Source organism: Chelmon rostratus, chromosome 4 (assembly GCF_017976325.1).
Source record: "Chelmon rostratus isolate fCheRos1 chromosome 4, fCheRos1.pri, whole genome shotgun sequence".
In the NCBI taxonomy this organism is placed as follows: Eukaryota; Metazoa; Chordata; class Actinopteri; order Chaetodontiformes; family Chaetodontidae; genus Chelmon; species Chelmon rostratus.
In genome coordinates, this window is record NC_055661.1 from 8,767,902 (window position 1) to 8,828,849 (window position 60,948).

The following is a 60,948-nucleotide window of genomic DNA, read 5'->3' on the forward strand; positions in this document are numbered from 1 at the left end:
ATCTAACTGCAGGTATAATGTGTGAGAAACATCAAAACACGGCCATTCAAAACATCAAACCTACTGTATGTAGTGTTTCATGTCATAACAACATGCAATAAAATAGTGTTACTATCAATACATAAGGACATAGTGATGGTAGTATTACCTCATGTTGTAAATTTACCTGTTGAAATTCACACTGTGTGTCATATCATAGTTTTTTGGTATATCCAGATTAATTTTAGAAAGTCTTGGGGAGAAAAAGGCACATGAAATGGGAATTTGGGGAATTTAAGTGGTGTGAAATGCGATTCCAGTCAGATTTCTACAGAAGCGGTTCAGTCTGGACATTGTGGCCGCACATTTTGCGTCACATTCAATGCAACACACAACGACAATGCTGATACATGCAGAGTGGACACAGAGAACAACAGTCTGTGGACGGACGCTGAAAAAAAATCTCTGATTACATTTTTTTTCCACAACTGTTTGGAGGTACGTACTTACTGATGACAATCTCTTTACTGCAGCAACCCATGCAGATAGGTTGGTGATGTCTGGACATACAAATCTAATCTGATCACTTGCATCTAACAAGGCGGTCAGTCTAAAAGATCTGATTTGAGAAACAAATCTGATTTGCCTGCAGTCTGAGCAAAGCCTCAGGTTCACACTTCATCTATCATATACGGTTACAATGACATTTCTACAGTTTTGAGGTTAGCCTGAAGTCATGCCTTGGAAATTGCTCAATAATTTTACACAGAACTGTAGCATGAGCTGCCACGATGGACTGTTCACATAGCTCAGTAATGTTCACACATTTCACTTTCTGAAAAATGTTTTTTGAAGATATCTGCAATTATATCACAGCAAGTCGTGACTTTGTCATTTCTGACAAAGCAGTGAACGGTGCTCAAGCGGCTCAGGGAGAAATCACTAATTAGCCACTAGCTATTAATCAAATTGTTCATTAATCCAACCATCTATCAGCAGCCAATAATTTACTGCAGTTGTGCAGCTCTTCAAGAGAAGCTCTCCCTTCAAGGCATATATACAGTTTTACTTGCTCCATCTTAAGCACACAGTCAATCCTGAATCTTGCTACCAGATCAAGTTATTTGGTGTCCCTGCAGCAGATTGAGGGTGATTCACAGAATTGTACACTACAGCTTGATTGACAACAGACATTACATTCAGCAACACTCCTTCTGTCTTGGAAAAACTCTAAATTGCTTTCTTAAGTGGGATTAAGATAGGATTTTCTCATTCAGTTGTTCCTGTAATGTGGCCCCAGGAGTGAGTCACACAGGAGTTGTTCACAAAAGCCATTAACTCTGTTCAGTTCAGCTCAGCCTGAAGATTCAGTCCCATGGGATTCATTTGCAATTGCTTCAATTACTATGGACTTGCCCAAATGTTCTCTCTTGCTCCACAGTCCTCTTCTGCAGAGAAGAAACTGCAGTCATGAAGGAGTCATTACGGCAAACGCCACTCACAAAGGAGCTATTTAAAGAAGTACTCTGCCCAAAAAATACATATCAGAAATATTGCAAACATAATCTTGCACTCCCCATATACTGCTTCTGCAATGTAGAATAAGAAAGTCTCGTCGTACTTCCTAAAAATGAGTTCATGTGACTCCTGCCGTTTAGAGTCCATTCTACCCTTTATACTGTGTTAATTACAGTTCATTCACCCCACTGAGTCTGTGGAGGACACCATGAGAAAAAACATAGTTCCCAAGGGGTGATTGAAATGAATGGGGTGGACAAAATACTGGAAACACGTGTCAGTATGGCACAATACAATTCAACAGAACCACAAGCTACATCTTCCAAAATAACCATACAGTTGAATCAACACCTCTCTACAACAGTTTCAACAAAAACACAACATTATACCCACCAGAAAGGTGGATTTACTTCAGGACTGTTGCATTAGGCTGCATTAGTTTTATACCTAATAAACTGGCTGCTGAGTGTATGAGTGTGTTTGCCTGCAGCACAGAACCTCTTTCATTCTGGATATTACATTAATGACGTCACCATGTATGAAAATCCTGCTGCCTCCTCAAAATATACAGTAACAAACATGTGCCAGATGTATTCATACGCACAGATTCAGAAGCTGGGACAGCAAAAGGCTGCTGTTTATTGTGAATGGGACCATGCTTTGATTTAAAAGGTGCTCAGCGGCACAAGAGAAAGTTGAGAAAAGCTCAACTTTATGCAATTGTTCTCGACAACGAGGCTAGAGCCAATCACGCGGGTTCCAACGCCTGCAGAAACGGAGCACAGCTGCACAGAGCTGTTTACTACTCACTCATCGTTTACTACGCAGATAAAGGGACTGAAATGGTGACAAGTCTGCCCAACTCTGGCGTCATTGTTGCATTGTAAAAAAAAAAAGATCACAAACACAAAACTATTCTGAACAACAACTGCAACAGGGAAATGAACGTAGTCTTTTGTCATACAGCGGCTGTGTCACACAACAAATGCCCGGTCGGATCAGAGTATGTGATTGAAGTGTTTGAGGCAACATACCCACAGAGTTCCAGATTCATGAGAGCCCACAGAGTCCAAAATGTTGAACTATTCCTTTTCCGTTATTTCAGATAACATCACATCACATGGGCGGGGCAGAGATGGATTCATCTTAAGTATAAACCAGTAGAATATAAATTATGGAGATAAAAAGAGGAGGAGGATGTGATGCAAAGAACAGTGAGGCTTTTAAAACAGTGATGGCTGAATAAAACACTTCACTGGCTGGACTTTTCACTTTACAACACAGGTGCGTCATAAGGTCACTCCTGAAAATGCACTTTTTCCTGGAAGCTCAAGTGCCCAACTCATCTTTCATCTTTGGATCTTTAAAAAAGAACAAGAGTGCGACATCAATCCGGCTGTATCCTGCCATAGCCGACAACGTAACTGTGTAAGTATGACCTACGGGCCAAATGAGACATCGCTGAAAAGCTGCAGAAAGGGAAGGTCTTCCCACTAAAAAAGCCATCCAGTCTTTCAGAGTGACTTCACCTGACGGTTCCCAACAGCTGAATGTGGTTCGATATCTCCAAACGGCGAAGAGCAGATAGATGCTGTTTGGTAGATGGGTCTGAGATGCCACCTAGTGATTTTGTATAGATTTTGATAGGACCACCTCAGTAAAACTACACCCTCCTTTTCCTGACTCAGCGAACAAGGGACGAGTAGGAGTTTCTATGGCAACAGTAGACAGAGAGACAGAGAGAGAGAGAGAGAGAGAGATTTACATGCTGTAGATGCCATTTTAATGGTTAATATCTTGATGGGAGCCAAAAAAAATCTAATGAAAGTCCACCACACTGATGCAGTGATGTATAGAGTTACAGCAAAGAGAGGAGGGATCTGCAGTTCACCTCCACAAAACACTTTCAGACAGATCCTTGCCTTCTGTTTAGCTATTAAAGCTGACTGCTGTGAAGGATGTGGAAGAAGCACAATGGGAAATAATCTTTCATTAGTCAGAGATCCAATTGTTGACACTCATCTCTGGCTATGAATGGTGTGGGCAATCATCTTTATTCCCACAGCATACATTTCGAACTTAATGAGAAAGTCTATCCACAAGAGTGGCATAACCTGGCGAAGGTGTCTGGTTGAGTGCCAACATGTTCATCAAAGAAAGATCCTGTTATTGTCTTCATCATCATCACCGCAGCGACAGTCGTCATTTCACAGAACCTCCGCTGAAAATGAGTCATGAGCAATATGTACAGTTTATAGTAATATAAAGCACCATTTGATAGCTATTTGGGATAACTATGAGTGCTAGGCCTGTCATGTTTCCATGATTTGAAGTAATTGTTTAACCTTCTGGGTCCTGACCCAAAATGGTGCCTACCTTTAAAATTTTGGCATACCTAAAACAATTTCTATCAAATTATTATTGTCCTTTTTCTTGCACCACCATAAATTTCTGCTACACACAAACAAAGACAATTACACGAAAAAAAAAAAAAAAACATTTTGTGGATTGCCTTGAAATTTACTCAACATATTCATGCTGTCCAGAGGATGAACCCCCCTCACCCAAAGTGCCCAAAGTCTCCACACATAATATCTCACGATTATATTAGTCAGATAACCATGAAATTTGCTACGCACATTCATGCTTCCATTTATGAACCATTCTTGTTTTAATGGACCATCACCAACATTTGTTCTTTGTTAATATAATTAGCTTTGAACCTGCAAAAGTTCCATAAAACCGATGATACGCCTTGTTTCAGCATCAACTCCTTGTTTTCACAGCTTGTCTGAATTTAACTGTTACCAGCACTCTGGTTCACTCAATTTGCGTTTGAAAGATTCTACAGTACCTCGGTGGCTCATGTGATAAAACAAAACTGATCTGCCAGCTGCTCCTGCTGCCACAGCTGCAGTTTCACAGTCACCTGAGTACCTGTGTGCTTGTGATGCCGATTATCACACAGTGTGACGTGGGTAACAGGAATCAAGGGGAATAATAGCAGCTTGGTGATTGCACAAACCCCGGCTGAATCGTTCAAATTACACAGGAACATTATTTTCACTCATCTTACAGCTTTAAGTACTTTGAGTGTTTCTGTTGGTAGCTGGAAACCCAGCTGTGCAATGTATGTGTATGTGTTTTTGACTGTGCATGTAAGGGCCTCTATTCTGCCTGAAGCAGCTGGTTTCAGTTGAACATTCTGCTGCTGCAGCGACAACTGAGTTCACAGCAGTTTCACTTAATGTAGGAACTAGTTAACCCAATCCTTGTTGCTCTGATATTATATAGGAAGTGGTTGCTTAGTGATCATTTTTAAGATCCACTGTGTCCCTTTAATTTAGCTGATGTACCAGACAGTGGTAAGGATGGTGGGACAGCCCAGGGTGGGGTGCCGGAAAATTTCTGTGCTTTCAAATCCTAATGTTGACAGGTGTGGTCCCAAGTTATTGTGGAGAGAATCAAGCAAGTCAAGTCATTGCTCAGGTCAAGCGAGACACAAGTTAAGTCACACGCAATTCTGCTGATCTCCCCCAGTTTCCACATTTAAATCAGTTTTATTTTCATCATCAATAAAAAACTGTTGCAGCCTGCTGACACCCTTTAAAACTTACTTAGATTTTCTGGCAATCAGTAACAAGGCCCAAAAATGAACCACAATAGAAATCATGGCAAACTACAACAGGAACTGTTGCAATACACTCAGATCACTTAAGTGGAAAGATTACATCACCAACTAGGAAAACTCCATTGACGACTATTAGCTAGCTTACAGTGCAATGTGTTGGCTCGTCACAGTCCACTTTGAAATAATGGAGCCCTTGAAACAGCAGAAAAAGTGTGTGTGAAGCATTGTTTTGCACGCTGCGATTGCATGCAAAGATGCGAATAGATTTGTGCTGAGTGGCGTGAACGATATTTATGCAAGTCAGAATAGTGAATAAATGGTGCACGATGATCGTGCGCTCAAACTCATGCAGGTAAAAATTTGCCTCACATTTCGTCTGAACACACCATAACATTACAGGTGTATGAACGTGCAGTTGTGTTAGCTGGTGTCGCATAGCTTAACTGGCCATTTAGTGCTGAATCAGTCCCCCAGTTGTCTTTTACATTAACGATATTATGTTTTCGATAGAGTGCGTAATTGATTCAGTGCCAAGTAGCACAACTTAAACTCGTGTGAGCTGTTCAATTCTTACGACCATCATCAACAATATAATCCTTGAATCTAAATCTTGCTGTTTTCGGACTAGTCCCCCTCCGTGATTGCTCCCTCATGCGTTGGTCTCTGCAGGTCTGCTGCATCCAGGTAGTTTGTAACGTTTGCACGGTAGAGATTAACCAGCCGTGTTTCAAAAACAACATGTGAATTCTCAATATCTTGAAAAATGCAAACATTCAATTAAAAATGTCCTTTTGAGCCAACTGTCTCAAGTTTCAAGTCATGAATACCAAGTCACAGTCAAGTTCAGCCTTTTATCTGTTAGTTAGTCACATCAAGTCTCAAGTATGTCAATTCGTCATGTGACTCCCTCATCTGACAAGTCCCCACCCTGGATCCTCCACTGGAGGAGCCATCTGCCTCACGATGCCACTTGCGTAGATCTGCCCCTAAATAATGTTTTATGTTTCACAAATGCTTCCAGTAAAAACCTCAAAAGCCAACTGCCGTCTTCAACCTTTGCTGGAAGGGTTGTAGCTCTCTGCATGGCTGTGAGGCTTCTTACATGAGAGCAGAAAAACCTCAGTTTGCTGCCTTACTTTGCTTCAAATTAAGTGCTTGTTGCACCGTATGAATCCCGCCTACACATACCTGTCCAACATCTGAACTGGAAATAATGTGTATGACAGTTTTTATAACTAACCAAAACTAACAATCCAACAATCGCACCCTCTCTTCACACAGTTGCTTTCAGCCAATTGTCATGTATACAACCTAGTACAACACTTTGGGAATACATTCAAGGAGAGACTGAGTTTGTGTGCCATTATCTCCGTTTTAACAACCAGGCTGAGACAACAAAGACGGCTAAAAGACAGAATTCTTTGACTGGGGAGGCAGTGGGATGCAGCAGGAGGAGGAAAATGACAGCAGGCTTTTTTACCTCGCCTTTCAGCGCTCATTTGAAACAGGTGTAAACTTTTGTTTCAGACGTTAACACCTCCTCTCCTTACTTCCTCATCTTTGCTTTCTGACTCTAATATTAATGTCCCATTCACCATGCTATCTTAAACGATTTAACCACTTTAGCTCATCCACCCCATTTCCTACCTCACACACTTCATCCACCTCATCCTTGAGCTCCTCTTTTCATCACCCCCCTTCAGCTCCATAGTCAGGGTGATCATTAGGAAAGCTGCTGATACTGACAAACACAGGCTACAAGCTCTCTCCCCTCTCCTCACCCCCTTGTTTCCTACCTGTATTGTGGGCCAATGGGGGTTCAGATGCTGGCGTATGAGGTGTTGGTCCAGCTGTCAGTCACCCTGAAGATCAGTGGTGGGTGGAGCTTATATCCCCGGGTGACGGCCTGTCGTTGGTCAGGTTCATCTCTGCCTCCTTGTAACCCCACCCACTGGGCCACTGCAAGGCCTTATGGGTACCACGCTCTGCTGAACATGTTCGCTTCTGTTTGTCGTTCAGTTAGGCAGTCAGCAGCAGTCTTCGTTTGAATCGTCTTGCGATGTCTTCATATAGGTTTCCTGTGCAAACAGACAACAAAGAGAAAATCCCACTTCTGTTTTTTTTATGGTAAAATTCAACATAAGATTCAACATGTGAAGAAATCCAGAGGTTAACAGGCTTGACGTTCCTAGTTACATGCTGTGACTCGGGGAGAGGTTTAGTCAATAAACTTGCACTTGCACTTGGGTCACCTGAAGTGGTGCCATGGCAAATTTTCACTTATCACAAAATAACAGTGGATCCTTTCTTTTTTGCCTGTCTCCCTTTTTATTAGCTGTATATATTAGCATACCACCATCTGTGCTTTTCTCATATGGACGTAAAATCAACCTGTTGACATATTTTATGCACTAACAGAGTCATTTTGAGCAATAATATAAAAACAATTTATCAGCTACAGCTAACAAAAAGACCAGAAACTGTCAAAATATAAGATGTCATAAATGGAATATATTGCAATTTAGTAATGTCCAAACTATAATAAAAGCTTTGTGCTTTGTGTTGACTACAACCCCTTTTCCTTTGTCACATTTAAAATAAACAAAATCTTTCCCATCCACTCTCCCATCTCCATTAACACAAATAGTTCAGATGAAAACATGCATAAAAAATTAGTGCTACAATGCCGGGTTGATGCTTTGTCACATAATAACAAAGTAAGTGTTTTGGCACTGATGGTGCAGACAGTGGCAGTCTTCAGTAAAGAGTGAAATGAAGGGTTATACTGATGATTTTCTGCCCCTGTATTGTGCGATTTCTTTTGTAAGCCTTCTGCCAGCACACTCCTTAGAATATGATAGTTTTCTTTTATTTGTAGTCCTAACACTGATCACTGCAAGTAAAATTTGCAGTGTTTTCTGCACTGAATATTAATCTACCTAAATGTAATCCTTGCTGCGGCAATCAATGTAACCATTTTTCATTTGAAAATACATTATCTAACAAAGACATTAACACAAAACTGTTCAGTTTAAGCCTTTATAATAAGTTTTACTATCAGAGTATCTGGTATAACATCCTAGTTCTATTACTTCCTGGCTGTATTCATAATTGCAATTGTATAGTGCGCAGGTTGTATGCACACACTATGGTAATTTACACTAAGAGTTTCACATGTCTTAATAGATCCACTTCCAGAGATAGTCTGAATAACTGATCATATGTGTCTTGGATAAATTTACAACTAGCCCAACTGCATTCTTTTTATCACACTGTTGTTTAACTGAATATATTTAAATTGCTCATGGGTTCTTGAGGCCTGCGTCAGACATTAGCCCACATTCACACACCCTCAACTAGTGTTAATATCCTCATCTCGGGACAAATTATGCGACAGTGCTAGTTGAAGAACACTCCACAAAAGTTATGCAAAGTCCCTCTTGATGAGTTCAAATGGATTTAGATTAAGAATATTTTGTAAAATTGGGCTCTTTACATTACTTTTAAGTGGACTACAATGCAAACTACAAACCAATTGCTTCCCTTCTGGCAAACACAGTGACTAATGTTAGGAGCTCCATGACTGCTTGCTTGCACAAACTTGTAAATCATTCCTCCTTGTTTACAGTCAGTTCATTAGCACCGAACGAAATGTCCACAGACCACAGCGGTAATGGAAGATTTGCTCAGCAGTGTGAAATTAGTTGTTATTGGTGGCGAGATGAACAGTAAGCCGAACCAACAATGAGAGAACAGCAGCAGCCTGCCTGCATGTGTGTCGGTTTGTCTGTCCAGGCAATCCAAATGACATCCAATAATGTGGGGATGCTTATCACCATGGCGATGCAGCATGAGTCATTGTGAGGTTCGTTATGGAGACAAAGACCTGTATCGAATGTATGATTATGATTAAGACAGAGAGAGTTAGCCTAGATACCAGCAAGCATACACATACAAATACTGCATACAAATATACTGAATTATATAGAGCCAGTTTATGCGCTCAGCCTCTCATTTCCACTATTCAATTCCACACTTGTCAATCACTGTTCCTCTTTCAAAGTAAAAGCAGCTTTGCAGCCTGTATACTCTCACTCATTCACGTGTTCACACATGTGTTTCGTATTATACGTTGTAGGCATTGGAAATTTATCACAAGCTGCGTTAACATTGCATAGTCCTAGACCTATCTGCACCAAATGTAATTAAGCTAGTAATTTAACAACACTTCACAGTAGCTTGGTGGAACTTCAACTACATTTATATCGGCATTGCGATTCCACTCACTGAATTACTTTTCTTTTGCCATTTTTTGTGGAGCTGAATGCTTGAACTACAAACAATTTTGGGCCATAAAAGGAGAGCAAGGATTTTTTATTTCAATCACTGCTTCTCTTCTGTTTTCTGGAATTGAGCAGCCTCTGACCAGCCCCACTCCCTTTTTCTGTCATCCTGACCGCTGTGAAGACATGTCCAGGCAGTGCATTCATCTGGCGGTCACTACCACACGCTATCGTGGATCAGGATCAGCCTGAGGAAGAATCACCATGGCCATACTTCAGCAAGAACATGACACAGAGTAGCTCCACCACCAAACCTATGTTTTTACTTATGTAAGCCAAGTGTACATACACTCTCTAGTGCAAAAATGCTGGTGACCCTTGTGATTATAAGCACTATTCTACAATTTTTGGATTCTGTCACATCATCTCGTCATCATTCATTTAAACTGTGCATATTTTTAATCCCGGTTAATTCTGTTCTGTCAGTGAGTCTGGGCAGGAGCAAGTGAGAGGGATTTGGCTCTTCTAGGGTCTGCCACAGATGATAAATTAAAATTGGGAGGTGGGTCCATAATGCCACAGGGTTTCCACTCAAATATTGGTTAGTGGTGGGAAGTGAATGTACAGTCTGCTCGAACCATCTATAAACCACCTGCTGAGCTGAATCAGTCCCATCTTGATGTGTCTCCTCCTGTCAACAATGTAGTTACTATATGAGGTTTTTAAAAAATCCCTCCACTCATTAACTATGAGGCTTTGCGGTGTGAGGTAGAACTGCTCCCTGTGTTCCCTAGAGGTTAAGCCTATTTTATTTTAGACAAATGCCATAATTTTGTCTGACGTTAGTGGAGGCGTTCTTTGTTTCAGGTGAGGCAGCGTGCCTCCACAATAAAAACTCTGAGATGTTTTGTGTGTGAGTGAAGAATGAAAATGTGTGTTTAGTAATTGACAGAGGCGTAGTAGTGAGGGGAACAGTGGCATTAAGTACCCAGGACCCCAACACAGGGAGGGCCTTTAATAAGGCTGCTATATTTAAAAAAAAACATTTTCTGCAATATATATATATAATGTTTACATTATCAACATTGTAAGTAAAGAATTGTAAATTATACAACCGTAACTGCTCAATAAATTATTAATACACAATATCAGACCATTTCAAGATGTTTGTGATGTATAGTGCTTCTCAAGTAATGGCTTTTGAAGTATGACCAGTTTACTTAAGTTTTACTGTTGTCTTTACAAACATTACTGATGCAAATAAACCTTCAGCAGCATCAGAAAAGCTAAAGAAATTATGACTTAACATTAGAAATTACATTTTATTCAGTTCTTAAACCTCATAATGAAAGCTGCACACAGTAATTACAGCATGTTGAGAAAAGGGGTTAAATATTCACATCGTGCAGCCTTTCTTAAATGTTAAAAACATTTAATTACTGATTACCCTAATAACCACTGAACCACTGCAGATTCATGGGTTTGCTTGTTCAGTTACTTGTTATTTGTTAGGAATTAGTTATCTGTAGGCATGACAATGGATGTATTAAAAGGGTGAAGGGGGCCACTGTGGCTGCATGTGCACAGGACCCAGATTTTTGTGCTATGTCACTGGTCCTTAAAACCAAAATTAAACAGCCTTTGGGTAGAAGCCTTTAGTGGATTAAGCTTCACCCAGTCACATGGTAAAAATTACTCCACTCTTAGGCCAAGACATTTTGTTTTCAATCAGCTGGAAAACAGCAGTGAGGTGTCTCAGTCTCAGTGCATCTGAGACTTTACACCAAACAAATGGAGGAATAGACCAATGAATGGACTGAAACTTGTTCTGTGGCCCTCACTTCAGTTTCAAAAGCTCTACTCTGAAGATACTCTGAATGCTGACTCCCTTGCCCACCCACAGTCTGTTGGCTGCCTCACCTGGTTCGAATCTTTAAAAAAAGAAAGAAAAAACAAAGCCAGTGCCTCCTACTGGATGAATACCTGCAGTTTTGTTGCAGTTGCAGTGCAATGATGTGATCAGTGGTGAAAACAAATTGCTTTTTAAAGTTCAGGGTCTATGAAAGTCAGACACAAAGCACCGTCATGTCTAATTTCTACTTAATATACTGTACTTTATGAATGCAAGAGCCTGAGAGAAACAACAAAGATGAGTGTTTACTGTCTGTCTCGACTCTTCTTTGAACTCATTCACATCATCTCACTTGTCCTCCCTTTCCTTTTACACCCTCTTTCTCTCTCCTTCCATCCCGTCCATCCTGGCAAACACAGTGGGAGTGAAGGGTGAATTAATAAAGGAGTGAAAGTGGAGCACAACTCCCTGAGGTCCGCCTTTTCTGGGACGCTGACACAGAGAAACACACACACACGCACACACGCACACACACACACAACGAAAACACAATCTACATAAAGGCCCTGAAAGACGCACACACACAAATGTAAAGCCTACATGTGCATAAAGCCACATGCATGCGTCTCATGCATTACTGGGGTGATGAGATTGGAAGAGGAGGAGACACAGGGAGAAAACAATCCATATCATCTGCATTCCTTAGGGTAGGAGGGACATTAGGAGGGAGAGGGGTGGGGGGTGGGGGGGCAAAGAGTGGAGGAGATGAAGGAAGGAGGAGGAAGTGGAAGAGGAGATGGGAGGGCAAGAGTCACGTGAGGAGGGATGCATGCGGTGTGTCATTTAAGGCACTGAAACTCATAATGGTCCCATACTTCACATGATTCCTCCTCTCTACTCCTTTCCTCTCCCCTTTCCTTTCCTGCCTTTCACAATGGCCCTATACTCCCTCATCTCCATTCCTTTGTCCTCTCATCCCTCCTTTCCTCTCCTCTCCCCTTTCCTCTCCTCTTCTCTCGTCTCGTCTCCTCTCCTCTCTATTAATCAGCTGCACTCTACACTTGACTGTGGACAGCGATGAACCCGACCACAGGCATCTCAGAGCTTTGACAGTACCATTACACGGCTGGATCTGTTAGACACATGGAGGGGGTCAGTTATCCACAATCCATTCAATACACATGGGTAAGGGTCAGCAATAACAGGGTGGGTGCAGCCTGACTGGACAGGATATACATTCCCCAAAGTCTCAGTTTCAGATTAGTTCACAGCACATTAAGTCCAGCAGGCTTCACTGACCACCACTCAGCAGCTGCTTGATCATTTCACCAGATTAAAGGGTTAAAGCTATGATAGGCATTTTATGTTTGCCATCATTGTTCAAAAATTCCACAATAATCTTTTAGCATATTGTAAATTAAAGTGTCTGACAGAAAACTAGACTTCTACACATCTCTTGGCTCTGTATTCAGGCTTTAGAAAATGTAGCCCGTGATGGGAGACTGTGGCCAATCACAGATAATTTCAGAGAGGTTATTCCTATTGGCTGTTCTACAAAAGCAGATGTGTGTGCACATCCCTTCAGATGGTGAAAGCCTAGTCTTGCAAAGTCAGATCTACATATCTCCACATTTGGTTTTAGCGCTGTGCCAGCACTGGAAAAAGTGAAATTGAAAGCCTGATTCAGTGGTGGAAAATCCTGCAGAAAATCCTGCAATTTGTTGTCTTAGTCAGAGTCAGACCTGCTGAAATGCAGCTTGTGATAAATTTCCAATGCCTACAACGGCGTATAATATAAAACACATGTGTGAACACGTCCCAGCTCCACACGCAGCTTCAGACTCATCATGTTTGATTCCATGGCGCTCATATTGATGAGTGGCAAAGAGGCACGATGACAAAAGTGGGGAATAACTTTTGAGGGGGTCAGTGGTGTTTGTGTGTGTGTGTATGTGTGGTGTACTAGCATCCCATCTCGCTGCCCTGGGGGCCGCAAAGTGCTTGAGGGATGTCTTTGAGAGGACGAGTCCTGCAAAAGGGACCAGGGTCTTGGAGAGCAGGCCCTGTGAGGTATGAGGTTTTGCAGGGCAACCAACTCTTCCTGCTATCCTTAAAAAAGCTGGGTTTGGTGGGAGGGGCTTAGGGGAGTGATACGAAGCAGTGGAGAGAGAAGCAGAAGGTTTTGCATTGTGTATGTTAAATTGTTGCCTGCTGCAGCTTTAAGTCCTTGGGCTTTTTAACTCCTGCAAGACATTACTTTCTGCCAGAGCTTTGAGCACTTTTGGCTGCAGTGGAAAATCTAAAAAGCTGCTTTTAGTTCCTTGAAGCCATGGTGGGAGGTTTGTAAGACACAAATGTGTGCTTTTTGCCAGCAGTACGTTTTCCATTCCACTGCAATGATCAAGACAGCAGTTCAGGAACTTGAAGCCAACATTAGGAATATTGGAGAGGGTTTACAGAGAGACTCAGATAGGGTCATCTGCTGCAGAACAAGAGGCTGGAGTTGAGTTCTTGTCCGGTCTCACTTCCTCAGGCTAAAGGATATAGATGTTGTGAGCTCTTTTTCAATATGGAGAACCATGGCACAGAGGAAGCAGATGATCTCCCTCTAGCTTCCAGGTGGCAGAGTGACCAGCAGTCAGGCCGAGATGAGGAGCCATGTGATCGACTTCCACGCTGACCTCTTTGGGGCAGAACAATGCAGCATGGGGTGCTGTGGGGAGCTCCTGGCAGGGCTTCCTCAGCTCAGCCTGGAAGAGAAAGCTTCTCTGCACTGTGAGCTGACTGAGAAGTTGACAGTTGCTGTGAACCAGATGGCATCAGGACGAGCATCAGGGATTGATGATTTCTCCACTGACTTTTATAAGCAGTTCTTTAACACCCTTGGACCTGATTTACATGGTATTTTGTTGAAGTGCTTGAGAATAGGATCTCCTCCTGTCTCCTGTCAGCAACCAGTGCCTTCCCTGCTGCCGAAGAGAGGAGACCTGACCTTACATCAGAACTGGAGGACAGCTTCCTTTGTCTGTACAGACTATAAGGTGCTTTCTACAGCCTTATCAAATAGATTTAAGGACATCCTCGAAATAACTGTGCATACAGATCAAAACTATTGTGTACCTGAAGGGACAATCGTGGACAACATTCTCCTAATTCAACATGTTATTGATGTGTGTTGATTTTATAATGTTAATTTTGTTATTGTCAGTTGGGACAAGGATCAAGCTGGTCCCACCCTTGGGTGGGTCAGTCTTATTTGTTTTCTGCACTTAGGACTTTTGATATTTTGATCGTTTTCTAGCTTGGGTTGGGTTATTATATAGTGGTGCTCAATGTGCGGTGAAGATGGAGGCAGGGCTAAATCCTCCAATCCCTGAACAGGCGAGGGATAAGACAGGGTTGTCATATCTACCAGCTATATAGTTTAGTTACTGAGTCCTCCAGTGTTAATCTGCTGTACAACTGTGGCTCCACAACTGTGAAGACTCAAACAACACAGTCTGCCAGCCTGCTAGTCAATCTCAGAGACGTCGGCTGTACCAAACTGGGCCATCTGATGAAGGTGTTGGCAACATCTGTGTACACTCTGAGAGAGAACAGCAGCATCACCTCTATCAGGCTGACGGACATAGTGGTGGAGGAAGTCTGTTCTGCCCTGCCACAGTCACTGAGAGCATTTGCAGAAAACCATAGTATGTGTGATAGTGGAGTGACGGGTGTGAGTACAATTTCCCTCCTTGTCTATCAAAGTGGCGGAAAGGAGGAGGTCAGCTGCTGTCGTTCACAGCCGCCCACCTGGACAAGTTTCTGGCTGCGGGGAAAAAAGCAGTCTACTAAATCTGCATTAAGGTTCTGAACCTGCGCTCTCTGGCAGGGATGAAGGAGTCGAGGTGGAGTTTTTTGGTCTAGACGTTCCCCAAAAGGCAGCTGCCAGTTGAAAAGAGTATGGTTGTGCAAGCTGGATCCAGAGCTGGGGGAGGAGTGCATTTCCTGTTCTCAGACTGATACCCTGGTACATTTATCTGTTCAGTTCCTTCGCTGTCAGCACTGTTTAAGCTTTTAAAAAGGTGGTTTCAGGGTCTCAGGGAAGATTTTTCCTTTGGTTGGTTTATTTTTGGTTCAAATACTGTGCTAAGAAGGAACTTGTGCAGATGTCAGCAAAACTTTTTATCTGGTTCTGCCAAGTTGGCCACCTGGCTAACCCGCAGGAAGTGGGCTCCGAATTCTGGCAGTGTGAAGCCGGTGCTGGTTCTGGAGGGACTGTTGAAGGCCCAACTGACGGTGGAATACACTGACATCAGAGGACAGACAGTGTATTGTATAGGTCTTCATCACATATGGGCTGTTGGGGGGTTTATGCTGGGGGGTTCAATAAAGGATTTTGAAATCTAAAATCTTCTTTTCTCCTCTCCCTTCTAGTTTGAATATATATGAGGTGGTATGCAGTGGTGGTGGGATGTTGATGCTGTTGGACAAAACTGTCATCAAAAACCTGATAATCTAAACTGTTTTACAGATTAAAGAAAACCATTGACATACATTTGGTGCACTAAACTGCTGCAACCAAATCTGAGCCACTTTCCTGGTTTAACTACACCTTAAATACATCATAAAAGATTTGTATTGACTGGTTGCTTTACAGTCAGGACGGGAGGGATTATTTATTAATGGCTGACACTAATAAAACCTGTTAATAATTAAGCCTCCTTTAGCAAGGGAAAAACAACGTCCCTGAGGAGTTTCATTGTAATTCAAAGTGTTGTAGTGGGCACAGTCAGACACCGGGGATCAAGCCAGAAACTCTTCAGCTACTCACTAGATTTTCTAACAGATCTGCCAAACAGCTTTTTCTCCCTCTCCTCCATCCATCTTTCCTTTCTCCCTGTCCATCACTTTGTTTTCATCTCTTCAAAGACAGAAAAAAAATAAAAGTAGATGAATCAGAGCGTGAAGCTACATAAGTTAATGTATGAATGAATGATGAAATGTTTATGACAGTATTACAAAAGCTATAAATGAATTACTGCTCCTGTGTCTCTGAGCTGTGTGTCACCAGGAAGTGACAAGTGTGTTTCTTTTTTTAGTGAACAGCAGTGAAATGATGATACATGTTGACACATGCTAATGGTGGCAGAAAAAAATGAAAGAAGGTAAAACAACAGGCAGCTCTAATTAGAGAGCAGTGCTGTGTTTACCTCCTGGTTTGATTTGTTCCAATCTGAGTATAACTTTATTTTACATGAAACCACATCAATGACTAATTAAAGAGACAATCTACCTTAATTACTTTATTTTGTCACATTTCCTAAAGTTCACGATCCGACTTCTTGTTGGCACAGGTTTGGATATCTCCCTCCCAAGACCAGGAGGCTGGTTTTAGGTTATGTTTTAGAATGAGCTTGTAAACTCTTTCGCGTGGGTATAATACAGAATATTGTTATCCTGGGTTAAGGTTGGAGATGGCTGGCATTATTTAAGGCTGTTTTGACCAACTACATACAGTATAAGTGCAAGAAGCACAGTCACACAGTGCAGGTCTGTATGGATATAACAGGTTAGACACAAGCAAAACTTGTGTCTGCCCTCCAGTGGTGGAAGAAGTACTCAGATCTTTTACTTAAAAGTAGCAATACCACATTGTAAAAATACTCTGTTACAAGTAAAAGTGCATTCAAAATTGTACCCATGTGCAAGTATCACTGTCTAAATATACTTAAAGTACCAAAAGTAAAAGTACTCATTGTGCAGAATGGCCTTTTTCAGATACTATATCACTGGATTCTAATTATTGATGTATGAATGTGTAAGCATCACTGATGTTGCAGTTGGTAAAGGTGGAGCAAATTTCAGCTACTTTATATGCTGCTGGGTTGCTTTATCCATAATTTATTAGGTGATTTAGATTTTGTATTATCCCAAATTTGCCCTGCTGGGGATTAATGAAGTCCTATCTTATCTCATCTTATCTTATTAGTAATGTTAAAGGTAAAAGTGTTATTGTATGTAAGCGTACTCAGTTAAATTCCTCCACTGGTGCCCTCTGTAATGTGAATATTTCAGTGTTACAATATAAAAAACTCACAATTATAAAGTGACATAAAGTGATAAACTCTTTTCCCAGTGGTTTGATTTATAAAGTTAAAAGTACCTGTTCATGACATGTTGAGATTAAATAAAACATCAAGGTATGTCTTTGAGCATTTCATCCCAGAAAAGGATGTAATGTGTGTCTTGACTCCACATAGTGGCAGAAATTGTAACAAGAAACTTTGCAGCCTTCACAGGGGGAGGACGAAAGCATACCAAGCCACAAGGAACGAAGCCTCAACAGAGCCCATAAAAATTTAGGACAAATTAAGAAACAAAAGCAAGAGTACAGTTTTGGATCTCTGCATCTGGTTTTTAAATAGCCTGATTCCCATATCTTCATCTGTTAGGGATAACCCTTTTCTCTCACTTTCTCTCTGCTGAAAACACAGAAATTACAGCAGCATTTAACTACTTGATGCAGAAAAAAAAGAAAGAAAAAATGGGCCAAAAAGCAGAGAGAGATGGCATAAAGAGATGAAATCAGTGAGGGGAAACAATGCAAAAGAGAGAAATAGAGCAAGAAGGAAAACATGCAAAAAAAAGTGAAAGAAAGAAAGAGTCAGAGCTAGAAGCAGCGAGAGGGAGAAAGAAAGAGAGCCTCTTGCAGAAGCCCAGGGGGTATCCTGCTATCCCAGAATGCTTTGCTCTAACCTACTTTGGTATTTCTGTTTCTGTCTTTGTCTCTGCAGCGCTCTGAGTGGGCTAGCTACCCCATACACACCATATCTGACTGAGTTTTGTGCATGTGTGTGTTCCTGGATTTCTATCCTTCTGCAGACCAACTTGATAAGAATACACTGTATACATATATATCTGTGCCTGTATATCTGGTAACCTTGTGTCTGCAAACACCTGATCACCGACCTAACTATTCCTAAAGGGGTAAAAAGAGGCCTTTTGTTTCTGCTTTGGGAGAATTTATGTATGTGTATATACATACATAGATATACACAGACATACACACATTCACTTCTCAGAGTTAAAGATGATGGGAGTGATGAAGCCATCTCATGGCATAAAATCCCTAAGACAACATTGCACTTGTATGAATGAGTGTAGCCTGTGTGTGCACACGTGTGTGCATTTGCCTGTAAGGAACTGTGTCATTATTACGAGTTGTGTGTGTGTCCTGGAGTCAATACAACTGTAAAGTGTGTGTCTGCGTGTGAGAATATCTACGGGTGAATGAGTGTGTGTATATGTAAGTGTGCATGTGCATGCATGTGTGTAAGTGTGTGTTTGAGAACTGTGCGGGCTGAGTGGGCAGCCTGACGACCAGCTCAGCAACACTCTGTTGCCATGGAAACTAATGAGCAGAGCACGAAAGAGAGGAGCGTGATGAAGGGAGCAGAGGAAGATTTATCTATCTATCTATCTATCTATCTATCTATCTATCTATCTATCTATCTACATTCCATAACATGCTGTATTTATTTAGTAAATTGCCTCGTTACATCTGTTTCATGGATGAATCAGGCGCATAGGCTACGAAACAGATGTGCTTTAATTATCAAAGGTCACTTTCACTCCATATTTAAATATTTAGTTTGTAGCATTAACAGCATTATACCAGCAGTTACATCAGGAAATATGTGGAAACACACATGCTATCTACAAGGTTCAATATTCAAGGTTGCTTTTTAATTGTCTCCTGATAGAAAAAAAATTCTTGAATTAAAGGAACTGCTGCATACTAAAAAAGAGACACATGAACTGAATAAATAGAAAACACACTTGCAAACTCTGGCCCACTCTGAAATTACCATGCAGCTCATAACAACATTTCCACTGTACATGAATGCTAAACCCAAAAAAAACCTGACTTTTAAACCATTTTTACTTTTTATTGATATAGCATACAAGGATCTTGCTGAGACTTTGCCATAATTGTGTCAGCTTTGTTAGATGAAAAGTCAAAAACATAATAATAATAGTTTCTCTCTCTCTGCACTCTCCATCACAACTTCAGACACATGCACATAATTCTTCAAGTAACTTTAAGTAACCCTATCCTTAATCTTATCCTCTATACCTGACCCCGGTGTCTACGCAAGCCTGTAACCCGTGTTTAATACTAAACACTCTAAAAATTCTAAAATAAATCAGTAGCATAGTGTGGAACCAACTTGTGTCCCAACATGAGAGGCGAGTGCCCACAGTCTGGTTACGAGACACACACATGCGTCTATCATCAAAGTGCCATTCAACATTGGAACCAGGGCTCCACCTGCTGCATGCACAGGAACACACTCACACACACACAAAAGCTCTATTTAAAGACTTTAATCTGTCATAATAATCATTCCTTTTATGTTTCCCCACGATGAGCTCATCACAACAGTGTTAAATATGAATAAACTTTTCCAAGCTGCCATCCACATGAGTCACGGCCGTCCATACAAATCACTCACTGTTCCTGTTCCAGCTGCATGTTCAGAGGTTGTTTTGGTAAACTGCTGTAATATGTGACTACAGCAGTGATTAACATCTAACTCCTACCTCACACACTGCCATCATCCACAAAATGTAACTCTAAACACAATCAGCAAGGAGCTACCTGCCCACCCACACCTGTTGTGTTGTTTGTGCTGAGCAACTCAGCTTAACTGCATTAACTTTCTGACCAGGGAGAGCCCACGGCCTCTCACAATGTTTTTTGCTAACACCAACAACATATCTTTGCAAATCAAGCAAAGCACAGCAAATCCTTGCAATATGTTGCCTTTGGCTGTTGTTTTGTGTTTTCTGTGGTTTTATATGGAGCTTTTACAGTTTATAAAACTGTGTCTACTGGGGATGTGTCACTGCATTCAGTAATTAGAGCCCAAAATGGCAATGACTATAAAAAAGGAAAATGTGGCAAAGGAAAATAAATAAGTGAAAGGTACCTTGTGTTTCTCACCTAATGTGTTGTGTGTACCTGTCAGGGTTGACCTGACTAATAAAACCTTAATAAAGCCAATTTTATATATATTGATATTTCCAAACCCACATTGTACATGTGCATCCCCACTCATGGGCTAGCATAGAGAACCGATTAGAACAGGGACCTGCTCATTGAAGCATTGTCCTACAGCACCACCACTGTTCAAAAGCAAGGTTAAAGGCACCCTGTGAAGTTTCTGACCACTGCTAACGGTATGGAGTGTTTTAATGAGTGGGTCCCTGTTAGATCTGTAATGTGATAGACGGCAGTAACGTGCCAACAAATATAGAAATGTGCTGACAAACTCAGTGAGGAGGAAGAGGACTGCTAGACAGCAAACATGGATGTAAACATCACACTATTTAAAATATTTTGAAAAAAATCAGCTGTACAAATCTTTTATGGGAAAGGAGGCACATTCGACAATTTTATGCCTATGTGTGTGTGTATATATGTATGTATGTGTGTGTGTGTATAGATATATATACCAAATGAGCCAAATTCCCCAATCAACCCTCATTGCAATGCCTCATCCTGCTGATCGTAGGGCCACATAGTTCATCTAACACAGTAAACGAGGAATGGAGCAGACAGCAGATGGTATTGTCAAAGATCACTGGAAACAGTGGATGCACTGCCAGAGCTGCTAGTTTCCTCTCTTTTACCTTATGTCCTTCCTCTAATCCTCTTGTTCCGCCCCCTTTTTTCCTCTCTCTGCCCTCACTCCAAGCCATGTTTAACAGAACTCCATGGAGACTCCATGGAGAACACACAACACATAATATTATCTGTTATGTACTTTATTTTGTTAAAAGTATACATCTGTGTCCAAAGGCACAGAAGTGCCTAAAGGAACCTATGTTTTGGTTTACATGATGAAGACCTCTTGTGACCCTGTAAATTCTGACTGTCTCAGAAGCAAAAGAGGAAGTCCTTCAGCATGGTCCCTGTTGCATCTCGTTTCCCATCAAACATCAACATTTTTTTCCATTTAACCCAGACCATGATCCTAACCTTGATCAAACCTCACCAAACCTTTAACAATTTTTTATTTTGTGGTTTGGAGGACTGCTCTTTATATGAAGTGTGACATTTCTGTCTGTCTTCAAAAGTGAACCCCCCCTCTGTTACTCTTCCTGCAGTTTCTGTGTTTTTTCTTTCTTTTTTTTTTGTAGATTTTTATTATCCTAATTGCAAGTTTTAAAGTAGTACTCCACAGATTTAACATTGCGCAGTTCAAAATTGATGCAACAGAACCATAAGGAGTCTCTTTAATTCCACACGATCTTCCTCCTGGCTCCGACATTACCCACAATGCAACTTGACTGCAGATGGTTCCATCTGACATTCAGGTGTGTTATGCTAGTAGCAGCTAAAGTAGCCTCAAGCAGGGGCGAGCTGCAGAGGTCTTTTAAGCTCACTCCTGTCTAACTCTCAGACTTTTTTATTTTGTATAAGTTGTATAAGTTGCAATTTATCCGAGTTTGCGCAGCTCCCGCTGGAACAACAAAAGACTTTATACAGCGCTTTTCACATAAACTCACCAAGACCTGAACAGAAACTTTACAGCTCCCCTTTAAGATAGAGGTTATTGTATGTTGCCTTATGAGACACATGTGTGATTCTGAACTATGAAAATTCATGCACAGAAAACTGGCTTTAACATGTCATAACCGCAGGTTGTCGTCTACTGGCAACCCCAAACCGCCCCGTCTTATTGGCTAATGGCTGGGAAGGCTCTCCGATGACTCACTCTCTCTCTCTTTCTCTCAAAGGCACACAAACACAAACCTTACAAACCATGACGCACACACATTTCAAATGCTCCGTTAGCATTTACACAGAAGCGGTTACTAACACTTAACTAGTCGGAAGGAACTAAAAACAAACAAACAATCGAAACAGAAGACATCACACACATTAGTGGTCCAGTCAGAGCCCACTCTTTCCTGTGGATCTCTGAGTGTGTATGTGTGTGTGTGCGTGTGTGTCCATGGGCACCCTGTATGTGTGGGTGGACAGTGAGGCTGAGTTGTCATGTTGTGCAGAACATATCTGCATATTCATAACCAAGCCTGCATGCACACACACAGACACACTCCACTTTCTCTCAGGTGAACACAGATGTACAAAATTCACCATGAGATGTTAACAATATTAAAAAATGATAATAACGTCACGCTGAGAGGAGCAGCAGGAGGCAGGAAGGACAGAGAGAGAGATGAGATAGACAGAGAGCAAGAGGAAAGACACAATGGCAGACTAGAACGAGAGAGAGGAAGAGAATGAGTGGTAGGCAGGAGACTCTGTGTGGGTTGACTTTTTTCTCTCTCTCGGGTGCTATGGTAACCTACAGAGCTACAGCTAATCATAGGAGAGGAGAGGAGAGGAGAGGAGAGGTGAGGAGAGGAGGAGAGGAGAGGAGAGGAGAGGAGAGGAGAGGAGAGGAGATAAGAAGAAGAGAGGAGAGGAGATAAGAAGAGAAGAGAGGAGAGGGGAAGACAGGAGAGGACAGAGGAAGAGGAGAGGAGAGGAGAGGAGAGGAGAGGGGAAGAACAGGGCAGAGGAGAGGGGAAGAAGAGAGGAGAAGAGGAGAGTGGAGGAAACCAAAGAGGCGAGAGGAGATGACAGGGGAGGAGAGGAGGAAACAAGAGAGAGGAGAGAAGGAAGCAAAAGAGGAGAGGAGGAGAAGAAAAAAGAGAGGTGATGAAAAAAGAGACTAAAGAAGAAAGGAAAGGAAAAGAAAGGAGAGATGATGGAAGGAATAAGAAGATGGAAGGGAAGGTGAGATAAGGAAAGGGAGAAATGAAGTTGAGGAGGAGAGGAGTCAAGGTTTCTGCATGTTTCACAAATCTTTTGTCTGAAACTAAAATTAAGATGATATATAACAAAAACATTAATCTTAATAGCCTTAAATATAAAGAGCCTCTAAGTACTGATTTATTTCCTAATCAAAACTCAAACTCCCATCAACCTAAACTAAAGGAGTAGTACTTTAGCCATGCTAGCACCGTGACTCCAAGCCGATCTGTCAGCTGGTCCACCACTTTGGTCCAGACTGATACATCATATGAGATGGATTGCCATGAAATTTGGTACAAATATTCGTTATCCTTAGAGGATGAATCATGGGGATGTTGGTGAGCCTTTGACTTTTGCTCTAGCGCCTCCATGTGGCTCACATGTTAGACATTCATGTTCCCCTCAGGCTGACCTATAATCACTTTGGTCATCCTCTGACTATTCATCTAGAACCATCATCAGGTCAAAACGAGGACTGTGGTTTATAACCAAATACCTGCAAAACTAAAAAGTAGTCTCAAATAAAGGACATTTGTTTTGCATACAAATAGGTTTTTCGGAACTTAAATTCTATACACATCCACACAATAAATACTGGAATATAGAGTAAGAATAAGTGTAATTGTAAATTCATTGTTAAACATGTATATTAAGTTGATACCAACTACAATAAAGAAATGTATATTTAACCTGCACAAAGTGAGTTTATTTCTTAACTCTTAATCAGGGATGGTTATGTGGAGAGCAGTCTGTTTCACACAGATTTCCTCAGATTTGATCACAAAAGCAGAGTTGCATGCACGCACATGCATGCACACATGCACGCACACACACACACTCACATCATTTCAGTAAGTCAGATGGAAACTGTTTTTGATGTTTTTTTTTCTCTGTATATCAAATTAAGCACAAAAAACTTGTGTTTGGCAGGACATTTGTTTTGACATTTGTTGTGGTGACAGTTGATGAAAGAAAAAAGCTGCAAGGCTGTAAACGTAACAGTCCTTTGTTCCATTGCCTGTTGTGTTATGTACGCCCTGGAGCGCAATGCAGCAAATTAATTACAATATGATACAGCCTCATGAAATAAAGTGAGTACTTTGTTGGCCATCTACCAAAGCCAAAACTGGCATGGAGAGCAGGGACGGCTTTAGAAACTTTTGAATCAGAGGTTCCACAAACTTTTGCGTCTCTTTGTGGTCGTTTCCTGTTTCTTTGGGGTCATTTTGAGCTGGAGGTTGACATTTTTGGGGGATTCCTGTGAGATTTCTGCAGGATGGGAGTCTTTTTCACTGCTCTTGATATGACTGAGACTGGAGAGTGAGAAAATGGGAGTGGGTGGGTCGGGAATCATAATAGCAATAGGCTAGTTCAGTTTTTCCAAATAAATATGCAGTTGCAATACCAATAAACAATATTCAGAACGTTTCATTTTTAACATTTTGAAATAATGCCAGTAATATGATAATAATATAATGATTATAATAATAATGCCATTTCAATTCAACTCAATTTATGCAGCGCCAAATCACAACAGACGTCATCTCTGGACACTTTCCATATGGAGCAGGTCAATATACTCTTCCCAACAATTCCCCCCATGAGTAAGCACTTGACAGCAGTATTTGTGCAGGAGTGGGATGGATGACAGGAGGGAAAATCCCTTCCCTTGGTACCCTCTATTTTGTGCCTCTTTGTGGTTGTTCTATGCCACTTTGTGGTTTGTGCCTCTTTTTAGTCATTCTGTATCTCTTTGTAGTCATTGTGTGCCTCTTTATGATTATTTTCAATTACTTGCAGACATTTTTATGTCTTTTTGTGGTTGTTTAATTGACTAATAAGAAATGTTAACAGTCACTTCATACAGAGGCTCTGGCCCAGGGGTCCCTGGGTCTGTACCCAGGAGCACCAAGCACCATGTTCTTACCTTCATGTGGCAGAAAAAAGAAATAACAGCCTCCCTGCACCTGCAAACGCTTTGCTCATTCGTATCACATTAATCATCCCACGCCCCCCTCAGATTTATCTTGTTGTGTAAGCTACAACAGCAAAATGCTGCTTCCACATTGATGCTTCAGTCTATGATTTGAATACTTCCTCCACCACTGAAGATAATGGGAGCAACTGATCCCAAAGTGGTCCTTTAGTGGAGGACAACCAAGCGTAAATGAGCTCAAAAGACACTTGGAGAAGTGAAAAGAAAGAACAAAAGAGCCAGGGATGACTGTAGGCCAAAACTGTTTCACATATGTGAGATGTGTTGCGTTTGAATCTGAGGCGGTGTTGAAAAAAAATCGTCCTTTGTCCCTGAAATGTCAGAGCCAGACACAATCCAACATCAAAAACACATGTTTCCTCAGTCCTAGGAATGCATGCATTCCCTATTCTGGACAACAACACACCGGCTATCTGAAGCTGCAGGACAATCAGAGACATTGATTATGGGCTGTTGTTAGTTGATCGCAGATTAACATGGCCTCGTGTTGTTGGGGAATGGAAACAGTTCAAAGCCCGTCATTTCAGTGAGTCACCCTCTCTAAGTCTCTTTGCTGTATTTTTGTCATCATTTCATCATGCTGTTTTCTTCGTTTGTGACAGATGAGTTAAATACCTTTAAATGTCGCCATTAATATGTCACAAAAATCAGTGGATAACCTTGCAAGCTCTGTTTCTCACATGTGTCCCTCCCAGTCTTTGTCTCTCCCTCTCTGCTCATTTCTTACTGTTTCAAAATCCTACAGAGAATGATGCAACCATACAGTAACCATACGGACAGGCAGGCAGGCAGGCAGGCAGGCACACACACACACACACACACACACACACACACACACACTAACCAAACTACTTAGGAAATGTTTAATCTCCATTTCTTTAAACCTCGTCTTTCTAAAAGATGTTCTCCCTGTCTGTCTTGAACGTCTGTTTTTTCACCTGTCTGCCTGTCTGCCTGTCTGCCTGTATATGTAGGTCAGGGTGCCCCAGTTGTAACTGGACCTACTTTAACTTGATTGGTTTACGGATGTTTTCTGTTATCCTGGCTGATGAGACCTCTCCTCAGGATATACCTGTGCTGGCTATGCGCTGATGTAACCAGTCTACATAAACGTACAACAATCAGAAATGTGCACATTGTCCCGGCCGAGCAGAGTCAGTGCCCCAGCCTCAGTTTCTGACTGTAATGTTTCAGCACTGCATTCAGATCATAGAGCATCTGTTTTTCTCTCTGCGGTCGAGAAGGTCATTTATCAACATGTACTGCTGTTTTGAAAGGATTTCCAGAATCCCCAAAAAATGCTTCTCAAGTCACAACTCGATCTTCAAATCTTAACAAAGATGATAACTAGAGTGGCATCTCTTTCCCCAAATCAAGGCCATATGACCGACTGGGCATTGTGGGAAACTGCCACGGGGCTCAAGACCCGGAGGGACTATGCATCATTAAAGCTGGGCTTGGTAACGTTGTAGAAACCGGCAAGAGTAAGATTTTGAAAATTGTCTAACAAAAAAACCCACCCCCTCACTTCAGGCCTCCCTCCAAAGCCACTCCCCCCGACACACACACACACACACACACACACAGCCTGACTGCTGGAGCACACTGTGGAGAGGAGCACAGCGCAGCACAACTACCAACAACCTCAGGTCTCACTCACATGTAAGAAAACAGCTAATGAACGTAAACAACAAATTTATTCGTCATCATTCAGGCCTGCAACAGCCACACATACTGGATTTTTTTTCTTTCAGAGCACTTGATGTATTGATTTTTTTGTCAAGATGTAAAGACAATTTCAACAAATGCAAGGAAAAATGCTTCTTAAAATACATCCCCTACCCTGTCTTTAAGTGCAACATATACTACATATACTGTGGCACATTACTATATAATCTTAGTTCTGTCTTATAATTGGGCCCTGTGTCAAAATGTAGTTTTAAAACCTCTCTTAATTTAATATGTATTGTACTCAAATGGCACGTGTTACCACAAGGTTGTGTATTTAGCCCAGTTATCACAAACTCACACAGAGGTATTATCCAGCATAGGATTATTGTTTGTACTGGACTTATTACAGTACACATTGCAAGGAAGGCAGTAGGTGTGGAGTCAGTAACGAGGCTTACCACAATTTGGGGGTATTTTGAGAATCCTTTGATTCTTCTGTCCATCTGGATAAATTCCATTTACTAATTCCAACAAAGATGGCAGCTAGAAGAACATCTCCTTCCCCAAACAGACTTTTTAACAGCAGACATGTTGAATAGCACAGGTTTTACTAAAAACATTAACGATGGCTCAGTTCTATTGAAGTTGCCCACTGAGCTATGACGATGTGACAGCGAGTCCGAAACCAAAGCAGCCGAACGGAATCATTAGTCATACCTGCATTTTCCTACTGTGACATGTTGAAACGTCAAAAGGCTTATTGTGCGCTGCATCACCAAAATAGAGATTTATCAGCTCCATTGATCTATGTAAATGCTATTTTCCATCATTTCATCTTTGCATATATATCATAATAGATTATGTCTTACTTGCATTTTTTGTGTTGTTAAACTCTCTCTTGGTCTCGTCTTGGTTTTTGAACATAAGAGGCACAAACTGTGGCTAGTTTGATCTGTACAGGGCTACGCAGCACTGAGAAGAGCTCCAATCAGCCAAAAGTGAAAACGCCTGTGTAGCGTGAGTGTAGAGAGACTTTAATCAAGTAGCCCTCAGCACCAGAATCATGTCTCTCTCCCTCTGGAAGAGCTAGTCCTTGACCTCACCTCTCATGCCTAGTCCACACTGACAGAGGTATCTTTTAAAACAGAGTTTTTCCTCCTTGGCTCTCAAGAAAAAAAAAATCAACAGTACTGTAATTTAAGAAATCTCTGTCTGTACGACAATACCACAACTGAAGCGCTGTCAACAGCAATCAGAAGCCTAATATTTATATATATAACCAGTTGGCTATTATTGCAATTAGAGGTGTGACCGGGTCTTGTCCAAAACTGGCAACATTGGAGATGGAGTGTGTGTGTGGGAGTGTTGGATTATTTAGAAGTAACTTCTGTAGCGCATTCTGTCGCCTCTGTTCAATATAGTAAAAGAAAAAAACAGTAAGTGTATATTTATTTAAATATGTATAAAGTCAAGGTTAGCATCAGCACCATTTTGGCTACAATTATTATTGCACAAAATCGCATCATGGAAACAAAGGAGCTATGACTGCACTCCCTGTCTACACATCAACACTCCAAACAGAGTTTGTCCCTGGAAGGAGTTTTCCAAAAGCTCAGTTTTCAGTTACCCACACTGTGTTGATGTGCAGACAAAAGGCCAAAACCTAAAGAAAAAGCTACGTTTTGAAAAAACCTGTGCGTGTGTGGGCTAGTCATCAGTCAGAGTGAAACCTTGCCAGAGGTTCTTATCAGGAATCATCAATCTCCAAACTGTCAGCTTTTCAAGAAAAAAGGGAAAGACAGCATCATTTACATCTGCAATGACCGGGCATTTGGGACATGTTGCAAGATGTGACTGATGATTTTTATTTGTAGATCTGTAGGACCGCAAATCAATGATCACAAATCTAACTGATTCAAAACTTAAACCACCAGAGAAGTACAATCAACACATTTCTTCCTCAGACAGACAGATCAAATCAAACTCTGCTCAGCTAAGTAGTTCAAATACTACAAACTGCTTCAGACTCTACTGACACAGGTCAGCGTGCCACCAGTACATCCCATCAGCAATCAACCTGCTGAAGCTCCACAAGTATGTTCAATAAGAAAATGTTGCCAGGCAACCAATACATTTTGCAGCCTCCGAGCTGAGTCCTGGATGGTATTTCTTAGCAACTACATAGGTAGGATGTTAAAAATGAAACCCACATTGGTGCATGAGTGTGATAGAGTTGGGGCCACAGGGGTGTCATCGTGGCCAAATCGCCTTCAGAAAGACTGTAACCTTGAAACCAGACAGGATAATCATCTGGATATAAATATATTCAGACAGTAACACCAGCTGGACACAGAATGAAAACCATCCACCTCCTCCAGAGAGGAATCTATCTGCGGGGAGACAATCCATGTCTCTATACCACAGCATGCAACAGCTACCATACTGAAGCCAAACATCTGTTGAACTTCTTAAACTAGATTTTCTCCTTTGATTTCCTCTCAAGACATACAGTATTGTCTGTAGTGTTTTCACTGGCAGCATCATGCCACCACATATAAATATTCTAGATGTCTTGGGCATAATTTTATACATGTGTAGGTGTATGAAATTATGCACAAGCAGCTCTCCACGATTCACCTCTCCTGAGCAAATACTGTGTCAGCATCATCCAACAGCAGCAACAACCATCATATGAGTCAGTCAGTTCTGCATTTCCATCAGTCTGAAGCCACATGATCACATACCCTCCTCATTCACATGCATTTTGTATTCAGATGTACTGGCTGCTGTTTAAATATAATTGTTTGGTGGCCATAATGTGGGTTTATCACTCCCAAAGTTGATACATACTGGGAGAGATCAGCATTTTCCACAAGCTGTGGACACAAGATGGACAAAGGATCACCTTTTAAAGGTCCAGTGTGTAGGAGTTAGGGGAATCTATTGGGACAAATTGAATATAATATTCACAATTGTGTTTTCGGTCATATCTTAAATTTCTTATCACCTGAAAATAATATCATTGTGTATTCATTAGCTTGGAATGAGCTCTTGATATCTACAGAGGGAGCAGGTCCTCTTCCACGGAGTCCGCCGTGTTGCCCCGACATGTTTCTACAGAAGCCCAGAACAGATAAACCAAACACTGGCTCTAGAGAGCGCCTTTCACATTTTTAGCAGCCACCTTAGGGGAAGGTGAGGTGAGGAGTATTCAGCTGGTTGCAATCTGCAACCTCACTGCCTAAATCACCTAAACGACACTTGTGAGCAACCAGCTGATTTTTTTTAAAGTTTATAAATAATCTACACATCCTGCCGTTACGGAGCAACTTGATCATTCATTTAGAGCCTTGTCTCTGGCCACCTAATGAATGTAAGTCCAATAGTCACTCTCTTTTAGCTCTGTTTTTGGTCTCTACCAACTCCTGAGGGAAATGTTTTTAAATGCTCCGCTATATTTGCCAGCTACTCTCTAACTGTGTCTCTCTGTTGTGTCTTTTTGGTGCTGAGCAGGTAGTGCACAGTAGGTTTTTTAGAGCTTTATAGCTAAAAACAGCTGAATCTGCAGCTCCCCTCAGTTTCACTGAGCTTTATAGTGAGTTTCAGATCATTGTTTACCTGTCCAGCGCACAAATTTACAGTTTTGATTCCCTCTCAACACTGTAGCTTTATATTTAGCATACAGACATGAAAATCGTATCTATCTTCTCGTCTAACAAGGAAGCACGGTAGTGGTGCTGACTCGTTAGGCTAAACCGGGGTATTAGGAATGCATTATGTCAGAAGAGGCCCTCTTCCTGCAGATGTGGATGTGGGAGTATTCATGTGTGTATTGTGACTGAAACGGCATGTTTCTATTTAATTTTGCCATATGATTATAGGACAAACATAATTTCAGACACATCAAATAGTACTGGAATAAGTGCATTATTCATGCAAGGTTGCTTTAATTTTAAGATTTTTAATCCTAGTTTTATAACAAGTCATTTCAGTGTAACTTTACAATGGGACTTGGCATTAATTACAGGTTGCACCTCCTGTTGACACATTGCAGCTGACAAACTGTCACTGATACACTCATCCTGTGATCTTCCAGGCTGTGCTGAAACATGTTTGATTTGAACAAAACCTTCACCAGTCAGCCCCAGTCAGGAGAGACTTGAGGCTTACCAGGACTCCGGGCTTTAATCACAGGACTACTGATGTAACTGTACACTTGACTAGCAGAATCCCTCAGCTGTGGGGCATCCCAGTGAACCTGTGGGTTCAGGTGAGTACCATGTACTTGTGATGTTGTGGGTTCAAACCTGGCTGCTGCTCCCTCTCATCCCCCTTTTCAGTCTCTGTCATCTGCTCTGCCACTGCTCTGCATACAGTCTAATGAAGCAGAAACGAATCCCAGAGCTTTATATCTGCAGTAGACGGAGCTGTGAAGATGAGATGTTTCCTCCTACGCAGGCAGGCAGACAGGCAGTAGCTCCAGAGACCCGAACACCTCCAACTGTAGCTACCGTAATGCTATGGAATATGTGATTAACTCTCAGTGACAGCAAACAGGAAGCCTGCAGTCTCCATCTGAGCTGACCGCTAAGATGATGGATTCATTCTGTAGATTTATATCTGCACTTATATCATTGTGTACTGCAGACTGATATCAGACCTGTAGTCACAGAAATAACAGATTACAGCTTCATGAAAATATTTGGCTCCGACTGGTTACAGAATTTCTTTAGGTTACCAATGACAAATTCAAAAAGCTGTTCGGCTGCCATGTTAGTCAGTTCTCTTCCAGTTGACAAGATGGAGCAGAGTTTTATGAGCAGAGTGAGTCAGTTAACATCAAGATGGTTGGAACAAAAATGTCTCCATTCAGGAGGGGGAGTGTGCGATCACTGGAATCACAAAGCATCCTCTGCAAAAACGTTTTATAAATGTAGTTTTCGTTGTGGTCTGCTGTGTTTATAGAGATTAGTTTCTTTTAACATTACTTAAAATGGTGATGGGCTGCTTAAAATAGTGTGATCCAGTCAAATCACTTGATCTTTTTGTCCATAAAATGTCAGAAAACAGAAAAATTGTAATTTTCAGATTGCTTGTTTTATCCAACCAACAGTCCAAAAGCCAAAGATATTCAGCTCACTATCAAATATGCAGCAAATAAGCAGAAATTCTTCCAATCTTAAAAGCTACAACCAGTCAACATTTTGCATTTATGAATGTTTGAAATAATTACTTGGTTGTCAAATAGTTGCCAAAGAATTTCTGTTGGAATAATCAACGAATCATTTCAGCTCTGCATGTAGGTGTCAAGTGTATCTTGTATATCTACAATATGAATACGGTGCAAGAATAATGCTGCCTGTACCTTCAAAAATCTATTTCAGAGACAGAAATGGTTTTATTTTGTACAAAACCTCCATTATACATCTGTAAGTTTGCATCTGTAGCTGTCAGTCTGACAGCAGGGAGACTTCACTGTGGGGCTAAATAATACAATTTGTTCCCTACAGGGAATCTCAGCTGTCAAAAGTTTTGTCACTGAATCAAATTTTTAGATATTGGGTTTTGAGAAAATTGTCAGTTCTGCTCTCTGTAGTATCTGCTCTCTAAAACCCAACAGGAGGACAAAAACACTCTAAAACAAGGGGGGGAAAGGCTTCCTGCAGACAAAAGTTTTCGCACCTGATCTAAAACAGCCTGAAAGTGTTTGAGGCGTCCTCAGGTGATGGGGCAGAAGACTCTCTGCAGGAGAGCAGCCGAGCAGAAAACCAAGTCCCCGATTGTGCACAGCTGAGCCCTGAGGGCACAGAGGAGCCGGCTGTCACCTGACCCCGGGTTGCTAATGGATGTTTTAAGGGATGTTGGTGGCACAGTGGGCTGGAGCGAATGCCACGCACCTACAGCGAGCTGAACCCGATGCACGACCTGTCTCCTTTTATGATCTTCCCAAAATGCAACAAGACAAGGGGGATCAAGAGTTTTTACGCGTGCCCACTTGTTAACTCACACCATCTGCCCACACCTGGGAAGCTCAGTAAATCTTCCAGCTCAGATCACACATACGTACATTCAATGGATGGATTCCTCCACACAAAAGTGGAGTTCACTGTCGCACTAGAAACGGTCTTCGTAGGTTGCTGTAGAAAACAGGCAGCAACTCTCCTTCAAATGATTGTAGCAGTGAAGCTTTTCTGGACTAGTGGGACAGCATGATGCTGCACAGCTCTGACACAGGAGTAGAGATGGAGCGTTATGTAATTAATACTCCTCCTCCTATGCAGATACAGTAGACAAGCCTGGAAATTGTGGCCTCAGCTGTAACAGTAGCCCAGAGCTGACTGATACAGCTCATATGTACAGTGTCATTTTAATCACTCTGGCTCCTATAGAGCAGCAGCTCTTGGCTCAGCTAGAGCCTTGCATAACTGATGCTGTGAGACAGGCATCCACTGTAATGTAGGTTTCATACAGTAACACCAAACAGCCACGCAGCATGCAGAGAATCTGCCTCACCATCTCACACACACACACACACACACACATAACATACAGCCCAAAGACACCCGCTGTTTACCTGCTAGCCCATAATTCACCACAGTGCTGGCAAGGGCAGGTGACTGGTAAAGCCAAGACAGAGAGAGGAAAGTGGTGTGGGGCTTCTCTTACCAACAACTCCCCCCAGCCTGCGGAATCCTTCCTGTCCTCTCCCTTCAGCCGGCTTCTTCCAGCGCTCCAGCTGTCATCTCTCCAGCAGAGAGCAGGAGGACCAGAGCGAACAACTTCAGGTAATCAGCATTCCTCTTGCTCTTGTGTTTTCTCTCCGTCTCTCCTCTCTTCCAGATTTCTCCACAGTCTCCGGGGGGGTGGCGGAGGGGGGCAGGAGCATCGGCGGTACACTGCCGGGCGCTCCGCTGCAGGAGGCTGAACGTCAATCACACAGGTAACCTAGGGAACCGCTAGGCCCGCCCCCATCAGCCAACGCTGATTGGTCGGCTGACGGAGAAGCAGAAGTCACAAGTGCTCGCAGGTCCACAGATGGTACAGAGAGAGCTGTGGTGGGACCAGGCACGGAGGCAAACAAACAGGAGTGGATTGCGGTACTTGTGAACTCTCTTTCTCTCCTCTCAGTCTCTCTCTCCCTGACTTCAGAGCCTTCTGCTTTATTTTACAGTTGCTTAGCAACAGACTGGCGTGTGTGTGTATGTGTGTGTTGCAGAGCAGGAGGAAAGAGGTGGGAGTTCAAGTCCTCCACACTCTCCCTCTCTGTCTCTCTGTCAGAGGTGTGGATGGATGTTGAATATTTCAGCTCGCAGCAGCAGCAGCAGCAGCAGTCTGTCTCAGTATTGTGGAGCCTGTTGTTGCTTCAGAACATCTTTCTATAGGCAGCACAGAGAAATTACATCACCTCAGTCTGCCTTGGAATAATAGGGGTAACTGAGAGAAAAGAGAACGTATTAGTGCTATTGTAGACAAAAGAATAAAAACTCTTCATTTGATCTTTCATTGTGGCGCATAAAGTCCCTCCACCCAGCTTGGATTCACAGCAGTTACAACAGTTACAAAGGAATGAGTGTTTTCAGCTTGCACAATGTCCATGGAAACTAAAAAACAACAAAATCCACCTCTCCTCTTGCCCATACATCAGCTCAGTATGTATGAAACAGTCATGTTTCAAACAAACACGCCTGAATGTACTTCTTCCCTTTCAAACCTTTCCCTCCTGTTGCTGTCGTGCTCACCTGTGCCTCCTGCACCGTCACCGGTCAGACCTGCTCTGTCCTGACTCAGTGGAGGAGTCAAAGTTTAACATATCAAATACATCTCTATCGTTTTAGTCCTGTTGCATGCAAGGAACTACACTGTATCAGAAAATGGAGATAAAAATCCGCAGTGCAGAAAGTTGCCACGACCCTCAGTGTGACAAGCTGACTGTACACGCAGCTGACAGCAGGGGGCGACATTTTCATTGACTCGAGTAAGGGAGATGAGTGAGAAGGTTCAAGAAAGTACTGAAGGTGCAAATTAATGGTTCACTGTTTTTGTGTGTTTATCGTGTTGAACCCAAAAGAGATAATTGATATTTGCTGACCAAAACTGAGTTGAATTTGCCCCAGTAGAAACAGACACACATCTTAGTTTCATACATCAGGTTGTTTGCTGCTGAAATCAGCATCTCACGTTTACATGTTGCAGCCATGATGAGCTGATCGTGTCATACTTTTGTGAAGTGAATGGCTTGAGGGAGTTTGCCCTCTAGATGTGAACACATTTAAAAAGTCAGATGTGAGGAAATCCTCTCAAAGGAACTGACCTACTAGGGACTGTCCTTGTAGAGTCCTGCACTAAAAACGCACAGCCAGACTTTCCATTACACAGTCAGCAGTATCATACATGACAGAGGTGGGAGTAAGTCACAAGTGAAAGTGAAAACCAAGTTACTGTGGTGAGAATAAAGCAGGTCAAGTCGAGTCCCTGCGAGTCAAGCAAGTCAAGTCGTAAGAAATTCTGATGCAGGGTGGGCACACAATTCAAATTAAAGGTGCTTAAAAGGCTCTTAAATCAGCAGAGTATGGCGCACAATGGCATGTCATGAGAAAGCTAGTATTATCTTGCAGATTTTGTTGTTTTTGACATTAAAGTCAGATTGTCTGCATCTTGCACCACGTCGTCACAGTGAATATAATCACTGAGGTCTGGGCTTGTACTGCTGAGGCTTTGGAGACAGATTTCCACTGCACAGCTGCAGTCAGCCTCTCCGGGTGCTCACTCGAGGGTGAGAGCACATCAGGCAGTCTGAGAATTTAAAAAAAGGCGTGTTATGAATATTCAGATGGATAGAATAAAACATATGGCCAGTGTTATTTTAATGTGGCTGGGGTAGAAAGTGCAGTGCCTAAGAGCTTTTTTTTTTTTTTTGCTTGCTTGCTTCAGACAGACAGAAGCTCAAAGCTCTTCACCCCCAGTTTCACTCTCAAAGCTGTGGCATCGCTTTGGTGCAGAAACATGTTAAAGCACTTTTGACTCGTTCAAATACAATATAAAATGATGTTACTTATGAAACTGGCAGGGCAACTGGGTGCTACATTTAGAAGAAGTCACCACACCCTTACAACAAACTCACTGGCATGGTTACCAACAAACAGACCAGCGAGCAGTAATCCGTACAGTAGTTAAAGAACAAACCAAACATGTTTTGCAACCTTTAAATGGAGCAATCCTTCTTTTTAATATACAATATTAAGATGTGACTTTTGTGGTTTTTGTTTGGAAAATTCCTACTATCATTTCAGCTTCTTGCAAACTTTTTTTTGCTCTTGATAAACAACAGATGGAGGCAGGATTGATCTGTGGAGACTGTAACATGATGTTTCACTCCTCTGGGCTGCTTGAGAAACACAAAGCACTGCTCTGCACTGGGAGCGATGCAAGACACCTTCGGGCGCAAAGACGCAGCTCCGAGTCCCTCGCAGGAGACAAACCTGGATGTGCTGACCCTAAACGCACAAGAACACCTGACTTCGTAGAGGTAAGTAAGTCAAACTGATCTAGTACAAGGTCTGGGCACGCGGATTAGATGACCAGCCTTTTTTGCAGGAAACCAGGAGGCAAATTATGTGATCAAAGTGACGTTAAACTACTTCAAACTGTGACACTTGGGGAAATTAAGGCATCATTGAATATGTAATGATTCTTGCAAAAAACACACAAGAAACTTAATTATATATTGCTAATGTCTTTATTATAAGAAGTCATGAGCTTCCAATAAAGTTGAGAATTGTTGTTGTATTTCATCCACTTGTAATGTGGATGAAATACAGCGAAAATTTAGGGTAAAAAACTGAGGGGAAATGCAAATAAATGACTTTTTAATGAGATTTTTACACATATATGTGTAAAAATATCTATGCAGCTATACATCTTGTATAAACTATTGTTGTACAAAGTATTGTAGAAAGTATTTCACTGGCCAAGACAGCAATGCCAGAAGTGAACCTTGTTTATGGGTGGATCTGAGATGAGAGCTGATTTATGAGGCAGCTGTATCACAGAAACAGATGCAATGGAAAAGCGCTGCATGTGTCTTTGTGTGTGCAGTCGAGAGGTCAGTGCAGGAACATGACCAGGTGGAGGAGTGCTGATGTGAAACCAAAGTCAGCAAGAGTAGAGGACATACCAGCAGCCAGTCAGACGGGGAGTGCTGCTCTGCAGGATCTCACACATGAGGTGAAAGTGAAGCCGGGCTTCATCTATCCTGCACTACAGCAATGTGAAGCATCTAAAACACAATGACATAACAGGAAGCATTCATCAGCTGTTCATTCTCAGTGATCCATCTCAGTGATTCTTCATTTTATCAAGCACTGCAGGCATTTCATGGTAATTGTCAGTCAAGGCACAAGTAGGTTGCTATATTATACAAACATACAAATATACACATGCAAGTACTTTAAACTAATTCTTGTAAAATGTAAATGTAAATGTTAACATGTAACATAAAACCGTTTCTCTTCTCTGGCTTTTAGTTTCACAAGTTGAGGATGTCCATTGAAGAAAATCTGCCAAGCTGGTCAAAAAGGACCACAGATACTGAGGTGTGCTCCATCTTTCTTCTCATAAAAGTCTTTTCCTTTTCCCTTTTATTCCTGTGAGCCTCACAGCCTGTGCCACTTTGTGAGCACTTTAAAGTATGTCAAGGGGCAATAAGTGTGCTTTAATGCATTAAGTCATCAGCCAGTGGTATAATAACAGGTCACAGGTGAAGACGGGTACAAGACAAGAGTCCATTTTTATGATGCTGGGTCCCAGGGTAATTAAAGAAATGAATTATTTTGCTCCAGGGTGTTACATGTTTAAGAACCAATGTTCTTGCATGCATCTATTCATTTATAAACCCAGGTGAGCGGACGTCAGCTGGGTCACAGTGAGAGACTGAAGGAGATGAGGGAAATGGCGACGCTCCACGAGCGCCAGCTGGCCCTGATACATGCTCACAACCAGCAGCTGGAGCAGCAGAGAGAGGGTGAGGAGCAAATGCAATAAACTACTCGAGACCTTGTGATCCAAATGTCCTCTTCAGCATTTGTATAAAAATCCCCTTCGAGATTCCTTTTAAATTTACACTAAAAGTTGATGGCAGAGGTTGCTCTGAGACTGTGTGTGTGTGTGTGTGTGTGTGTGTGTGTGTGTGTGTCAGAGCTAGCCCAACAGGTAAGTGTCCTGTCTGAGCAGAGCAACAAGACTCACCTGGAGAGTCTGCTGATGGAGCTCAGAGAGCAGGAGGAGAGAAACGAGGAGACGTTGCAACAACTTGCTGAACATCTCCATGTATTACAGTAAATATGCATATTACAAGTATGTGTATGTGTACTGATGTGAGTGTTTTATATGCCAGGCTTTCAGATGTCCTCATCAAGAGTTCATATCCTGAACAAGTAAAAGTACCAATACTACAATGTGAAATTACTCCAGTGCAGAAGTATTACTAGTAAATATAAATTAAACTAAAATTTAAAAAAGTACTCATTATGCAGAATGGCGACTTTCAGCGTGTTATGTTTTTATATTTGTAAATTATATCTATATAGCATTATTATTATCACTGATGCAGGGGCGTGTAAGCAGCATTATGAAGTTGCAGCTCAAGGCTGAGCAGATTTTAACTACTTAATGGCCTCCTACTGTTGGGTAGCTTGACCTTTAACGATGCATCATAATTCGCAGGCTGTTCATTGATTCAGAAAAAAAAGTGCTCATCTGTCATGTAACCAGTAACTGCTGCTGTCAGATGAATCCAGTGAATAATCCGTTTTGAAATGTTGTGAGGTAGAAGTACAAAATAGTGTAAAATGTAATGAGCATCGCGATATTCAGCATTGTTCTTGTTGTCAACAAATCCCATGAAAACCGACAAGTATTATCTCTGAAGCAAAGGCCTGGTTTATCTTATTCCTTTGTCCCATTGACCTCCACACAAAAAACATGGCCACTGTTTTTAAAGATTAATGATACGAACTAATGGGCTTGGAGCTGAGAGCCACAGACAGGGTAAGGAAGTTAAAAAGTATTAAGAACTGTAACAGTTTATTCTTGGACCTTTGACAGATTTGTTAATAAAAAGAAAAATATATGATGACGGCACCTTATTCCCTAAATTGTACATGACTACTAGAATGATAGCAGACGGTGAGCAGTGTTTCTGTGTGTTGCCCACAGGCACAACAGGAGACATGACTGCTGACAGATCAGCACAGGCTGTTGAACTGGGATCAAACCTGTGACTTTTCAGTCTGTAGCCACGATGTGCTGCCAGAGCAGGCACAGATACAAAGAGTTTATTTAATGTGTATTTGTTAGGGTAAATTATGTCAGCACACATGCATTTAAAAAGAAATGACTCCTTCTGTGGTGCTCTGCCTCCAAGATGAATTTAGGGGAATACTTCTTTTTCTAGCTGCTGGATGATTCAGAGCATCAATTATGTATTTTATCATGCCTGGGTAGTTCCTTGGTGCTACAATTGTGGTAGAATAGATTAAATTTCCTATTGCATGGCTGGGAAACTTTCCATAGATGCCACAATATGATCTAATTTAGATGATCTACTGCGTTCTCTTTTCCCTTTTCAGTGCGCGAGAGGTCTCTGTACCTGCTGATCAGCCCGATCCACGGAAGAATAAAAAGATGCATCATGACAGCTACGAGCTCATTTCTTGTGCAGATGGCCCTCTCTCTACTCAGATAAAGTACATGCTTCAAGAGTCATTAATTTCAAAAACACTCTTTTGGAGGGGAAAAACAAGATGGAGATGCAGATTTCTCTCCTCTTTGTCTGGTTGCCATTAAGAAAATCAGGTTGCTTACATGTGAATATGAATTTGCTGTGCTGAGCTGCCTGTTTATGTGAGGGTATATCGGGTCTCTTTGTTGCAGGGCCCTGCGGCGGGCATACATGCAGTCAGGTGGGTCAGATCCAGCTATTGTGGCACGAATGGTTGACCTGCAGGCAGAAGCCCGAAGCCTGGAGGAGAACCAACCAGCGGCAGCCGGCAAGAGTACAACTCAGAGTGACAATGAACAGAAAATTTGTCCTGCCTGTCACTGTAGAACTCTGTCAACACAGCTGTGCTCAGTGGAGCATTTGTTAAGTTTACTCAGCTTGATTTTTCCACTCTAAAAACTGATTTCCTCAACAAAGTCTACTTCTAGTCCAGTTCTTTTCACATGATCCATCATAGCAGCAAAACGTACTGCTGTATGAAACAGAGGCTAAATTACCTTTTGGCTCTGAGGCACATCACTGTTGTTCTTGTGTCCAGAGGTGCCTCCTCAGCGGGATCTGAGCAGGGAGCTGCTGGCTGTGGAGCAGGAGAACCAGAGACTGGAGGAGGAGATCCTCAGCCTCCAGCTGGCCAGGGGGCGACACCAGAACTATGAAGGTTGGAGAGTTCTGACAAATAAAACACAAACATCTTTTTCCTTAAAAGCTAACTGTTGTTAGCTGTATGGAATTAGCTCGAATTTACCTCTGCAGTCCAAATTCCATGCAGTTGCATTGTGTTGTCAACATAAACATTAGTCATTAAAACAAAACATTACATTTTCTCAACCTTAAACATCTTAAACATACATCACACACACTGCACACAGGTGTGGGGTGCTTGTCTTCACAGTGGATATCTTGTTTGTGTTCTCCAGGAGCAGTGAACGCTGAGCTTGAGCTGATTCAGAGGGAGAACCTCCTGCAGATTTCCAGTTTACTGCCAGAGATGGAGAGAAGCAAAGAAGCTCCCAGGCCCAGGAGACAGCCTCCTCCACCTTCTCCTCCTCCTCATCTACTCCCACTCCAAGCCAAGACTCACATTCATGCACCTCTTTCACTGGTACTTCACTTACAGTTGTAGTCCAACACATTTACATGACTCTCCAGCAGAACCTGGCAACAACTCTTTAGAACTCTGCATTTTCACAGTTTTTTTTACCTCTAAGTAATAGAACAGTATAAATGCCGTGTTTGTCTGTGACGTTGATTGAGATGCTTCTATGTGTCCTTCAGCTCCAGGCCAGATCCTTCTCCTCTCCGCTGGGAAGATGTGTGTTGGACTTGTTGGACTCTCTGGGTCCAGCCCCCTATGATCCTGTGTTAGTTTATTCCTCCACACCATCCACAGTACATCAGGCCATTTACATGTCTGACTCAAATTTCACCTCAGCTACACACTGAGCTCAAATCATGCACTTATTTGCATAATTAAATCCTCTCAAACAGCCCGTAGGCACATTTGAGTAACAACAAACTGTCTGCAAATCACCCTAATCTGATGTGTCAATGTTTAAACCCACTTACCTTTGTTGAAATGAAACTATCCTGTGGTGTTTCAGAGCTGGTTTTGTGATTTTCTACGACCTGGTGCTGGGAGTCGATGCTTCTCAGGGGGCGCTGCGCCTGGTGGCTGCTCTCTACTCAGAAGGTCAGGAGGTGGGACTGCCGACTCTGCTTCCCCCTGTGCGGTGCCTGCCCGGAGTGTCCCTGCCTTACGCCCACAGCCTCACCCCTAGAAACTATGCTCTCCTGTCAGTCAAACAGCCTGTACCCAGGTAGGAGAAAGACTTCCGTTTATTATTGTATACAGCAGTGGAGGGGCTTAAAATTTCTGTGGACAAGAATTCAAACTAGGCTTTGTGGTAAGTAACAGTAAAGGGCAATGGTCCAAAAAAATGACCCATTCCATTTTAGATGAAAAGGAAATGCATTTGAAGGTTATAAAATCTGCAAAAATCCCATATAAGTAACCAAAAATGAGGAAACACTACCTAAACAGTCATGCCTGCCTCCTGTGAAGAAGCAGACTAGTATGTGACCTGAGCCCAACCCCTTAAAAAATGAGCCGAAATAAAGTGCAGACACGACGTATGATCAAGGACTTGTTGATCAGGCCAAAAAAAATTTTTTTAAAATATACATATACTGTGTATACATATATATATATGTATATATATATATATACATATATACACATATATATATGTATATATATATATATACATATATACACATATATATGTATATATATACATATATATATACGTATATATATACATGTATATATATACATATATATACATGTATATATACACACATATATATACATACATATATATATACATATATATACATACATATATATATATACATACATATATACATACATATATATATATATATATATATATATATAAAACCCTTTTGGCTCTGTAGGGTCCAGCCGTCACCCTCCCTCTGCCTAGTGGTGGAGGTGCAGGCAGCAACAGATCTGGATGTTCACGGCCATGAGGTCTTCAAACTTGTGTCCTGTGGCTGGACACGAATGGAACTCTTTGACCAATACAATCAGGTATAAAAGCTTATATATTACACGCTATTATAAAAAATGTATTATATACTAATTTGTGAGGCCGTTGTAGTGCTCCAGCAGTATGGGTGTTCATATCTGTTGACTGCAGAGTTATCAGTAAAGGGAGATGACACCGCCTCAGGCCTCAGCTCAGTTAACATATGTTGATGTTTATTAATCAGAACCAGTGGTGGATCAAGGGTGCGGGTCTAAGCAGTAATTTTAGCGAAATTGTATTAATTTCAATTTCATTCCATGGAGAGTTCAGGATAAACTGATCACACCATCTGGCAGAATTTAGCATTTGATCTGGCAGAGATTATCATGCAAGTCTAAAATCTCTATGTGACAGTTTTGCTTATAGGAATACTTTATCCATGAGTCTAACCCCTGGTTTATAGTGTGTGCCACAGCATTTTAACATTTTCTCTATGTCAACAGCTCCTTAGTGGCCACTTGAGGGTGCCAGTGCGCAGTCTGCCAATTAGACCCACCCTAAGCCTTGTCCAGCTGAACTCAGTTCCCCAGGTATAAAAGAGTTAGTTTTAGCAAACACCTGTACACAGTCCTTTCTACATAAACAGTAATCTCTCAGATGTTCCATTTATGGAGAAATTTAAGTGGGAGTTTCAGGCTGATGCACCTTTTTGGTAGAGGGTGAGGCAGGGCAGTAAATTCCACACCTGACTGTGTGTTTCTGTAAACTTAAGGTGGGCAGCATGGAGCTGTGTGTGCGTTTGGTCAACGGACGAGATGGAGACATACAGACTCTGGCAAAGCCTGACCCGACCAGCACCAGCCACTATAAATATCCAGCTGTGGTAGGATGTTAATCAAGGCCTTAAGGCGTACCAGGAAAAGTTCAAATAAACTATTAAATTATTAAACAATAAAAAAAATATTTGGGGGCAACCATCCCCTGACCTAAACTTAATCCATTCAATAACAATGCTTTATCTTTAGGATGTGATTAATACTGTACTGTGTGGAGTTGGCAATACGAGCAGAAGGCCGTAAGCTCCCACACACTTTAGGACCAGAGAATTTTCCTTTGTAAAACAGTAAAAGCCTGAGGTTGTTGTGTTCTTGCATAGGAGGCGAGTGCATGCTGTCTTTTTATAAACATGCCTGAATGTGGTGTTGTTGAAATACCTTGTGCCTAAATACAGGTGTCCTCACATCCTGCGACCGTCCACGGAAACGCAGCTCTGCCGGTTTCAGCTCCAAAGCAGCAACTCTCGTCCATTTTGCCCTTCACTGCTCACCAAGACCCTCCGCCCACAGAGGAAGCCAGTCAGAGTGGAAGCAGCTCTACAATTAAGACATAACCTAATAATCTAAACTGCACAACTTTGATTGGGTGAAAGTGTGAATGAGGATTCTTCTCTGTAAAGAGCTTGGTCTGCACCAGCTCTATACGTTAAGTGTCCTGAGACAACTTCTGTTGTGATTTGGGGCTATAATAAATAAAACTGAAATTCTCTCCTATACACAATGAAAGCATTTAAACTTTCCTTTTGGTTGCAGGTATCTACAGCAGAAGCATCATCATGTAAGAGAGGTCTTAGATGAATGCAGACGCACACTGTTGGAAAAGAGCTCAGATAATGTTAATGTCCAATGTTCGAATTAAACTGAACATTTTGACAGAGGTGGCTTGGGTTTGTGAAAGTGACTTTACAGCTGCAATTAATGAATAAAAGTGCTTGTTTTCTTCCTCAATTACTCCATCTATAAATGCCAGGGGAAAGCGAAACATCAAGGTCCCCGAGCCTCTGGTGACCAGATTGACCAACCAGCTGTCCAAAACCCACAGATTGACTTCTATAATGTAAAGAACCCCACCAGGCACATTTAATATAGAATCATTGAAAATAAACTTGATCATTTGTCAGTTCAGCATACAAAAACAAGAAAAAAAAAAAAAGTCAGTTTCTGTCATTGTCACAGTCGTGTGAAGTTACCAGGACACCTTAAGAATTCAGTGAAATAAACTTACATCTGCAAATTTTTTTTATTCTTTTTTACTACAAGTATACAAAACTGGACAGACAACTCTATGAAAATGGATCTTATTTACAGAAACAAGAGTGTTGAAGGTGAAAAGGGCTGGACAGGCATGCTGTGCTGGTTTCGTAGATCAGGAAAGAGACGGGGACAGTCACGCTGACGACTTGACAGAGGATGACTGGTTGGCAGGCTACAGGGAAGAAAAAAAACACTTTTTAAACAATGCAGGAAAGACAAACACTGATTCATCGTTGTGCCTGCGCATCATTTCTATGTTCTCAAGAGAAAATGTTTTCAGGTTGCTGCTGGTCTTGAACGCCTCATTAAGAGCGCTAAGCTGCTGCAGTTTTATCTGAAGAACTACAGAGAGACAACACTTATTCAGAGAGACATGAACGTCTCAAGCAATGCAAATAGACAACTTGTTTTGAACTTCAACCACAGCAGCAGCTGATGCAGCATCATTGAGTTAGAAGCTCTGTGAATGAATAGTATTGTTCGCGTCTGTACAGACAGAAAGCCACTTCAAGGAGAAATTTGAAGAAGTTCAGACACGACTGGAGCTCCACCAAAAGCCATGCAAGTAGTTAACTACTGTATGTTTGGACATCCCTTCCGTCTAAGCAGGGTAGCGTCATCAAGACAGAAGCCTATCACTCGCCTCCTGTGATTTTCCCTCCTGGACTCCATTGCCGTTGCTGGCACTAGAGTCAGCGCTGCCATTAACTGTGGCTTCCTGTTTTGCTTGTTTAGCATCAGTGTCCTTTACTGGGCTCTCCTCCTCTGGTTTCCTCTGTGTGGAAACAAACCAGGACAAAGGGAAGGGGAAGAGAAGACTGAAGGCTTCTGTGCACAGCTGTATTCAATGCAAACAACCTTTAAAACATGAACTAAAACATACTGTAAGCTGACATTTAGAAGAAAATGGAACCAAATGCAGACACCAAGGAGCCATCGCTAATATGTCAAGGTTACACACACAAGCTAATATAAAAGCTTAAATCATAGCATTAAGCAGTACCACAACACAATGACCTGCACACGCCACAACTACAGCAAGAACCAACAGGTCACTTCATAGGCCATTAAACCACAACCACAAGACTGACAGTCGCAGAAAGCCGTAACATCACAACCACCAATGCAGGCAAACAGACAGACCTCGCAACATGGAGAGGTACACGGCCATTTCAATAGACAGGTGATTATGGCTCCAGTACGGATTTCATTCCTTAAGTATTAAAAGGACTGGCTCCATTCTGCCCACCTACAGAGGGGGAGGGGCAAGCAGGCAGCCAGCCATTAGCAGGTCTCACCTTTTTCCTGACAAGGTGGGAGATGTCTGAGGCTGCTTTTGAAGACGAGGCGCTGCCAGATGATTTAACTGGGATCTGAAATGGAAAAGTTGGGTTTGTTTGCTTAGAGTTGTTTTGCAGGATGTTCACTCGTGTTACACAGTAAGCGAGGCGCCCACATGTTTTAAAGTATATACTATTACAACGTCTTTACCTGGCTGGCTGTCGCAAATGCTGAAGATGAAGGGCCCCCATTTTCACACAGGAATGCAGATGAGGTTGAGGCTCCACCCTGCAAGAGGTTTGTCAGTTACCCAGGAGCTGAGGCTGCAGTTTTAGTTTTAATCATCTACATTGCACCCAAAGAAACTCCAGCTGGATTTTTAGACTTGCAACATGAACACCAAGTCTTGAAAGCCAATATGTACAAAAACACCCTTTAACTCAGTGTGTATTTGCTCCTTGTTGTCCTGTGTACCCACTAGCGTCTGCTGGATGGCCTCGGAGGCAGCGCTGGCTGTTCTCTGGCTTTCCTTAGCATCTTCAACCTTTTCCCTGATGTCAGGCAGAAGCTGCTTCAGCTCCTCCATCTCATTCTTCTCTTCTGCTGCCCCATCTGCTCCCTCTGCTGCAGCTATTACTTCCTGCAACATGGCTATGCACAGACAATGACTGATTAGTGCAACAAAAACATAATAGGATCAGTACGGTCCCCTTAGCTGCAGAGGGGTCATTTGTTTAGGCTCATCTGAAGAGACAGAACTCAGGTGAGGGGGAAGCCTCCAGAGGAAGAATACTTACCCAGACGGGTCTCGATGACTTTTATGGAGCTGTTGTAGTGCTGAATAGCCTGGCTGTACTGATCCATGTAGCACAGTGTAGTGGCGACATGGTAGTGGGTCTCGGCCAGCAGACGACTGTGGGGAGGCAGGTGCTTCAGCTGCAGGGCAAGACACTCCTGGAAGTCTTCTAGCGCCTGAGGGTAGTTGCCTGGGGAAGGGAACACATGGGGGTAGTGGTACCACGTGCCACTCTAGTAACGAATGGAAGCGAGATTACAATACTAATGTTCAGTTGTCAGCCAATTTTTTTTTTTTTTTTTTAATTATGTGCAACTGTTTACAGCCAGAAATTTGAAAACTGACATTTTCCCCTTCTGGTAAAGGAATCTGTTCACATGCAGACAAGACCAAGGAACAACCTGGTCTCTGAGCAGAGGGGAAAGTGCAGTGGAATAGTTTATATAAAAAAAAAAAAAAACCCTTTGCCATGTCACTTTTCGATGATAGAGAACAGAAGGTCAGGATGTGAAGAGGAATTCAAAACATACTGTGGTGCTCAGAGAAGCAGACCATACTTAAATTAGGTGATGTAATTATGCAATGCCGTAGGTTGACGTGGGTCTGCCTTGGTGAAACTACAGCGAAAAATATGACTTTGCTACCCAGATTGAAAGACAAATTAAAAAAAAAAAAAAACCACAAGGAACTGACCTGATTCAGCACCAACCTCTCCTAGTTTCAGGTATGTCTGGGCTGCCATCAGCTGGTCATCTTTGCCTTCTTTCCTGTGGGGTTAAACAAATTAACTGCAGCACAATTTTACCTTGTATTATCTCACATCAAACTTTATTCATATCACACTTTTCAGCCATTTAAAATGCAACATAAAGTGCTTCACAAAATAAAAGAAAACAGAAAGAATAAAAGCATAGTCACACACGCACTGAGGAACCATGTGAGGAAACACCTATGGGAGCCATCCACACCGAGAAGCGCCACAGCCTACAGCCACCGGGAGCGCCGCCACAGAGACCACCCAGACGCCGATGGACAGGGGCAGACTCCACACTTAATGCAGAGCTGCCTCAGTCCCTCGGGCCCAGGAGGCCTCCAGGGCCCCCCATGGGCAGACTGGGCATACATCCCAGTGTGGAGGCCCCCCATGAGGAAACACTAAAGCTAAAAACTAAGATTAAAAATAAAAGATAAAAGCAGGTATAATGCATAAAAATTAAAAGCTTTAAGAAAGTTAAAAATGTAGGGACAAAATAGACAAATAGTAAATAATAAAATGGACAATTCCAGCGCCACCGAAATTTTGACAGTGGCATAAGGGGGCTGCTGGTGTTATCTATACCACTGTTTCTCAAGCCTGGTCCTGGAGTACCACTGCCCTGCATGTTTGAGATGTATCCCTGCTCCAGCACACCTGATTCAAATGAATGGCTCGTTATCAGGCCTCAGCAGAGCCCAGTAATGAGCTGAGCATTTGAATCAGGTGTGTTGGAGCACGGAAACATCTAAAAACATGCAGGGCAGTATTGGCTTACATGGAGCAGCAAAGCAGGGCAGCTGTTGCAAAATCCCTCTATTTAAATTTGGTGGGGGCTAACCCTTTAAAATTGAAATCAGAGGCGATAAGAGACGTTTGTCTACAAAAGGATCCAAAAATTATGCGTCTCCTATTCACCGTTTGGAGTTTGACAATTAAAAAGAAATTCTGGCGATTTCTCACTGCCTCTCGCACTCTAGCTGATGACATCACCCACTCTAGGGGCAGAAATTCTGAGCATTTGAGAAACTTTATGGTCTTCAGATGGTCAGGGATCAAAAACCGTAAGAGATATCAAAAAAATGAGCCAAGGCTCATTTTGAGCCAACAAAATTATCTATGTTTTAAAGTCGAATGAAGTCTCTAGGAGAAAGTATGGCGAGGCAGCGGAAACGTGAAAAAGGCTGAAATTTGAGGAAATTTCCCATTCATTTCTTATGGGAAATTTTTCATTTTTTGCGAATAACTTATTATGCGAATTATTAACAAATCTGTCATAAGTACATAGCACACCATTCCCAATCGAGCCGCACGTTTGCAAGGGTTTTCTCAAAGCTGCGGGACTAGTTACGCGCTGAAATTCTGGCGGAATATGAAAAAGAAAAAACGAGATTACTCGAGCCACTATTGGCTCGTGCCACTAATCGTAATAAGATTTTAGGATGTAGTACTGATAAAGTGCATTACTAAGAACAAGTCATAAGACAAGTAAAAAAAAGAATTAAAAGATTAAAAGAAATCAGTTAAAAGCCAAACCAAAAAGGTGAGTCTTGAGCCTCCTTTTAAAAACATCAACAGTCTCTGCAGTCCTGATGCTCTCCGGCAGGCTATTCCATAGTCGAGGGCCGTAATGGCTGAATGCAGCCTCCCCGTGGGTTTTTGTATTAACTCTAGGAATAATTAAAAGTCCAGTGCCGGAGGACCTCAGGACCGACAAGGGTTGATATGATAAAAGCAGGTCAGATATATAAGAGGGCCCAAGACCATTAAGACATTTAAAAACTAATAAAAGAACCTTAAAAATCGATCCTGAAACACACACACACACACAACTTGCAGCGTTGCACTGACCTCTTGTAAATGACTTTAGCGACCTCCAGCATCTCCCATGCTAACTGCAAATTCCCAACTTCGTCTTCTTCCTGGAAAGTGGGAAAGCATACTTCAAAAATCTAAATATCCAATAGTGTCAGAGACTTGCCATGTATGGGAACTCACCTGATCCTGTCCATTTCTCTCTCCATCCTCATCGTCGTCGTCATCATCATCGTCGTCGTCATCTGTTGAAGCAACAGGCTAATTATTTAAGGCTACATTTCCTTTTCCTACAGTGACTAAAGGACAAACTGAAGGCAAATGTGCTCAGATGAAAATGTTTCCCCTGAAAGTGCAGCAAACTCTTGCTCAGTGTGACTCCCTTTACATTTTGCAACACCTAATAACGTGGCCCGTTTTATTACAAGAAATACCAAGCTTGTGTTCCACCCATCCACACAAACCGTGCTCTCCATACAAACATTTACTGCCCTCTGGTTCATTATCGTCCTGTCCTTCCTCTGGCTTTGTCTCGGTCTTGCCATCGTTCAGCTCTTTTGAATCTACCTCCTTTAGCACAGTTTCTTTTCCAGGAGTCCCAGTCGGACTTTCCCCGGCACCGTTCATCGGAGCAACTGGGTGCTTCTCAACTCCATTCACTTTAGTTTCCTGTACTGAGTTTTCTTTCCCATTCACAGAACTTGAGGGTTCCCTTGATTCAGTTGCATCATGTTTTACTGGGGACGCTGCCACACCATTTTCCTTTTTCACCTCAGTGTTACCCTTTCCATCCTCAGACTCCAGCTTGCCAGCCTCAGTCTTCTCCTCCTCTGCCATTGCGTCATATACCTGCTTTCGCAGCTCATCTCTAGTTTTTTCTGCACCAAAGTAGCATGTGAAAAATTTGCTTCACATTAGATTAGTACAGTTTTTAAAATACCAAAGGTCAGTTTTTCTATTAAAAAGTGTATTTAAGAAGATACATCTAAGAAATTACATCTGAAAGCACAAGAGACAAACTTTAGATTGCATGTATACATAACTGACTTGACCTACCAAACTGGAACTTCACTATTTTATTGATTTCTCCTTGTAGAGAATCAGAATCAAACAGCATTATTACACCAAACAAATGTTTCAAAGATGTACAAAATATCCATTTGAAATCATGTCTGATCATGTTCCCCAAATCAGAAATCCTATGTGAAATGAAAAATACTGACCATCAAGATTGTTGGCATTCTCAATATTGGAGTTGTTAGGCTGCTCCTCTTCCTCAGATTCATCTGGGACTCCCTCCAGAGCATTACCAAGGACACTGTTCTCCATCCTAACCCAGAAAGAAATCATGAAAACAAAGTCTGCTAACACAGGAAGCACAAGAAGGTCAAGTCCTACAATTGTCACTCTCTGAATCCAGTTTAATAAGTGGTGCAATATTAATCAACTAAGTACCAACCTACATGCATATATACAGTGTAAGTTATCATAGTGAGCAATTAAGTTAACCAACCTAGCAAGCTCCAGTAGGGACTTCCCACATAGGAAGAAGGCCTCACCACACTCATCTGCAGTGTCCCCATACTTTGCAGCCCTGGCAGACAGATATCACAAGTGTTGAATGGATCGAGTTAGACACCGAGATATGATTCAAATTCATTTCAATATGAATTAATTTAATCCAAATTTTACAAGCAAAAAAATGAAGTTAATAAAAAAAATAGGAAATCAGAGTGAATAAAAGACATTAAAACAAAAGTCAGTGACACCAACTGTCTTGAATAAAAAAAACAAATCGATAATAACAGTGAACAACGAGGTAACAGAGTTTTCCGTGTTGAATCAGTGACAGCGCTTTTACTACCGATACTCACAGCATGCTGCAGGCGTCCTGGAAGACACTAACAGCAGAAACAACATCTCCCATCACCAGATGCTTGTTCCCGGTACCAATCAGTTTCTTTGCCTCCTCCATGGTGTCTACAGAGCTGCATGGTAAAAACACACATGTATGTTGGGCCAAAGTTGAATAATAACGTGAAGAGCTGCAGCGGAGTTTTCTGTACGGATACTCACCTGTCTGCAGCAGCAGCTGACGATGATGAGCACGGCTTCTCCTCCGCACTGCAAGAGTCAACGGAGTTCAAACATGAGTTCAGGCAATGCCAATACCCGCTACCTGACCTGATTCTGAAGTCCAACCACAGTCGGCACACTTAACTTTTACTGTTGACTCACATAGTTAAGGGTATTCGCTACGCCTTGTTGTTGTTAGCACCATACGGTTGTTAGCTAATTAGCCTACCAGTGTGGGGGTGATAGTAATGTTTGTTAGCAGCGCCTGAAGGCACCATCAGGTACAGTTAATCAACCATCCGGTTACTTTGGTAGACACTGTCACTGACTATAAGTATGCGGAACCTTGATGTCACGCAACCAGTAACGTTACTAATCACGCAAGGTCGTCAACGTTAGCCGCGTTACCTAGCTAAAGGCTAGCTAGCTCTGTTTTCCCAGCGTATGGTACACAGTGAGAAATTACAAGCCTGTCTTACCTCCCAGAGCTTGATGCGGTGGACGCTTCTTCTGGCATTATTTCAGGACGATAGTAGAGCCGGTGGAGAGAGACAAAACAGTCGGTCTGGTGTAGCGTGAATGAAGTACAGATAGACCTTCAGCTATAGTCTTTGTTGCCGCGCTTAAATAGAGAAAAGAAGGCTTTCTATTTCCGCTTAACTTGGAACGCGGGAGATTGGAGTTAAAGGAGCCGCAGCAAGTATCATGATGCATTCAATACCCGTGGGAAACTGAAACTGATTACATTCATGGCACCAAAGGAAATATAACAGTATGGTGTACAAGCAAAAAAAAAACCAACAACATTCTTTTGGCGTTATCTGTGTACTAATAGGCACACAAAAGTCCTTAATGATAATAAGTGAATATTTAGATTTTCAATTGTTGATTTTGTTGTTCATTGATTTTGTTGTTCATTTGTTGTTCAATTGTTGATTTTGTTGTTCATTTTACTGTACATTGTTCAATTTGATTAGCTTTAATCAGTCGTATTAATCAAACATTGTGTGCTGCATGTAAACATGACATCATTTGTTTAGATTAGATTAGATTAGATTAGATTAGATAAAACTTTAATCATCTCACAATGGAGAAATTCACTCTAACAGAAGTTCTTCAGAACACACAAGGGGGGATGCAAACAGCAAATGGAGGTGCAAATAAGAACAATAGGAACAATAAGGTGCAAAATAAGAACAATAAGCGTGCAAATAAAAACAATAGGAAGAACAAGAACAATAAAGATAGATAGATAGAAACTTTATTAATTTCCAAAGAGAAATTTACAGTTCCAGCAGCTCAAAGGGTGGAAACACAAGGGCATGCAAAATAAGAAAAACTTTCAAGTACAAAATGCAAAGACCATTTATCAACCAGGAGGCAAAAATACAATACAATACAACAACAATACAAAATAACAATATAAGAAAAAATAGTGAGATAAAAATATAGAACTAAGCTGTATAAAATAAACATCTGGCAGTTAAATATGAGCACAGTAGTGCAGTTGTGCAAAACAGTGTGCAACAGTCGGTTTGTCCACAATCAAGTCCAGCATATAGATGTGTGTGTGATAAAGTATATGTGTCCATGGTGTGTGGTGTGAGTGTGTAGTGAGTCCGGAGTTGTTGTGTTGAGAGGTGTTGAAGAGCTGTACGGCGTGGGGGAGGAACGATCTTTTCAGTCTGTCAGTAGAGCAGAACAATGACAGCAGTCTGTCACTGAAGCTGCTCCTCTGCCTGGAGATGGTGCTGTGCAGTGGGTGATCAGGATTGTCTATTATGGACAGGAGCTTGTTCAGTGTCCGTCGCTCTGCCACAGATGTTAGACTGTCCAGCTCTGTGCCAACGACGGAGCCTGCCTTCCTCACCAGTTTGTCCAGGCGTGCTGCGTCCTTCTTCTTCAAGCTGCCCCCCTAGCACACTACTGCGTACTGCATTGAGTCATGTAAATAAACTCATGTCATGTATTATAAACAAACCATGCAGTAATAAAATCAGTGCAAATCCATAGCCACATGTCAAATATAAATCAAATATGAATATAATGTAATAGAATAGAACTTATATATAATAATATCTGTCATCTGTTGTCTTGTTGGGCATTTAAAATTAGAACACACTAAAGCAAAGAGGTAGAGAAATGTATGAGCATGTAATATTGACTTTTTATATTTCCACATAAGAAAAACATTTTTCTGGCGTTAATGTTAATATAGTTTCTGGATGGATAAAACACAAGCATGTGTTAACGCTTTGCTTCAAACTTCACTGGTAGTTGCTTGTTTTGTCATTTTGCGCACCTATGAAAATCATCTGATTACAGTTGATGTTCATAATGCATTGCTAATTTGCTATGTAGGAGCTTTGAGGGACTTTACATAATGGCCTTTTGTGTTTCTGTATGCATTTCCTACATAGAGCTCGCAACAGTCCTTACAGCCTGAATAGGACATGCTTTGACCTCTGACCTTGATGAGCGCAGAGCAGTGACCAATCCCTGGAAGTTTGAAGTCGCTGAGTGTAGGGTTGGAGCTGGGGAGCAAGGCTGGGATCAGATCCAGCAGGTCTTCCAAAGCATTCAGAAACTGAATGTTGCAAACAGCAACAGCGGCTATGGGAAGGGCACCAGATAAACATCTGGTCAACAAATGAAAATAAGTCTCACTGTTGCCTCTATAGTGACACACCCGCCAAGCCAAAAATGTGTGCTACAAAACAACTGATAAATTATGAAGTGAGAAAGGTAAATATTCATCATCTCAAAGTCCTTTCATCTTCTTTTGCATACCGGCCCTAAACTGGTGCTTTAAAACTCTAATTAAAACTACAATAAAGCTATTTCCAAAAGGCCAACAAGTGAGGGTCAGTATTACTGGCATTTTACTGATATTAAAATAATAATATTGGCACTATAGTGCTGTTGTCATCTGGAGTGGATCATAATCTAACATTTGAAAACTACACTGCATCTGGCTCAAGCGATAAAATGTGAGGTGATCTCACGGACAGTTTGCATTGGCTCTTCCTCATTTTAAATAATGGTGCACCAGTCAGATGAAGTGAACATCATAGGGATCTGGGTCCAAAGCAAAGGGAGTTATTCTCTTCTACAGAAAACACTGCTCCTGGACAGTCCAGCCTTTTCTTCCATTGCTTTTCTACGTCACTCGGTGACCATCCTCCGCCTAAGTGACCGTCCTGCCCACCTCACTCTCTGCTGTAGTTATACAAAGGTGTGGAAGATAATGTCAGGAGCAAAGCAGCCAATTTCTCTGTTGTTGGCTGAAAGAACCAACTCAAAAGTCATTCTTCATCTACTCAGACCACCTGCGGATATCAAGACTCAGTGGATTAATTGTACTTTTGATGCACATGTGACAGGAACATGCCCATGACGATAGGAAAACTACAGCTTTGTCAATGAGGGCCAGTAACAGAACCAGCTCAAGGATGAATCAATAACTGCTGTTGTCTTGTGTTCTCAGTTCAGTCTTGGAAGCTTTAAGTTTGGCCACATTTTATGTTGTTTTACTGTTTATTTTGTTGGTTAGTCTGTTGAATTTGGTGCTACCATGTTGCAGCTTAACTGGCTACTCATGCAGACTTGGAATGATGTTAATATTGAGGGACACTCAAGAGAAACTGTGAACATTAAGCCTCATATGAAGCCAACCAAATAGAGACAGTAGTACATTTGACGCCAGTAGCTTTTTTCATGTTGCTTTTTTGTGTTTAAACTGCAGCACTAGCTCAACTAGCGCTTGCTTTGTTGTTACTGAAGCCTGTTTGCTCCAGGATCCTCTCTAGTATGTGTGCTGATGTATATAGATTTACTTGACAGACATTCTCTGAAAAGTAGCGACATAGCTACGTGTGAAAGAAAAATGGTCAGACTACAGGAATTCATTTGCTTGGCAACACTGCGTAACTCTGATTAGCAGCTATCTTGCTCAAACTATAGAAAGGCAGTTAAGAACCTGTGATGTTAGTGGACCACTGGGCTGTGAGACTGAGCTACATTTGAGTAAATGAAAGCAAAGAGTGAGAAAACATGTACGAACAACAACAATTCAATAAAAACTAACTCTGCATGGTGGCAACAGTAAAACATGTAGAGGGCTCAGTTTGTGGTGCTATGGACGATGCAGTCGCAGTGCTGTTGGTGCAGATGGAGTAGTGCTGTTCTGAGCAGCAGTTGGAGGTCTATTTGATGGTGTAGGGGCTGAAGTGTGCACTCTTGTGGAGGCCACATTGTGTCCAGGGTGGGAACAGTTGTATTCTTCATGTCAAATTAATGGCTCCAAACCAGATTTCCCACAGCTGTCATGGTCCACATGAAGGGTCTCTGGCAGGGGCGGACTTACCATTAGGCAAAACTAGGCAGTTGCCTAGGGCCCCAAGTTCCTGAGGGCCCCATAAAACTCCTCATACACTAATGGTTAATATAGTTATTACTTATTTGCGCACATCAATTATGTTTTTGATTAAAATCCTTTCGCTAAAATGCCAGCAGAATGCTTATTGTATTATGTGTGTCTCTGGGCCCCCCCGGTCAGTCTCCACTACATTGGATCAGTCCATCTTATTGCACATGTGCAGAAAGGATCCAGGAAGACAGCGGCAAAACGTACGTACAAAACAAATGGCGTGAAGAGAAGATGAAAAAAAGGAGGAAAGCAGAAAGCTGCTCTCAAAATTCCCCAAAGTGAGGACATTCTTCACTGCGGCAGTGGCTAACAGCAGCTAACAGCGGCTAACAGCAGCTAACAGCAGCTAACAGCGGCTAACAGCAGGAACCCACAACCAGCAAGTGAAACGCGACGTCGCCACCTGTTGGGGAGGGTCCGTTGTTGACGTGTGAACAACTAGTGAGTTTTTGAAGAGTTTCGGCTTAAGAAGTCGCCCCTCAAAGGAAGACTTTAAGTTTATCACAAATATTAGCATAAAATCATCATTTTGGGTGTACATGGTTTCCAATGAGCAAGAAGGGTTTGAAATATATAAGCAGCAATGTAAATAATGTTCAGTAGTGGAGTAGAAAGTGCAGTATTTGCCTCTGAGACAAAATTTTGCATGAAATCCTCAAATTTCTACGTTAGCAATTGAGTAAATATTACTATTATTATTAATATTATTACAATTATAATTAATACATTTCACCACTATCAGAGAACCTACTGGTACAAAAATAGTGCGTGCGTATTCTGTTAAAATGTTTATTTTAATTGACCTGTTGTTTTGTGTGTTGTCTTCTCATTTCAGAGGGCCCCATGCCTGCCTTTGCCTTGGGCCCCAAATTTGTTAAATCCGCCCCTGGTCTCTGGGGGTGGCGCCTCAGCATCCTTGTAGCACCTCAGAAGACTCTCTACCATCTTCGTCAGTCCCCAGCCCGCACTTGCTGTGAACAAAGACAGAGAGGAATTGTGGCTAATGAAGACAAATATCTTGAAAGAATACTAAGACTGACTGCCCTAAAGTTGATTACATAAACAGTGACAGAGAACCAGAGTGTGTGTGAGAGAGAAAGCAGGAGAAAGTAACAGTGAGAGTGTGTGTGTGTGTATTGTGTGTGGTTTCCAGCTCCACTGTGCTGTGGTGGATCATGCAGGAAGTACTGAAAATGAATGACATCAAAATAAACATCTACAACTCAGTGTGACACAAAATCCATTTTCTGGTTGAGGAGACAGTACTTTGCAAAGAGGCTAAAGTTTGTGATGAGCTGGAGGGTTATGTGGAGGTGCAAGAGTTTGTCTCACTTCTAGTAAACCTAGATTTCTGGTAAACTGTGGATCACCTTATGCCACTATGTCATTTCCTTGTGCAAACGATTAAGGAACGTCAGTATTATAACCAAATAACCTGCTCCCTCTTAACTGCATATAATTTCCTACAAATCAAATGGGGTGACACATCTTAACGTGTACAGTTGTACGTCAGCTAGCTGGTTATGGATTGTTTGTGACTTAGCATGAACTATGTTGTGGCCTGGGTTTTGTGTTGGGTTGGTTTTGGCCTTTCTGTTTCTCGCTGTTCTGTTTTTTTCTTTTCTTTTCTCTCCATGCAGTGTGTGTGTGTGGCAGGAGGCGTGGCTGGTTGTGGCCCTCACTCTCTCCCTGAGATTTCAGTAGACGAGGCACACCTGGTTTCCCACCAATCAGCCTCTCCATATAAACCCGGTCATGACTCCACTCCTGTGCCAGATAGTTCCATCCTGTAGAGTCAAATGGTCTCTTGTTATATCCAGGGTACCAGATGAGTTTTTAGCTGAGTGTTCTTTCTCCTGAGAAATCACCAGTGTCTTCTTGTGTTTTTTCCACTGTGTGCCTTGCTGCTGTTGCTCTGGTGCTTTTCCCTGCATTCAGCTGTTCCAGCTCCCAAGCCAGCCAGTCTTCTGCCGCCACCACCTGTGCCTTTTTTGCCAACCTGTTTCCATTAAAAACCTTGAACACCTTGTACTGGTGTCTGCCTCTGCCTTAGTGGGTCCAGGACAAATTCACTTGCATAACAAGCTAATTGTTCCTGACAGTCGTTTGATAATTCGTCAGCTAGGATAGATACATATGATTTTTTAATAATAAGCCTGCTGCTTAGCGTGCTGTTTGCTGCCACTGCAGTAAGGCGATTGGCCCTCACGTGATAGATTTGCTTGACCAACATTGGCAGGACCCTTGACCATATCCATAACCAATAATTGATTACAGTGAACATCCACTGATTGTGCTGATGTTATTACTGCACTGTTGTTTGGGTTGTTTGCAATGACGTTTTACTAAGATGATTAAAAAAAGTGTTCTTTTTCAAAAATATCCAGCACACCACTGAGACAAGTTGGTGATATTGTGTCACACATCACAATCAAGTTAATGTTAATGTAACACGTCATTCAGTTGCTAAGTATAAGGCTATGCTTGTAATCAACAAAATATTGCAATGGTAACACATGGGACACAATGCTGAATCACTACCATCGCTCCAGAACCACAGCATTTTTTTAACTGAGCAAGTTTTGGGTGACGAGGGATTCGAACCGGAAAACGCCAGGGAACATTTCCGTGCTTTGGCTGCTCTTGCGGTTAATGACACGGACACCACGAAAAATGAAACAATGCCTGTACGGATGAGGGACATAAGGCGTGGTAGGAGGAAAACCTCTCGATTTACCAGAACAGTAAAAATGCCAATTTCCCACTGAAGAAAAATTCTTCCTCACCACCTCGCGTTCATCCAGACAACACAATGCCATTGTTCATTTTTTGAATATACGTCATTTCCCGCAATACGGAAGGCCTCGTTGGCGCAGTAGGCAGCGCGTCAGTCTCATAATCTGAAGGTCGTGAGTTCGAGCCTCACACGGGGCACATCTTTTCTCTTGAAGCCAATGTTTGTTCTCTTTTGAGGACAAAGTTATTACAAAAAAAAAGTGAATATTTCAGTTCCCACCCGTGCCGGGAGAAAGAGGGTTGTGAAGTATTTTAACTCACACAGAATTACTGCATAAGAGAGAATAGTCTGAGTAAATGATGTGGTAATGAATGCAGAAGAGTAAAAGGTCTCAGCCAATCTATGCAATGCTTGTACGACACATATGAGGAAACAATGACAGAAAAGCAGTTGGAATGCACATTTGTTATTCCTTGCATTTTGGCTGCCTTCTCAGGCTGATGCCTGCAGGCCGGTCGAGCAGCAGATGCCTGGCATCCCGCAGCTCTGACTGTGTGGACTGTATGTGGCCATTAGAGAGGCAGCAATGCCAGACAGCCCGAGCTTCACAGTCCACACCAGCGTCCTCTCTGTCATTAATGTTAATAACTGCTGACACGTTTGTGTTTAGTTTGAGCAATCAGACATTTATTTCAAAACAAAACCAGCTGTGACAAAGGCACCGAACACAAGCTGTTCAGCAGCAAACAACAGACACACACAGTTGAGAGATGAGCTGGTGAACACCTGAAAGTACCTTGAAATACATGAAAAACAATGAGACTCCTGAGGACAGTGAGCAGCAGCCATAGGCACAAAAGAAAAGAAACCTGAGGACCTGCCAGTGCTGTGGTCAGCCTGCCCAGTAAGACGACGGCCACAAACAGCTCAACAGCCCTCAGAAAAAAGAGTTTTTTTGTGCTCTTTATGAGGGTAAACCTCTGGTTCTGTGGCTGGCAGAGAGGAGAACCTGGAGGAGGAGGAGCTGGAGGTGAGGAAGAAGAAGGAGAAATGTCGCAAGTTTTTTGTATTTTTAATTTGTATTAATGATACAATGGTGTGTATTATAAAATTATTATCATCAGTGTGTTATTGTATTCTTTTTTCGAAATTAACAATGTTTATGTTTGTGATTATTCGCTTGTTCAATAAGAATAAGGGCTTCAGGCTGTAGGATGTTTGACATGTTTCCGTGTTCTGCTGGGGGGCTGAAGACTTCAACAGCGCCCCTCGCGCCACAGACTGGTAATAGGCTGACACCTGGTGGTAAGTTTGTGAAACTGCATTGATATGTTTTGAAACAGAAGAAAAGCAGGAAGTTGGAGGCAGCAAGAAACAAGCATTGCCAGAACAAAGGAGGAAATAAAGAAGAGTTCAATGACTTTAATCATTGAACAAGAAACAGCCCTGGCTGTGTAACAAACATATCTTGACTCTGAAATGCTGTGTTGTGAACACTGGTAGTTTGAATGAGGTGAGATATTACTGCCTTTGTGCCTCTTCAGCCCTGACAGTGTGGGGTATAGTGACAAAACCCTGCTAGGTTGTCGAGAATTTAGCTGGTAGTCCTGTCGTAATGTCCGTCTCACGACTGGGATGTTCTGTGATAAGAGCAGAGAGAAATCCCAAGTCGTCAGAGTGTGAATCCATTTCACTAACGCATCGTGTGTGATCACATCAGCTACCCTGCAGTCCTGCAGCAACAAAACATGATAATGAACACATGAAGCTTCAGATATGCACACAGTCTTATTTCCTCTGCTTCTGATTTCTTGGTGAACACACACACACACCAGGCGAAAGAACCGGTCACATGGTGCAGCCTGTGTGTCTCTGTTTCCCTCCCCCGAGCCCTGTCTCTCTCTGTGTCTCTCTCTCTCTGTCCTAGGGGGGTAGACAGCAGTTGTTGGTCCTCTGGCAGGGGCTTGTGGGGGGTTGAAGGTACTCTGGGAGGAATGCAGGAGGAGGAGGAGCTGTGGGTAAATCTCCCGCCTTCAGCAAACCAATCCTGGCCGCCTGACGTAAAGGCTCATTGCAATAATTCCCATCAGCCCTCTGAACTCCTCAGCTGGGCAGACGGGACCGAGAGCGGGTCAGACCGGGTCAGATCATGTCCTGTTGGTCCTGTTTGTAGGGACAGGGGTCACAGCACAGAACCCATATGTGTATATAGTGTTGTGCCACACATTGATTAAAGGCATTTAGAAGCAGTTTAGTCTCTTACACACAGTGTCTGAGGTGCCCCATAAGTCAGGGACGTCCTAGGACAGACCCCCTATATATTAGCCATGTGAGTCTGGCAATGTTGTGTTACTCCGGTAGCACATATACTAAAATTGGAACGATACAGAGAAGATTAGCATGGCCCCTGCGCAAGGATGACACGCAAATTCGTGAAGCGTTCCTCATTTTCTTTATGTGTGAGGATTAGGGTTAGACATGCAGTCATGTATTTTGATTCAGCATTAGCAGTTTTTCGACAGCAGGGGGCAGTGTGAGACCGTGGATGACTCCAGGGACTCTGCAAAGGCAAGCCGCGCCTCCTGGTCTCATCGTTTTGTCCTGTTTCTCAGGTGTGTGTATGCGTGTGCGTGTGCGTGTGAGTGAATGCGACGACTATAATGAGCGGTAAAAGACTTGTCTCACCTCTAGTTACGTGGTGCCCGCCGAGAGGAACAGAGATTTATCCTTAATCATTGATCTTCACGGTCCGTCGGGCGTAACCGTAGGTGGTGTAAAGCGGTCTATCACTTGAACTGATACACCGCTCAGGGTCCCAGAAAGGCAGGAGTGAGTGAGAGAACTTGTTTTTTCTGTTTATTTAGATGATTGACTGACTGCCTGTACATGAAT

General features: G+C 42.1%; 2 protein-coding genes and 2 non-coding genes across 5 annotated transcripts; 3 read left to right on the plus strand and 1 right to left on the minus strand.

Annotated features, from left to right (window-relative positions):
- The first annotated feature begins 13,911 nt into the window (after positions 1 to 13,911).
- ccdc17 (coiled-coil domain containing 17) lies at positions 13,912 to 43,468 on the plus strand. The gene is made up of 16 exons (XM_041935290.1): positions 13,912 to 14,164; positions 33,589 to 33,688; positions 33,965 to 34,088; positions 36,077 to 36,274; positions 37,645 to 37,768; positions 37,943 to 38,081; positions 39,375 to 39,491; positions 39,679 to 39,812; positions 40,065 to 40,184; positions 40,444 to 40,628; positions 40,802 to 40,887; positions 41,128 to 41,343; positions 42,005 to 42,140; positions 42,582 to 42,668; positions 42,851 to 42,961; positions 43,310 to 43,468. Exons 1-16 carry the CDS (start codon positions 13,912 to 13,914, stop codon positions 43,466 to 43,468), a joined length of 2,289 nt encoding a protein of 762 aa, XP_041791224.1.
- Positions 43,469 to 44,127: 659 nt separating this feature from the next.
- LOC121605337 (nuclear autoantigenic sperm protein (histone-binding)) lies at positions 44,128 to 51,548 on the minus strand. Of its 2 annotated transcripts, XM_041935212.1 has the most exons (14): positions 51,370 to 51,548; positions 50,891 to 50,938; positions 50,689 to 50,802; positions 50,328 to 50,408; positions 50,038 to 50,144; positions 48,998 to 49,059; positions 48,851 to 48,921; positions 46,939 to 47,012; positions 46,247 to 46,435; positions 45,928 to 46,100; positions 45,660 to 45,737; positions 45,467 to 45,541; positions 44,812 to 44,943; positions 44,129 to 44,340 (listed from the first exon to the last, which is right to left on the minus strand). In XM_041935212.1, the coding sequence occupies exons 1-14, from the start codon at positions 51,405 to 51,407 to the stop codon at positions 44,302 to 44,304; spliced, it is 1,281 nt and encodes a 426-aa protein (XP_041791146.1). In that variant the 5' UTR covers positions 51,408 to 51,548; the 3' UTR covers positions 44,129 to 44,301. The 2 variants fall into 2 exon arrangements, with proteins under 2 accessions (XP_041791147.1, XP_041791146.1); XM_041935213.1 differs by lacking the exon at positions 44,812 to 44,943 and having other exon boundaries at positions 44,128 to 44,340.
- Positions 51,549 to 58,180: 6,632 nt separating this feature from the next.
- Positions 58,181 to 58,253, plus strand: trnam-cau. Its single transcript has one exon. It is a non-coding gene; the product is annotated as a tRNA-Met (tRNA).
- Positions 58,254 to 60,402: 2,149 nt separating this feature from the next.
- LOC121606050 lies at positions 60,403 to 60,508 on the plus strand. Its single transcript, XR_006006824.1, has one exon. It is a non-coding gene; the product is annotated as a U6 spliceosomal RNA (small nuclear RNA).
- Positions 60,509 to 60,948: the final 440 nt, after the last annotated feature.

What these genes read in the sequence shown, in the direction of transcription:
- ccdc17 (XM_041935290.1), top strand. Translation starts at nt 13,912, where the DNA reads ATGAGGAGCCATGTGATCGACTTCCACGCTGACCTCTTTGGGGCAGAA. An exon ending in GCTGAACGTCAATCACACAG is followed by an intron (nt 33,689 to 33,964) that starts GTAACCTAGGGA and finishes TGTGTGTTGCAG; the next exon opens with AGCAGGAGGAAAGAGGTGGG. An exon ending in ACTATAAATATCCAGCTGTG is followed by an intron (nt 42,962 to 43,309) that starts GTAGGATGTTAA and finishes GCCTAAATACAG; the next exon opens with GTGTCCTCACATCCTGCGAC.
- LOC121605337 (XM_041935212.1), bottom strand. Translation starts at nt 51,407, where the DNA reads ATGCCAGAAGAAGCGTCCACCGCATCAAGCTCTGGGAG. An exon ending in TCAGCTGCTGCTGCAGACAG is followed by an intron (nt 50,803 to 50,890) that starts GTGAGTATCCGT and finishes TTTACCATGCAG; the next exon opens with CTCTGTAGACACCATGGAGG. An exon ending in CATTTGCGACAGCCAGCCAG is followed by an intron (nt 45,542 to 45,659) that starts GTAAAGACGTTG and finishes TTTCCATTTCAG; the next exon opens with ATCCCAGTTAAATCATCTGG.